Source organism: Amorphotheca resinae (genome assembly GCF_003019875.1).
Source record: "Amorphotheca resinae ATCC 22711 unplaced genomic scaffold M430scaffold_12, whole genome shotgun sequence".
NCBI classification, from domain to species: domain Eukaryota; kingdom Fungi; phylum Ascomycota; class Leotiomycetes; order Helotiales; family Amorphothecaceae; genus Amorphotheca; species Amorphotheca resinae.
In genome coordinates, this window is record NW_020194482.1 from 206,331 (window position 1) to 268,755 (window position 62,425).

General features: G+C 45.3%; 17 protein-coding genes across 17 annotated transcripts; 13 read left to right on the forward strand and 4 right to left on the reverse strand.

Moving 5' to 3' along the window:
- Positions 1–948: 948 nt before the first annotated feature.
- Positions 949–2,362, forward strand: M430DRAFT_53563 (hypothetical protein; the record flags this gene model as incomplete). Its single annotated transcript, XM_024868395.1, has 5 exons — positions 949–970; positions 1,037–1,186; positions 1,242–1,392; positions 1,480–2,092; positions 2,147–2,362. The coding sequence occupies 5 exons, from the start codon at positions 949–951 to the stop codon at positions 2,360–2,362; spliced, it is 1,152 nt and encodes a 383-aa protein (XP_024717290.1).
- Positions 2,363–2,411: 49 nt separating this feature from the next.
- On the reverse strand, positions 2,412–3,941 carry M430DRAFT_181765 (hypothetical protein). Its single transcript, XM_024863807.1, has 2 exons — positions 3,465–3,941; positions 2,412–3,361 (listed from the first exon to the last, which is right to left on the reverse strand). The coding sequence occupies exons 1-2, from the start codon at positions 3,888–3,890 to the stop codon at positions 2,795–2,797; spliced, it is 993 nt and encodes a 330-aa protein (XP_024717291.1). The 5' UTR covers positions 3,891–3,941; the 3' UTR covers positions 2,412–2,794.
- On the forward strand, positions 3,874–5,631 carry M430DRAFT_53565 (hypothetical protein; the record flags this gene model as incomplete). The annotated part of the gene is made up of 3 exons (XM_024868396.1): positions 3,874–3,876; positions 4,199–5,422; positions 5,470–5,631. 3 exons carry the CDS (start codon positions 3,874–3,876, stop codon positions 5,629–5,631), a joined length of 1,389 nt encoding a protein of 462 aa, XP_024717292.1.
- Positions 5,632–6,591: 960 nt separating this feature from the next.
- Positions 6,592–8,844, forward strand: M430DRAFT_45128 (hypothetical protein). Its single transcript, XM_024867741.1, has 3 exons — positions 6,592–6,694; positions 6,766–6,878; positions 6,943–8,844. Exons 1-3 carry the CDS (start codon positions 6,669–6,671, stop codon positions 8,625–8,627), a joined length of 1,824 nt encoding a protein of 607 aa, XP_024717293.1. The 5' UTR covers positions 6,592–6,668; the 3' UTR covers positions 8,628–8,844.
- Positions 8,845–8,973: 129 nt separating this feature from the next.
- M430DRAFT_181773 (hypothetical protein) lies at positions 8,974–10,852 on the forward strand. Its single transcript, XM_024863808.1, has one exon. It carries the CDS (start codon positions 9,189–9,191, stop codon positions 10,821–10,823), a length of 1,635 nt encoding a protein of 544 aa, XP_024717294.1. The 5' UTR covers positions 8,974–9,188; the 3' UTR covers positions 10,824–10,852.
- Positions 10,853–11,558: 706 nt separating this feature from the next.
- Positions 11,559–11,941, forward strand: M430DRAFT_181779 (hypothetical protein). Its single transcript, XM_024863809.1, has one exon. The coding sequence runs from the start codon at positions 11,662–11,664 to the stop codon at positions 11,851–11,853; it is 192 nt and encodes a 63-aa protein (XP_024717295.1). The 5' UTR covers positions 11,559–11,661; the 3' UTR covers positions 11,854–11,941.
- Positions 11,942–14,529: 2,588 nt separating this feature from the next.
- On the forward strand, positions 14,530–16,333 carry M430DRAFT_109494 (hypothetical protein; the record flags this gene model as incomplete). The annotated part of the gene is made up of 3 exons (XM_024861281.1): positions 14,530–14,884; positions 14,943–15,029; positions 15,087–16,333. 3 exons carry the CDS (start codon positions 14,530–14,532, stop codon positions 16,331–16,333), a joined length of 1,689 nt encoding a protein of 562 aa, XP_024717296.1.
- A 3,257-nt stretch (positions 16,334–19,590) lies between these two features.
- On the forward strand, positions 19,591–24,063 carry M430DRAFT_69459 (hypothetical protein). Its single transcript, XM_024869430.1, has 3 exons — positions 19,591–23,008; positions 23,069–23,428; positions 23,482–24,063. Exons 1-3 carry the CDS (start codon positions 19,832–19,834, stop codon positions 23,920–23,922), a joined length of 3,978 nt encoding a protein of 1,325 aa, XP_024717297.1. The 5' UTR covers positions 19,591–19,831; the 3' UTR covers positions 23,923–24,063.
- Positions 24,064–25,078: 1,015 nt separating this feature from the next.
- Positions 25,079–26,744, forward strand: M430DRAFT_146494 (hypothetical protein; the record flags this gene model as incomplete). The annotated part of the gene is made up of 3 exons (XM_024863012.1): positions 25,079–25,368; positions 25,430–26,571; positions 26,622–26,744. Exons 1-3 carry the CDS (start codon positions 25,116–25,118, stop codon positions 26,742–26,744), a joined length of 1,518 nt encoding a protein of 505 aa, XP_024717298.1. The 5' UTR covers positions 25,079–25,115.
- Positions 26,745–27,999: 1,255 nt separating this feature from the next.
- M430DRAFT_37131 (hypothetical protein) lies at positions 28,000–28,705 on the forward strand. The gene has a single exon (XM_024867063.1). The coding sequence runs from the start codon at positions 28,064–28,066 to the stop codon at positions 28,496–28,498; it is 435 nt and encodes a 144-aa protein (XP_024717299.1). The 5' UTR covers positions 28,000–28,063; the 3' UTR covers positions 28,499–28,705.
- A 638-nt stretch (positions 28,706–29,343) lies between these two features.
- M430DRAFT_45134 (hypothetical protein) lies at positions 29,344–33,320 on the forward strand (the record flags this gene model as incomplete). Its single annotated transcript, XM_024867742.1, has 6 exons — positions 29,344–29,497; positions 30,844–31,642; positions 31,691–31,848; positions 31,901–32,124; positions 32,189–32,591; positions 32,664–33,320. 6 exons carry the CDS (start codon positions 29,344–29,346, stop codon positions 33,086–33,088), a joined length of 2,163 nt encoding a protein of 720 aa, XP_024717300.1. The 3' UTR covers positions 33,089–33,320.
- Positions 33,321–35,124: 1,804 nt separating this feature from the next.
- M430DRAFT_146501 (hypothetical protein) lies at positions 35,125–37,011 on the reverse strand. The gene is made up of 2 exons (XM_024863014.1): positions 36,713–37,011; positions 35,125–36,663 (listed from the first exon to the last, which is right to left on the reverse strand). Exons 1-2 carry the CDS (start codon positions 36,897–36,899, stop codon positions 35,192–35,194), a joined length of 1,659 nt encoding a protein of 552 aa, XP_024717301.1. The 5' UTR covers positions 36,900–37,011; the 3' UTR covers positions 35,125–35,191.
- A 1,057-nt stretch (positions 37,012–38,068) lies between these two features.
- On the forward strand, positions 38,069–39,136 carry M430DRAFT_30912 (hypothetical protein; the record flags this gene model as incomplete). Its single annotated transcript, XM_024865989.1, has 1 exon — positions 38,069–39,136. The coding sequence occupies one exon, from the start codon at positions 38,069–38,071 to the stop codon at positions 39,134–39,136; it is 1,068 nt and encodes a 355-aa protein (XP_024717302.1).
- Positions 39,137–39,872: 736 nt separating this feature from the next.
- Positions 39,873–40,574, reverse strand: M430DRAFT_22377 (hypothetical protein; the record flags this gene model as incomplete). The annotated part of the gene is made up of 1 exon (XM_024864683.1): positions 39,873–40,574. One exon carries the CDS (start codon positions 40,572–40,574, stop codon positions 39,873–39,875), a length of 702 nt encoding a protein of 233 aa, XP_024717303.1.
- Positions 40,575–41,151: 577 nt separating this feature from the next.
- Positions 41,152–42,402, forward strand: M430DRAFT_37134 (hypothetical protein). Its single transcript, XM_024867064.1, has 3 exons — positions 41,152–41,339; positions 41,405–41,549; positions 41,599–42,402. The coding sequence occupies exons 1-3, from the start codon at positions 41,193–41,195 to the stop codon at positions 42,225–42,227; spliced, it is 921 nt and encodes a 306-aa protein (XP_024717304.1). The 5' UTR covers positions 41,152–41,192; the 3' UTR covers positions 42,228–42,402.
- Positions 42,403–42,533: 131 nt separating this feature from the next.
- Positions 42,534–45,440, forward strand: M430DRAFT_181893 (hypothetical protein). Its single transcript, XM_024863810.1, has 6 exons — positions 42,534–42,791; positions 42,876–42,989; positions 43,045–43,364; positions 43,414–43,851; positions 43,914–44,182; positions 44,258–45,440. Exons 1-6 carry the CDS (start codon positions 42,648–42,650, stop codon positions 45,142–45,144), a joined length of 2,172 nt encoding a protein of 723 aa, XP_024717305.1. The 5' UTR covers positions 42,534–42,647; the 3' UTR covers positions 45,145–45,440.
- Positions 45,341–48,371, reverse strand: M430DRAFT_53576 (glycosyltransferase family 20 protein; the record flags this gene model as incomplete). Its single annotated transcript, XM_024868397.1, has 4 exons — positions 45,341–45,366; positions 45,629–46,123; positions 46,177–48,115; positions 48,171–48,371. The coding sequence occupies 4 exons, from the start codon at positions 48,369–48,371 to the stop codon at positions 45,341–45,343; spliced, it is 2,661 nt and encodes an 886-aa protein (XP_024717306.1).
- Between the last annotated feature and the right edge of the window lie 14,054 nt (positions 48,372–62,425).

Consider the following 62,425-nt stretch of genomic DNA (forward strand, 5'->3'; position numbering starts at 1 on the left):
TAGAGAGAAACAACCATGCTTGTTTCAAGGCGTAAGATAGATCTATGACATGATCCCAGTGTCTTGAATTGGATCAGTTCATGTGCAAATAATCCCAAACTTAACACGGTCACCTTCCCACTATGGGCTGCTTGCCGCGGCTGGCTCTAGTAATACTTTATGCCCACACCTTCAAAGGACTGGGTTTGGTCCAAGAGCCACTAGTTCATCTGGCAGACATCAGGGACCAGGATAGGGAAAAAGGTACATTCAAAAGCGGAATATCGAGCACATACGACATTTCACTTGAAAGGCCAAGAGAGGTAGTTTGAGCCCTTAAAAGGTAGAAGTCTCTCCCGAGTGTGGCACATGGCGACTTCCGCGGTCAAAACTTCCCTGGAGCATAGTAGCAAGAGTTAACGTATTAAACTGGGGTCGAGATGACAAAAGCTTTGTGGAGATAAGGAGACATCAATATTAGGGTTTAGGGAAAAGACAGGAGTCAAAATCAAACAAAACCCCACGTAGTGGCGAAATCGCAACCACACCGGTCCCTTCGGAGTTTCATGTATGAGAATGAACTGACAGCCGAAATCTCAGATATACACAGATCCTATCTGGGAGTAAGTTTATCGACACATGATGAGGCCACCTCCACGTCAGACTCGATTGGTTTAGATAATTCATATCCATGGTAGATGGGCATCACGTGATACATATGTTCACTTCTCCACCTGATAGGCCTGACGGGTACCTAGTCCCGGAAGCTAACCCCACATTATTGGGGTGATTCTGTGCTTGCCCACGCCGCTGAGCTCATGTAGAATGTGTGAAGCAGATGGTATTTTAAAATGTCATTGAAAGCAGGAAACGAGATTTCTTGTTCCCAAACCCAACTTCAATTACAAATCAACAAGGGAAAAAAAGAAAAATCCACAAAAGTTATCCAAGATGTCTGGAACTCAGACAATGACGGCAACCGTCTATGAAGGTATCGGGTGTCTCTCAATATGATAAGATATATCCGAGCGAGTTGGTGCTAACAGTGCTTCGATAGAGCCTTTCAAGGTCGCAATTGAGGAGAGGCCGATGCCCAAAATTCAGCATCCTAATGACTGCATCGTAAAGATTACCACGGCAGCCATCTGCGGGTCTGACCTTCATATGTATGAAGGCCGCACCGCTGCTGAGAAGGGCACGGCATTTGGTACGCGAATCCATTCCATCAAATGCATGGAACCATGCTGATGGTTGAAATGGAGGCCATGAGAATATGGGAATCATAGTCGAAACCGGTCCCGGTGTCTCCAGAGTGAGGAAAGGGGATCGGGTAGTCCTGCCATTCAATGTATGTGACGGCCACTGCAAGAATTGCGAAGAGGGTAAAACTGCCTTCTGCACGGGCGTGAATGGGTAAGTCTCTCTTCATTCCCTATTACTCTCCAGAAAAGTTCCATCGACGGAAACAACTGTGAGAACCGACTGACATCTCCTGCCTAGTGACTTCGCAGGAGGCGCTTACGGATTCGTTGGACTGGGTCCATACGCAGGAGGCCAAGCCCAGTACCTCCGCGTCCCCTGGGCAGACTCCAACTGCCTCTTACTCCCTGCTGGGACCGCCCACGAGGCCGACTTCGTCCTCTTAGCAGACGTCTTCCCAACAGGATGGCATGGTCTTGAACTCTCCGGTTTCAAGCCTGGAGAGTCGGTTGCTGTGTTTGGAAGCGGGCCTGTCGGCCTCATGGCTGCATATTCAGCCGTTTTGCGTGGCGCATCTCGAGTCTTTGTTGTTGATCGGGTACCGGAACGCCTTGCGGCCGCCAAAAAGATTGGTTGCACTGCGGTGGACTTCAGCAAGGGGGACCCGGTCCAGGCGATCATTAAGGAGAATGGAGGGATGGTGGATAGAAGCGTTGATGCGGTTGGCTATCAAGCCAAGGGTCTGGATGGAAAGGAAGCCCCGAACATGATGCTGGAGCATTGCATTAGAGTCACGAGACCGACGGGTGGTATCGGTCTTCCTGGTCTGTACGTACCTAGTGATCCTGGAGCGCCGGATGCAAATGCGGCTCAGGGCAAGCTATTGATCAGCTTTGGAAAGTTATGGGAGAAGGTTGGTGTTTCCCAGACGGACTGAGGAGAAAGAGATGCTAATTGAATGAAATAGGGGCTCCACGTCGGAACTGGCCAAGCCAACATAAAAGCATACAACCGCTACCTTCGCGACATGATCATGAACGGACGCGCCAAACCCTCCTTCATCGTCTCGCACGAGATTGGACTCAATGACGTTCCTACAGCTTATTCGAAATTCGATCAGAGAGCAGATGGATATACTAAAGTTTTGATCCATCCCAATGGCCCAGTGGCAGCCGCAGCATAACATAGTGACGGAGATGCGATGAATGGCGAGAAACTATTAAAAAGAAAAAAAAAAAATAGTCTGAAATTTGGAAAATAATTTGCCAATCTTTGGACCAGTCCTAACTTTCAATGCCCCATTGTCCAATGTTCCCTTTCCATACGCCTAGGGTTATCTAAAACAACCAGTGAAGGACCACTCCAAGATTCTAGATTTCAATTCGCAGGCTGTAGGGATCCTGTAACGTTCTATAGACCCACCTTTCTCTTCCCTTTTCTTTCCCCACAGAAGACGCCGGGTTTCAGAAATAGCCCCCAAGCTGATAGAAATAAAAGAAAAGACGAAGAGAATATGATGCAAACTCTTTGGAAAGAGAATTCGAAGCAAGAGCGGAAAAGCTAGCAGACACACTGATGTCTAGTGGATCAGAAAAATATAGAAGTAAAGTGTTCATTAGGCGTCTGATTTGACGTCTTTCTTCCGTCTTCGTGCCTTGACGTTGTCCGGATCCTCCTTTTCAATGAGTACAGACTCCTCGCCACCCTTTATGTGACCTCCCTCCCCTTCCGCACCAACAACCCAAGTCCTTACTACCTCCTTAACCTCTTTGAGCGCCCTTTCTTTCCCCCTGGCCTCGCTCAGCCGTCGAATATATCCGCCATAGACCACGACCTCCGCGACGCCCACCAGTAAGCTGCCCGCAAAACTAACTGCTAATCTCGCCGGTGTGCTCCACCATCTGGCTGCCACCCATATCGCCGCTGCACAAGCCACTATACTTAACAAGACGTTGAAGATGAGGGCCAGTTGCCGATCTACGTCGGCATACGTGATATCGCCATCGTCAGCATCTGAGTCATTGATTGGTTGCTTGGTAGAGGCGAATGCGCGTGCGGAGGAGGACAAGGGGAAGCGTTCCGCAAAGGTCTCCATTGGGGGAGCAGGTTCGGTCATTCGCTTGTAGGAGCGGGCTTCTTCTTCGCGGCGAAGGCGAGCCATTAAGGCTTTGTATTCCGGCGTCTTATGACGATGTTAGCTGGATATCCAAACCCATTCTCCATGTTCGTTGCACGGTCCTTGGATGCTCCTCAACGCAGAGATGCTGACATAGACGAGAACTTACTGGTTCTGGCTTTGGTTTTGGAGGAGGAATATAGACTCTGGCTCCTCGAAGCAATATATCCAAGGTCATTGGGGAAGAACTGCGAGTTTTCAACTCCTTCCATAAGTCAATGATTTGCCCGTGGGATATTGGGTTCCCCAGCTTCGGATTCAGGAGTGACGGTTCCTTAGAGTTCACCATAGATTCCCCTTCTTTGTGAGAAGCTAGGGAATTTCCCATTCCATTTTCTGCATCATTTCTCTGACCACTTTTCACCTCCTCTTTACCCCGGATCTGCGATTCATTCTCGTCTCCCCGGTTCTCTGAGCTTTGTCTCTCGCCAACCTCCTCGTTTCGAAGGGACGGCTTCTCATCTACCGCTCGATCAAGGCTCTGGAGCTCCTGCAAAGCCTCCAATATCATCGGCGTCATGGTAAGGAGCACCATCTTGAGTATATTTATCTCATTGTCGTAAGTCGTTCAGTGATCTCAGGTACGCCGCACGCATGCGAGAGCTTGCCGCGTGGAGTTGCACTTCGGAGATATAGATGTTCCGACAACGGTCTAGAGTAGCCGAAAAATTTATTTCGGAAATCTACGGCGTGCTTCTTGTTGACTTCGCTGCTGACGTGTGAGACCGGATACTTTTTTCCTTATAAATCAAAACAGACGGCGTTTCTTCCTTGTCGCAGGAGTTTTCTGGAGACTTAGATGTCGAGAAGTACATATCGCGGGAAGGGATTTTCATTATAAAGAGGAGGAGCACAGAGGCTATGAGAGTCCGATCGTCGAGAGCTTCATTGCTCTTGAACAGCTCCTGGACCTCAACAACAAAGCGCCAATTGACGTGTCCTAATTGCCAATTGGCTTCGCGATCATTATTACAACGTTCACCAACTCATATAAATCGTTATTTGGCGAGGGGGCAGTCAACATGGGCACAGGCAGTCTCCGTTGCTTCCAATGTTTTTTCCAATGCGACGGCTCGAGTCTCAGGCGGTGACAACGTCAGCGTGGATCCGTTGCGGATGGTAGCTAAGGAGATGAAGTTCTTGACCGGCAACATACGGCAGCTTCTAGGATCGGGCCATCCTTCCCTCGACACCGTTGCAAAATACTACACGCAGGCGGAGGGGAAACACGTTCGGCCTCTCATTGTGCTTTTGATGTCTCGAGCCACGGCCCTGGCACCCAAATCTCCGAGATACAATGGCCAAAAAGTCGCAGCCGATATCGACAGTCCTATCTCACCAACGTCAATACTCTCAGATTCCAATCCTTCCTCCCCAAGCTCGAACCCTCTTTCTCCCACCGAATCCACCTACTCTCCCACAGACAGTGATATACTCCCATCCCAGCGCCGACTTGCCGAGATCACCGAGCTAATTCATACTGCCTCACTCCTGCACGACGATGTGATCGACCACTCCGTGTCCCGGCGCGGCTCACCCAGCGCGAACCTCGAATTTGGGAACAAGATGGCTGTCTTGGCAGGAGACTTCCTCCTTTCCCGCGCCTCTGTAGCTCTCGCCCGTCTCCGCGATGCAGAGGTGACCGAGCTGCTCGCGACCGTGATTGCCAACTTGGTGGAGGGTGAGTTTATGCAATTGAAGAACACTGCAAAGGATGAAAAGAACCCTGTTTGGACGGAGGATACACTTTCGTATTACTTGCAAAAGACGTATCTGAAGTCTGCAAGTCTGATCTCCAAATCTTGCCGTGCTGCAGCGTTGCTTGGGGGTGCGGAAACAGGGACCGTGGAGGCGGCCTACGTATATGGCAAGAACCTGGGATTGGCGTTTCAGTTGGTGGATGATATGTTGGACTATACGATCAGTGAGGCGGAGCTAGGAAAGCCGGCTGGTGCGGATCTGGAGTTGGGCCTTGCCACTGCGCCTCTGCTATTCGCATGGAAGAATAATCAGGAGCTGGGAGCTTTGGTAGGGAGGAAGTTTGCCGGAGATGGTGATGTTGCCCGGGTATGTATTCTTTCCCACGCTAAGACGATTAAACTAACAATGAACAGGCTCGAGAATTAGTGCTTCAGAGCGATGGTTTAGAGCAAACCCGTGCTCTGGCGGAAGAATATATCAATAGAGCGATTACGGCTATTGAACCCTTCCCAGAAAGTGAGGCGAAAGATGGTCTGGTAGAGATGGCCATCAAGACTTTGAAGCGGAGGAAGTAGGTCTGAGACTACCTCCGCCTGTACCATCTTCTCTTATGTGGTCTGTATAAACGATGGGATTCAATATGGATTGGACTGTACTGTATAACGAGCACTCAGCTTTGTATTGTTCTCAGGAGCCCGGAAATGAGTAATAGAAGTGAGATATGCAATCTATCAATAAACACAAAAAAGACTCCTCTATATTTCGTATATTTCTTGCATCGTTTCCGGGGTCAATGTCTTGAGTGTTAGGTGGTCCACAGCTACTGAGTTTACTGATTGTCATTCCACGAACCCATTCTCACCTGTTTTCTGCCCCGCTAATTCACTGCAACAAAGTTAGAATCCTTACTTTCAAACCTCTTTCTCCGAGTTCTCTCAATCAGGACTCCCAATGGCAGACTATTGCTACCATATAAGCTTGCGCCATTTTCACTTTTTACTTCCAATCCCTTGATTGTGACCTCGAGCCGATATTATTACTGTTAGGCATGCTATCTTGCTGTCCTTACATGCACTCTGCGTACATCTAGACCTGAATCCATGATCCTTCTAAGTTCCTCCTGAAATGCACCTAGAAGGTTCAATATCAGCATGTGGTTTGGACATCACTGTTAATAACGGAGCCCCTTTGTCCACCATGAGTACACAAATATGGAAGGATTTCGTGATTTCTGCAAGACCATCAAAGACATTAATAGCAATGCCATTTTTAGAAGATAGTTTGTCCATGTCTAAGTCTATGGCAACCTATGGTGTCAGCGATAAATACCTCCCAACCGCCCCCCCCCCCCCCCCCCCCGGCGGGAGGTCACATGGCTCCTTGCCAAATCGGAATTGATGATGTCAGATGTCGTTGGGACCTGAAAATCACGTGTATGCGCGACTAAAGCATTAGCGTCGTCGCGTCGCGTAAACCCCCTCGCGCTCATTCTAGGCAAACCACCTCAGATTTCCCAGTATATACTTTTTCGCGGACACGAAAAGCATCAACAGTGGGTTTACGACGAACAGGTCCGGAACCTTCTGCAGGGCCGTTAGTGCCGACTGCCAAGATGGCCGTCCTTTCGGAGAAGCGTCAGTAAGTACTCCTCTTCAGCGTCTTGTTCATTCACAGTCTGTCATCTCACGCGAATCTAACCACAACTATAGTGCTTCTCTCAAGACTTATTCTAAACGTGCCAATAACCCTAAGATTACATCTCATGGGATAGATAAGTCAGTGAAGAAGACACATGACAAAGCGGAATTACTTCGGACTGCAGGTGAGCATGTTGGGACATCAGACGACAGAATCAACGACATCACTGACATCACTGACAATACCAGATCTACAAAAGCCTTCCCCTCATCACAAGCAAATTGACTCGGAGACAACAGAGGAAAGACAACAGACATCACAATCTGCATATTCTTCGCCCTCTCCCAAGAGATCATCTGAACTACAGAGCCCAGGAGATTTGGCATCCCCCTCCGAGGGACGACAAGAATCAAAATACTCAGGGGCTCATTCACCACCTTGCTGGAAAACCAGAGACGATTCAGCACGTCTAGAGGAGGCTTCGGACTTACCGCCTTCCGGGATAGGGCGAGATAAATCACAAACACTTGTGTTTGTTTTATCACCTTCTAAGAAAAGACAATACGATTCCCAAACTCTCCCACGAGATGAATTGCTGCCCACGAAGAAGTTAAAGGGATCTATCACGAGCTATTTCAAGCCATTGCCTCGATCTTCGAGTCCGACAACTCGATCTAGCCACACGTCCTCCGACCCCCTCGAACCTAATTCCACACCTCCCTCGTCACCACCCTCAAGGGTTGAGAGCCCCATAACATACCCACGAAAGTCACAAAAAAGACGACTTACTACGAAAGCATCTCTCCCAACAATCACCATGTCTTCCAATAACCAACCTGGTACAGATGAGGGTGAGAATAGGACAAGATTGACGGATCTGGCTACAGGTGCCTCCGATTCAAATGGAATCGAGCTTGCTGAACTGGCATTGGACTCGTCCTTCATTGATGCTCGCCCAGCAGACCTGAAGGATGTCACCAGCCAGGCTGGAGCCAGTCTCAATGCTCGAAGCCGAACGACCTCGGATTGTTCGATTGCCCCCAATATCGAGAATAACATGTCTCGCGATACGTCTGTCGCTGTTTCAATTGCTGTCCCGAGCCTCCCAAGCCAGCCAGTCCCAATCCCCCCTCGCAAGAAACACGCGTTTAGACAGCTGCATTTCGACACCCATGAACGTGATGAGTGGATCCAATGCAAGGAATGCGACAAATATTACGATCCGACCAGCAAAAAAAGCAAGGAATGGCATGAGATTCAGCATAAGAAGCGTCTCCATGCAAAAGTTACGAAGAAAGAGATCTCGACGGATATTCTAGCGGAGTGGACCATTGATGATAAGAAGCACCGTATCGTTGTTGTTGACCGCAAGCAATTTATTGCAGTTCGTAGTCATGCTCAGGCGGCTCTGGGTGCCACTACTCAGAATCTTGGTCCAATCCTCGTTGATAAGATGGAGCTTTGGAGCGAGATCCCCGATCCTCACTCTGTTCATTCAACCACTGCACGAGTCCCCCGATTTCGAGTCTTCATTCACTATATCGATGACGAGGTTGTGTCGGTTGTCCTCGCTGAACGCATTCGAGAGGGTCGCGCTTATTACGCCAGCAAATCAACTCATAATGGTGTAGGCCAGGTCTACGGAGAGGGTGGCTATGTGAAGTCTCTGGTTGGTATGAGCTTTGATACCAAGTATCAAGTCTGGGTCTCCATCGAGCGCATCTGGGTCCGTGAAGGCCATCGACGGATGGGTTACGCCACGAAGATGGTCGATCTTGTTCGCGAGAACTTCATCCGCGGCATGCCGCTGGCTAAGAACCAGATTGCCTTCTCCTGGCCCTTTGAGAATGGAGTGGCATTTGCAACCGAATACTGTCGTGGTGCCTTCGGCGATGCTCCTTTTCTTGTTAACTCGGACGAAATTAGGCGTTGAGCGGGACTGTGTATATGGAATGGTCTACGATCTGAGGTAGTTTGCCCATGGGGGTGGATTTCACATGCATACAAGGCGCGGGCAATGGTTTGAACTTTCAACAGAAGTCTGGGAAATGGAAATTGAAATGGCGCTTCTGGATGACTTTATGATACCCATATCGGAAGCGATGATCAGAATAGCGAATAGAATAAGAAGTTATAACCAAAGTCGATGGGGTTCATCTGAAGGAAATTGAAAGCAAGCTGTTCTATGCTAGCACTGATTTTGTGCATCGGTATAACAGAGGTTGTTGTCCAATGACTTAATAAATCCAAACGAAAGATCTCCTCCCCGCCTCTTCCCCCACCTCACAAGTAAGCCGATGCACGGACCAACCAACGATAAGAGAGAAGCAACCACCGAGGATCCCGATCGACAGTTCTGACCTCAGTACTGACCTCAGTACGGACCTCTTGTACCAGGGCAACTCCCAGCAAACGTGGGAAGATATGTCTTTCAATGGCTCTTCTATGACCGTATGATTACCATTGGGACACTGGCTGTCTGTAGTCCGGCAACATGTCTCACGAATACTCCTCATCAAACCCTTTCCGCAGAAAGGCAACAGCGCCTACATCAACAGCCTCTGCCGTTCCACCAGAAATACCCTCTACCATTACTCACTTCACGTACTCGCAGGCTGATCCAACAACAAGCTTCCAAAGCAATCCACAATCAAAGAAGACGCAAAAGAAAGTACGAGTACAGTCCCCTCCTCCGCCATCTCCTTCCCTACCTGTTTCCTCGACGATACTTGACGATGTTCCGGCATACAGCGAACCTTCGAAACTCATTCCACGAGATGACAATCCTTTTAGCAGGGCTCCTTCGGACACATCTGAAGGAGACCGACTTGGAAAACCGTCTCAGGCCCCGCCGAACCCATTTCAGAAGACATTGGAGACGATGGAGCAGTCGGTACGGGAGGGAACCGGGCCCCCCAAACATATAAACCAGGGGAGGGCATCCTTAGACGTGGAGGCTTTCAAGAGGCTGCTCTTGACGGGGAATGCAGGGCTGGGAGTATCTACACTAGGTACACCACCAGCGCATCTACATAACAGACTAGGGGACGGAGGTAGCAGCACAGACGCATCATCCATATCACGGCACTCAATGTTTGAGCCAATACAAGGAGCGCTCCCCGAGTCACCTCGCACATCACACGAGATATCAGACCTGGAAGACAACTTACGAGGGATAAACACCACATCCTCGACAACGGGTAGAATGAAACCGCCCCCTCCAAGTTCCCGGCATGGAAAGCTCATCAAAGTTGAGCTACGAGATGATTCTCATATAAATACAAACGCACTAGCGACACAACAACCATCAACGCTGGGATCGGCTAATTACCAGGATTACTTTGGCTCCTCGCAACCATCCATGAAGAGATCACCGACAGATCTTAACAAACCTCTCCCTCCGGCGCCAGACCGCGCCTTCCATGAGTTTGACATAGAATCTGTATACGATCGCGAGGCCGCGGGCAAAGCCCCTGAGCCCCCTTCCCCTGGCGGTTCTATGCGGCGGAAAACCCCGCCTACCCCACCGCTCACCCGGCGGCATTCCCAGCGTGTATCCGATTCAAAGATCACGAGAGGAGATGTGGGAAGGTTATCGCCGAAAGTTGAAGAAGAGCCCCCGAAGCAGAGGCCTGCAAGTATAACAAGCATTGAACCTATCAGCAACGGAGGGAGACCACGCTCCGACAGCGGGCGTGTGCCTCCTCCGCCGCCTTCCCGCCGTCCTGGCTCACTTCGCAACTCATCACGTCAAAGCTCCCTGCCGAGTTCTCCGGTGGCATCACAGCCGCCTACACTACCAGCGGCAAGAGGACCCACGAGAAGCGTTTCAGCCCGAGAGAGACCTCCAAGTGTGGTTATGGATATTGACTTGAATAAACGAGCTTCCACGATCCCACCACCCCCTCCTCCACATAGACATGGGAGGAGTAGTATGGAGGGTGGGGCTTCCCAGAGGACAAGCGGGGACTACAGTAGGAGCGGAGATGGTTTGAGGAGGGGGAGTGAGGCGAGTTCTATCCAGCAGGAGGGATTGGGTGATAGGCCAGATATTCTAGCGGACTTGAGCAAGCTGCAGAAAGAGATTGATGCGTTGAGGGCCAGGGGTGTGAGGGAGAGTGTCACCTGATGAAGAAATCTCGACACTCATGGAACCACTATCTGAGGAATGGAACTAGCTCACCTGCTAACCACCCGACGATTGGATCGAGAGAAAGATATGGAACAAATAGGGGATGAGAGAACAGATTTCGTGTTCTTCTCCCCGGCCTCGAGACACGAGTCCGCGGCTACTAAAAAAGAAAGTCTTCCACTGAAGCCAAGGATGAGAGGCCAATGGATACAAGGTGACAGATATCATTTTGGGGCGGAATAGGGATCTTACCTCGGAAAAGTAGAGTTGGTCAGGTAGTCCCCGGGACGGCTGGTGCATAGATGGGGGCATCGACATCCTCTTGTCTCCGCGCAAGGGGATCTCAGATTCGTACACTCGTACAATAGTTCACGACCAAAGATACTTTGCAAACTTATTCTCTGTCTCGAGCATTCTGTGTAGTTGTGAACGCGGCGCTACTACTTTCACTCAAACATGGGCTTACTCAAACGGCATGTTTTGTTTTCTTGGAACTTCAGCGCTTTCAGGTTCAAGAATCTAGTTTTGCTGTGTACTGTTATCTCGAAAGAGTTTAAAGTTAAAAGATGGATTTGTGAAAAGATGGATTTGTGATAAGGTAAGGTAAAGTAGGTAGGTTAAGGCGACCCCGAAAACCTAAATTCTACCGCCCTATGTGAGGGACTTCTGTTTTGTTCTTTCTGCACCCGACAATGCGGCCACTGTATATCCATCCAATCCGCCCATCATACCACGGCCTGAGCGAATCTAGACTGCGTAACTAGCTACCTACATATGCAATGTCTAACAGACTAATACCGCGTCCGCAGCAGTGGGAGCATCGCCGATTCGAAGAATGCGCTCCTCCCGCCGCCACATCGTGATCCCCTATGCACGGGGGGCGCTTGAAAGGCAGATTGCTCGTATACTACTAACTCAGAGCCACTCGATGTCCTCGGACGCGTCAAGAATGACGAAGGTGTGCTGTTATAACTCCAGCTTCTTGGGCTTTGCTTTGCTATTTTATACTACGGTACCAAACGGCTGATCGTTGCATGTAGGATACGATACATATATTGGGTCTGTTGACTAGAAGATACCCAGCGAGAGGGGTTTGACTCGTGAAACGAGGCTCGTGGGGGATAAGACCTGGACTCGGATGGATTCACCCTCGGCGGGGATTATCCCCGTGTGGCTCTGGATTCTGATATGTAAACAGGTACAATGGGGTGTAGAGGTTGGGATTCGACAACCTCGAGTCTCACCGGAATACAAGTGAGGATGGACTCCGAGATGTCGATCGATGATGTTGTTCTACCTGTAGCAGCCTCGCGATCTCAGCCTGACCTCAACCCATTCGAGAGGAACTTCACGAGCTCCGCACAGAATCATTGCACTCGGGGATACCGGTCCATCCGGTACCTTTCTGTGGATAACGGCCCCCGAAGGGATGCATCATCTCGGATCTCCATGAACTGGACGGGACCGGGCCCCTAGAACCCCGACTCCGTGTACATGTCCCTGCCATGGAGATAGGAAAAGGGCTGAAGCCTGAACCGTGAACGTGCCTGGGACGGTGTGACAGACTTGACAAACTTGACAGGCACTTCTCAACTACTGCGATAATCGTACCATCACCGTACGGAGGATACTGTTTCTAGACCAGCCGGGCTGAACGGCGTTATCTTGTGGACGTATTGCGTGAAGCACGGAGTATCTCGAGGAAGGATCTCTATATCCGACGATCGGTAGTACCGTATCATACCGTATCACCAGCCCTCCCTCTGTGCTTCAGCCTTCAGGATGGGGATTGGAAATCGAAGGGCCCCTTGGAATCTCGACCCTGAACCCTGAGCCAACTTCCAACTGAGCCGAACCCCAGCTTCAGATGATCGGCGCTGGCCGCGTCGTCTTGCGCGCCATCAAGCCATTCTTCGACCCATCTGCCGTGCGGACCCAGACTGGGTGCTCATGACAGTCCAGAGGAGGCACGCCCCATGAGACGGCAGGCTATCCGAGGCCATATACCCCTTGGGCGCGGGGTGCTTTCTGCAGCGTTCCTACCATGCCACGATGTACAAGCACCGAGCTTGATATCCTCTCGGTACGAACGGGGAGGGGACCATTATGATTTTACCCCAGACTCAGAGCCAGAACAATGTTACTTAGGCTACCCGCTACTTACGGAGTAGGTGCAGGCAATTTGACATATGACTACTGTGCGTAGTAGATAACGCGATGGATGGCATCCATGCTCTGGCGGGCCCCTCTATCCATCCACAATCCAGCCTGCATCTGCCACCAGACTTCAGCTCCTTCTTGGACTAGGTCTGCCCTTGGAGGTCCCTTCGAGGCTTCGCACCTCTGGGAATCTGGGAATCTTTAGCGGACGCACGGTCTTTACAGCGGGTCTGGGCTTGATGTACCCAGGGCCCACGGACGGTGTAGTGCGCTCTTGTTCCGCAGTGCTAGTGTCTACTCCGTACTTTTGGGGGGAAGAGGGGGGTTTATCGCCAACACGGATTACTGATGTTGAAGGCCTTCAACTTTCAAGTATACTTACAGAGTTACAATGGAGGATCATCGTGTAACCCGGGGTTGATACGAAGCTGTTAATAGCTATGGCCCCTCGGTTTACGAGCCTCTCCGCTGCAGATACTTGCCGTCGCCGGCACTTCCGTCGTATTGATACGGTCTATCAAAATTAACTGAGAGAGAGGAACAGTTGTGGCTGGCCCGGGGAGGAGTCGGAGAGTGCCTCCAGTCTCTCCAGACTCCAGACTTTCCTTTCCAGACGTTCCAGCATATCTTTTGGTCAAGAAATTGCCCTATAGGTCCACCGTCGATGGCACAGTACGTACCAAGGACTGTAGTTCGAACGTACGGAATACACCGTACATATCCTGTGTCGAGCACTAACCCTGGCTCTTCTAGCACCCCAAGCTTGGCTGAAGATCCCTTGATCCCATACATGTATTACAGAGGTACTGTACATGTGCGAAGGAGGTGAAGTCACTCTCCGTAACCCGCCCATCGCTGCAGTCTGGGACACGGTACCGAGACTCGAGTCCTTACAGAGTACCGCCTCACGTAAGAGTGGATAGGTTTCCAATATCGTCAAGGGTATATCTGGAGCTACCCCGTAAAAGGAGGTATTCCCGCGGGTACATTGGCGACCCTGTCCCTAGGAAAAGTAACACCGCAATCCATGCAAGGGTTCATTCTACCCTGGGGCGAACAAAACGTCCCGGCGAAGAGGTCACCACTGGCCAGACAACGTTGCTGGAAGTATCTTGATATAACATTGTACTATTCTCGAGGTTCTTGAACCTTTTTTTACGGCTCCTTTGCTCACCCCCCTTGTTTCTTCTCCATCTTGCCCCAGTTGCTGGTCAGTTGATTGCGGGCTGTGGATCTGTGGTGGATCAGACCCTCGTCTGCCATGGACAAGAAAAACGTGCAGGGCGATCCGGAATCGCCTGAGATCACAACTCCTTCTGAAGAAGACGTTGAAGAGATTGTTCGACAACTGCCACCAGTGCGACGGAGCGGGATTGAGCGATTCGGCGATCTGCCGCGACTAATACGACCGCCTCGAATCCGGCTGCGCAAAGGACCAGGAGATTATCGAATGACGGATTCACAAGGTCAGGAGGCAATGGCCTTCTCCATGCTGGATATAAGGCGCAGTGTGGAGGGCTCGGACGCATCGATATCCTCTGCAATGACGACCATCACCTCGGCGGCGTCCTCATGCACAGATCCATGGAGTTCGTCGGGCTTTGTAGAGGACCAGGAGCTCGATAGCGGGGATCTCGATGGACATATGCCCACGATGAAGCTGGAGCCCGATGACGATGTGAAGATGCCAGATATACGGATAAGAGAGGGGCCAGTAAGGGAAGCACCATCTACTATCAATCAAACACCACTCGTCGCAAAGCGCCCACGAGGCCGGCCACGGAAGTATCCCAAACTCTCCCCAGAGTCAATGGCGAAAGTTGGGAAGGGACGATCAAAAACTGGATGCATTACCTGCAGGAAACGAAAAAAGAAATGTGATGAGAGGAAACCTGGCTGTGAGTTAAGACTTATGCGTTCTTTTGATCCCAATGAATTCGAACTGATGCGTCGCAGGTATGAACTGTGAGAAGAACGCCATTGATTGCGAAGGCTACCGTGAAAAGACGATCTGGAAGAGTGGGAAGGAGAGGGCTGAAGAAGGTAAGACAGTGATATGGAAATGCGAGCAGAATTCGGATGAGCTGATGGCTTCTGCAGCCCGTCTACGCAGCGTGAGCCTGCCTAACATCAAATTACCGGCCATGATCAATGGTGTCGAGACAGCCGGCGACATGATGTTCTTCGAGCATTATATCTTCAGACTGAGTTCCATCTTCACGGTCGAAGGCGAACAGAACAATGCCTTCAAGTGTATGCTGCTGCCAATGGCGGTCCAGCATCCAGGCCTGATGCATTCGATCCTCGCGCTCTCGAGCAAACACATCGATTACCGCTCTTCATACGGTATAAAGTTTCTAAAGGACCATCCCGAAGTGGACATTGAGACCCTCGAGAGGCGTTCTCTATTCCACCAGCATGAGGCGCTGAATGAATTGAACGCAGATATCGAACGCCAGAAGAAAGGAGACAAGCCCAACGTGACGCTCCCCGCTACATTTGGCCAGATGCTCTGCCTCGTCCTAGAAACGCTCTCTGATCCAAATCCCAAAGGTCTTCACCGAGTTCATCTGGAGGCATACCAGAGTCTAGTCAAGGAGTGTCCGCCAGAGGACGGCGAGTTCCAGAAATTTATCCATGAGTTCTTCCAATACCACATCTGCGCCGACGAGCTCATTGCTCTACCCGCAGACCGCGTACGCCTGAGTGCCACGTGCGATGACTGGAACCTGCCTACGACCATTGTTCAGCCTGATGCGGTCCGCCTCCTCGGCGTTTCGGACGGCCTCTTTCTCTACATGTCCAAGATAACCAACATCCGCAATGAGGTGCGGGAGAACCTCCAGAACGGTATCGATCCGCCTGTAGGCTACAACGCCCTCTACGCCGCCGCCCTGATTGATGCTGGAATCCGGGAATGGAAACCCGTTTGGCCAGCTGGCGACTCGCGCGACCGTGCCGGCCTCCTCTACAAGCAGATGATGTGGGTGTATCTCTGGCGCACCATCCACCCGCCCCGCTGCTCGTCCTGGGAGCCAAACGCCAAGATCACCGAGGCGGTCAATGACGGCATCAAGATCCTCTCTTCCTTTGACCCGCGTGATCCCAGCCAGACGCTGATCTTGGCACCGGCGTTCGTGCTAGGCTGCGCGGCCTTCGAGCCCGCACAGCGCGAGCCCATCCGCAAGGCCATCGGCGTCGTCAAGGCGTACATGGAATACCGCAATTCCGACACAGCCCTCGAGGTCCTCGAGGAGGTATGGCGGCTCATGGATGCCAAGGATGAGCGGAGCTGGGACTGGCAGACCATTGCGCATGGGATGGGGATGGATTTCCTGGCTACATGAGCGTCCCTCCCGGCCTCCCTCTTTCTCCTCTTTTCTCGCCCGTTGTCGTCGTCGTCGTTGTTCTTTTCTGTTTGATACCCGACATCTCACCGATTTTGCTACGGTTGGGATGGCTCCTTCTTCTTCTTTTGGCATGTATATGACGACCTCGCGAGAGAAACTACTGCTACTACTTATACCCTACTTCGTGGACCTTCCTGACGCCCTTCGCTACGAAGCCTCTATCTCAGTTACCGATTGCCGTTGTCAAAACGCATAGGATTGATTGATTGGATGGCTACCTATCTGTGTTAAATTACATTGTGATGCCAGCGTGCTCTACGCCGCATTAGCGGTCTTCTCTCCTCTTCTCTCTTGGAAATCACTGATCGCATTCTCCCATCTCTGTTTCGCAGCATATACATTTTTATTTTATATCAAGGGATGGATATCCTCTATCCCTACTCTTACTTATCTATTTTCTAAAGAGCGGGAGGGCAAAAGAAGGGGTGTACGGAGTACGGAGGGAGCGACTGGCCCTGGATGGATGGATGAAGGCGTCCGCGAACGGACAATAACTTGTACTTATGGGTTTGTTTTTGGACGGGAATATCTGTTTATAGTGTAGGGAGGGGGGGTTTGTAAAGATGTGGGAGAGGTGAGGATTAGGACGGGGCTTTAATGAAAGTCTGTCTGAACAGCAGCATACTTCATATGCTATAGATAGACTTTTGTTGCGATGGAAATAAATGATCGCATTGTGGGATTGGAATTGTCTTGTGGATCCCTCGGTCTGTCCGCTATATTGATGCGAAGGATTCTGAGTCGCGAGGCTATCTATCTACCTAAGGTACCTAGGTACCTTACCTATCTATGTAGAGTATCCCCTTCTACAAATCCGCGCTCTCTTCTTCAGGACAGAACCAAAGGTCTCTAGAGGATCGATCGCTATACAACTCCACCCCCGAAATACATATCATACAACTCTTCCCCTCCATCTCTTGAAGAAAAAAAAATAAAAGAACATCTTCTCCCCCACTTCAATAACTCCTCCCCCATTATTATTCTCAACTTTCGGCATCCATCCCAGATTCCCCACCTCTAGTACAACCGCCAAGCGGGAAAAAAGAAAAAGTAAGTAAAACAAACAAAAAAAAGCCGGCCAAGAGAAAAACGGCCCCCCCGCCTGTCGGGCCCTCCCGCCGGGGAAAAAGCTCCTTCGCTCCCGAGTGGGGTGGCGTTTCAGTAGAACATGTGGGTAGTCCCGAGACGGTGGGTGGCCGTTTTTTTTGCTAAGGGACCAGGGTTCTATCTAGGGGGGTTTGCTGCATTTGGTTTGATTTGGTGCAGGGGGATTATTTGTTGAAAAGGGGAAGATAGGCAGCGAGGAGGAGGGAGGGGTGAGTGGAGGTTGCCGTTGTGCCCACATTTTTGATGGGGAAAAGAAAAATAAAAAGAAAGTTGTTGTGGGAATCTAAGAATAATCACTTATCTATGTATTATTACTACCCTTGATATATATATCTGGATTTCTCGTTCTGGGAGAAGCTATTCTTTCCGTTCGGTAATATAGAGTGCCTTGCGATTAACTGGGCTCGTGGTATCGCAGGCGGCAGGCATGATGATGGGATCATACGCGTGCTTCTGGCTCCGGAATACAACTTCGTCGAGCCGTTCTTGGGACCCCTGGGAAAATGGTCATCGACGCATCGGGGTTAGTGCCCGTTAGTAACGATGTAGTCATGTACCCCGTATGCAGGTATAACGGCTCTATTGATGCTTGTTTGATTGCGATTCCGTATATCATCATCATGTGGCTGGGATCCATCCTGCTCGGCTGCTCCTCCTGGCAACCCCATCCGTTTCCCAGGGAAGAGGAGCGGCGCAGCTTTTAGGCCATTCCCGACCCGGACCCGTCAATGCTGGGGCTTCTCTGGCGTGGGGTGCCATGGAAAATATAACTGGAACTGTGGTGTTGTCCGAGGGGCTGTTAGCAACTGCCGACCTGTCCATGACTTGCGGGTACCTACGTGTACTTTGCTCGTCACAGACTCACTCACCCTGATAGAAAATCAGAGACTCTTCTGGGCTTGAAGACTGGTGATCGGATCTTCGATGAGGAGGTGGCGTCCGGACCTCGCCGGCATTTTTGATCTTGTGGCACTGAAGATTGGAGTGCTTGTTAGGACGGGAAAATGCATCCGTGGTTTCTGGGCTAATCACGCGCGGCGGAGGAGCTGGGAGGGTGATCCAAGCTATTGGAGATGAATTGATAAACGCATTTTCCTTCCTTCTTTTCTTCTCTCTTCTTTTCGCCTTTCTCTCGAGTTTCTTCTTTGTCCCCCTTTGTAATTAATACCTTTGTAAAGCGCTGTATGAAGAGATAGGTGAGAGGAAGATGAAGGGTGGGCTGGAGCGGAGCGAGACTCCGATGTTCAATGATAGGGGGGTTAATCAGGTGATCTGGACGACCTGCGCTTTCCCCTAATCCCCGTTATGCTGTGTAAGAGATCAGCTTGCTTTACTTAGGTTTTTCAAACACAAAAGCTCTTGTAAGGTTATGGGGTATGCAATAGGATGGGTTTCACCGCGAAACAGTCGCCTACCCATGCGATGGGACGACAACTCCTTTGGGATCGCAGTCTTGAAGGAGCATTCGATGTTGGGATAGCCCTGCTGACATCGAAATTACCAACGTCATTCCAGTTTTACTTCAAGGGTCGCACTGAGAAAACCGTGACCGTTGAAGAGCTAAAAGCCATGCTCTGTGCGTTATTATTGTCAGATATCACTTCTTTGTCGTAGCGGAAAAATGACTTGCATTACAGGCACTTGACACTGCCAGATATGCGCCTTGAACATGTACATCACGATGATGGAAGCAGAAACATCATCTTGTGACGCGTACTGTGGTATAGAAGCTGATCAGAGTCTTCTATTCGCTGTTGGATGATGAGATAACACCCCCCATGTCCAGGCCTCTCTCGGGTTCTCGCTGGCCCGCCAACCGCTCTTTTCTGCGGACAAGGTGAAGCTGGTGAGCTCAATTCGCCCTTTTGCTACCGTGTGTGAATACGATTCAGCAGTCGATGATAGACAACACTGGACTGTCAGACTCCGGAGAATTCAGTTAGGTATGGTGTTCGTCCCCTCCAACGTCCTACCCTCGGAACGAATACGAGCGCGGGGTCGTTTAATCAGAGCCCTCGTCGTCGCTTGAGAAACTCGGCGGAATGATGACACGGCTGAGTAGCGTTGTGATTACAGGGAGACCCAGCTTTGCTTTGCGCTTTCCAATGCCATGGTTTGTATCTTCTTTATGCTTCTCTCGAGTTGTCGCTTTTCTTCGTTGTGCCTTTTCCTGTCGTTGAAACCCCCTCTCCCCTCTTTTCTGGCGCAGGAAGGGATTCATGATTTTACCTAGACAACATCTCCAGCTGCGCCGCGAAACATTCGCAGATACCTGAACGCCTGGCACGTTAGACATGGATATGCGAGCTCCTTGAAATATAGCATCTAATGGAGAAGGATATAGAGGCTGGTCTTCAGGAGAAGGAAAAAGTCAATGGCGGAGTGTGGATATCTCAGAGCGCAGAAACGACGACTCCGAAGGAAATCGGACATCACAACAACCCGGACCCTCTTTCACCTTCGCAAAGCAACCGCATCTCTCTATCAGAAGTTGACCCGGTAGATGTGCAGGTCCGAAATCTTTCGGTCAGCGTCGACGTCTCCCCTCCTGTTCTTTCGTTCGACAGTCTCCTTCAGCGGAAACGAAATCGAAATGGCGACCTCAAATCTGAACCAAAACAGATCCTCCACTCGGTTTCAGCATCGATGCCGGCTGGCACCCTCACGGCGATTATTGGTGGCAGTGGGTCTGGCAAAACAACCATGTTGAATACAATGGCGGAACGTGTGACGAGTGGGCGGATGTCTTTTGGAGGGCACACGATGTTCAATGGCATGGAAGGCGTGAATAACATACGAAGCACGTATGTGATGCAACAAGATATTTTATTGCCAACACTCACTGTGCGGGAGACATTACGGTACTCTGCGGATCTACGACTCCCACCGCCTACCACGAAAGAGGAGAGGTGGAGAGTTGTGGAGGAAGTCATACTGGAACTAGGGTTGAAAGAATGTGCGGACACAAGAATTGGAAATCATCAGCATAGGGGTTGCTCTGGTGGCGAAAAGAGAAGGACGAGTATCGGTGTCCAACTCTTGAGCAACCCAAGCGTCTTGTTCCTGGACGAGCCAACTACTGGATTGGATGCTACCAGCGCGTTCCAGCTGATCCGGACATTGAAAGGCCTGGCACGGCAGGGGAGGACTATCGTCACAACCATTCATCAACCTAGATCAGAAATTTGGGGCATGTTTGATAGGCTCGTGATCCTCACCCGAGGAAGTCCTGTTTACTCGGGCAAGGCAAGTGATTGTATCCCGTGGTTCAGCAGAATTGGGATGGAATTACCGCCATTCGTAAATCCAGCCGAATTCTTGATTGATATTGCAGCGATTGATAATCGGTCACCTGAACTTGAAATGGCCTCCTCAGAAAGGGTTGAGCGTCTGAAGTCTGCTTGGATGGAGGAGAGCTACAAGTTATATAATGAAAAGGATCTACCAGCCCACCAGCAGACCACAATAGTGCAACGAGTCTCTGCATCTCATCTCCACTCACCGTTTATCCGCCAGACGATGGTTCTGACCTCTCGCACATTTGTAACGACTTATCGGGATCCTCTGGGCATGGCCGGCTCCCTTGTCGAGGCGATAGGAATGGGGGTAATGTCTGGGTGGGTTTTCTTTAACCTAGGCATGGACCAGTCTGGCATTCGCAGTCGTGAAGGTGCCCTGTACAATGCAGCCGCGTTGCAGGGCTACCTTATACTCATGTTCGAAACCTATCGTCTCTCGACTGACATTGAACTTTTTGATCGCGAACACAATGAAAACGTTGTGGATGTTCTTCCATTCCTGCTAAGTAGGAGAATTGCCAGGTTATTCACGGAAGATTTGCCAGTTCCTCTTATCTTCTCGTTGATCTTTTACTGGATGGCAGGCTTTAGAGCCGACGCTTCAACTTTCTTCACTTTCTTTTCCGTTGTGCTATTATGTCAGTATATCGCAGTTACGTATGCAACGACATGCATAGCTGCTGCCAGAAGCTTTGCTTCTGCATCCCTCATTGCTAACCTGGGTTATACGGTTCAGTCCATGGCATGCGGATTTTTTATTCAAACAAGCACAATTCCTGTGTATATGAGGTGGTTGAAGTGGACAGCATATGTTTATTATGCATTTGGAGCTCTGTGTGCTAATGAGTTCGTGGGGCAATTCTACGATTGTCCACTGGAAGGTGGGGAGTCAAATCCTGCATGTGCGCAATACACGGGCTCTTATATCATGGCATCATTGGGATTCCCTCATGACTGGGTAGTTAGACCGATCATAATTCTGGTCTCGTTCGTCGTCATGTTCTACAGTCTGGCTGGTATTGGCTTGAAGTACAAGAAAGTTGAGATGGATATAGCCCGAGCTAGGGCCCAAGATACTGATTTATCTGCGGGCAAGGAAAAGATGGCAGCCGGACCTGCTGGAGAGGTTAGAACTGTCGATATTGGACTGAACAAATTCGCACTTGATTTGGACAAGAGAACGTTCTATGGACAAAAGCTACCTACGAAGACGATCTTGCACCCCGTTACGGCGACATTCCAGGCCGGGGTGTTGAATGTTATCATGGGACCATCCGGCAGTGGGAAGACTTCTCTTCTCAACGCAATGGCTCTCCGTCTTCGTAATAGCCCAGGGACTCGTTACAAATCATTTGGCGACATGACTTTCAATGGTTCGGTGCCCTCCAATTCGGTTATACGGTCGGTATGCTCATATGTCTGCCAAGACGACGATGCATTGTTGCCATCTCTCACCGTCCGTGAAACGCTACAGTTTGCAGCCAAACTTCGCCTTCCACCATTCATGACAAGCGCACAAAAGAAACAACGAGCAGAAGAAGTCCTTCTGAAGCTCGGCCTCAAGGATTGCGCTGACAATCTGATCGGGTCTGACCTAATAAAGGGCATTTCAGGGGGAGAGAAGAGGCGGGTTTCGATTGCGGTACAAATCCTGACGGATCCACGTGTTCTCCTCCTTGATGAGCCCACGTCTGGTCTCGATGCTTTCACAGCATCGTCTATTATGGAAGTTCTCCAAGGTCTCGCTCATGAAGGCCGCACCCTCATTCTCACTATCCACCAATCACGTTCCGACCTCTTCCAACAATTCGGAACCGTACTTCTTCTTGCCCGAGGAGGCTCACCTGTGTACTCTGGCAAGGCTGCGGGCATGCTGCCCCATTTCCATACCCTTGGTTTTCCCTGCCCAACCACCACGAATCCGGCAGACTTTGCATTGGATCTGATAACCGTGGATCTACAGCAGTCCTCCCGTGAAGAGGAAACCCGATCAAAGGTCAAGAAGCTCATCACCTCCTGGTCTGATGGTGATTTTATTGCTGCCATCCATCCAACCACAATCTCCACACCTGCAGAACTCGGAGCCCTGGTCCGCAAGTCATCGTCATTCTTCTCCGCATATCCCATCTTGGTCCACCGCGCTTCTATTAATTTTCGGAGACAGCCCCCGCTTCTAATGGCTCGGATTATGCAGGTTATTGGACTTGTACGTTATTCAAACTCTCTCCTAACCTAAGCAAAAACGTACTGACTTCACCATCACTAGTCTATCATCTTGACACTCTTCTTTGCCCCACTAAAGAACAATTATTATTCCGTCCAAACTCGCATGGGTTATATACAGGAATTCTGTGCCTTTTACTTCGTAGGCATGTTGCAGAACGTGGCTGTCTACCCGAATGAGAAGGATGTCTTCTATCGAGAGAATGATGACGGGACCTATGGCGTGGAGGCTTTCTTCGCACAGTATCTAACCCTCGAAGTTCCCTTCGAGATCCTAACTTCATTGATATTTGCCGTGCTTAACGATATCGGTGTTGGACTACCGCGAACGGCACAAATGTTTTTTGTATGCTTCTTCAACTGTTTCTGTATAGTCTCCTGTGGTGAGAGTCTTGGCATCATGGTACGCTCCCTTCCCTCCTTTGTAAGGATGCCCAATCCCTAACTTGTGAATAGTTTAATACCCTGTTCGCACACACCGGTTTCGCCGTAAACCTCACCTCCGTCTTCCTCTCCGTCGCCCAATTCATGTCCGGCATCCTCTCCATCGACATGCCCGGCTTCCTCCAAGGCGTCAACTACCTCTCCCCTATCCGCTATGCCGTCCGCAACCTCGTACCCTACTCCCTGCGCGGCATCACCTTCACCTGCAACTCCAGCCAGCGGCTCCCGAACGGCGAATGCCCCATCACGACCGGACAACAGGTCCTGGAACTCTACGACCTGGATACGAACCCGGGCATCAACATCATGGCGTTGGGTATCTGCACACTTGTTTATCGCTTGCTGGCCTATCTCTTGCTGAAGGCTATGAGGACACATTGGCCGGATTTGCCGTGGAAGGGGAGGAATAGGAGGGCTCCTGCGCTTGAGAATGATGAGATCAGGGATTCATGAATTCATAATCGTCTAGGGATGATGGAATATCGGCATTGTTATCTGTATACCTCATGACTGCTTTGGTTATGATTTAGCGACGCGTTTGAGGCGAAATTTGAGTATTCCAACATAGGCATTTATCAATAAACATTTCGAAAGCTCTTGCCTTAGCGTTAGAGCGTAATAATATCTCATGAGTGAGTAGCTAAACAAGATAAAACTAAAACTAAATGAATAAACAATAGAAAGAAGCTCAACAATGAAGTAAAAGAAAGCTACAAATTCAGTGTTGTCCTTTCCCTGTCTGATAGGTACTTAAAGAATCCTGAGGTGATTTGGATATCCAATCATCCGGTATAGTGTAGGGGTTAACATACTCCGCTTTCAAGACCTACGAGTCTGAGGAACCGGAGAGCCCCGGGTTCGATTCCCGGTACCGGAATTCATTTCTTTTGTCCTTTCGATGTTGTCTTTTTTGATTTTTGAATTTTTTGAATTTTTTTTTTCCTTGGGTATTGTGCAGGTATATATTGAGGGATCCTGAGGAGATCTAAATATCTAGACATCCGGTATAGTGTAGGGGTTAACATACTCCGCTTTCATGACCTACGAGTCTGAGGAACCGGAGAGCCCCGGGTTCGATTCCCGGTACCGGAAATCAAAATTACATCTTTTCTTTTTGGTTCCCTTGATAGGAGGTTGCCTGCTGTGTATAGAGTGTATTTCTTTTTGGATTATTTTGTCCCTTTGTGTATTTTTGGAAATTTCTTTTAATTTTTTTGAAATTTGAGTTTGGTGATAGGGTCAAGACATCAGACCAATCAGAAATGGCCAATGCAATGTCAATAGCATACGTCTTCTAGCGGCACAATCATGTCATATTGTTTTGCAAGAGACTTCATTCTGATCTTGGACAGCATGTCCTAGACATAGAGAAGGGAAAAGGCAGGTATCTGATTGAGAGCCTTTCAACTTGGAAAACTCTGAGTTATACGTCTGATGCAGAAGAAGAAGAGACATTTCCGGGTATAATATGTGTGACTTCATTGTAAAGTCCGTATGCTGCAAGGCTGACTTATCGCCTTGCCGCCTTGTCGCCTTGCCAACCCCTGCCCCCAGCTTTCGCCCCGTCGTTATCTTCGACTCACAGGCTTCTCTCCTCTTCAACAGACAACAAGAACTGTTGAGCTGCTCTGAGACTCGTCAACACCATGTATCGCCTTCTCCCCCTCGTAGCCCTGTCTTCGCTGGCAGGCGCCTCTATTATCCCGCAGCAGCCTCTGGCAGGAAGCTCCAATCCCGAAGCTCCTCTTATCAGTGACTCCAAGGAGCTCGTCAGCTCCAGTGCGCTCGAGGCGCACATCACCAAGGAGAATCTCTTGAAACGTGCCAAGCAGCTATACAAAATCGCAGAAGAGGGGGCCCCAGAATACAACCACCCAACTCGAGTTATTGGCAGTCAAGGTAGGCTTCGATTCTATGTCTTAACCTATCCGGCTCCTCTGCTAACCCTTATCTTGCACAGGTCACATCTCGACAATCGATTACATATACTCGACAATCGCAGATCTTGGAGACTACTACGAGATCAGCAACCAGACGTTTGATGCCGTAGTCGGGAATGTCTTTGAATGGCGCCTTGTGTTGGGAGACACCGAGCCCGAGTCGGTTTTGCCATTCTCCCTTACTCCTCCAACGAAGAACAAAGATGCAGTTTTTGGGCCTTTAGTATTAGTTGCAAACGATGGCTGTGATGAATCCGACTTCCCTTCCGAGGTCAACGGCGCAATTGCTTTCATCAAACGTGGGGTATGCCCCTTCGGACAAAAGTCGGCATTAGCTGGGAAGGCTGGAGCCATCGCTGCGGTCATTTATAACAATGAGAGGGGAAGTGTGTCGGGAACTCTGGGCGAACCGTCAAAGTATCATGTTGCCACGTTTGGAATCTCAAACGAGGATGCGGAGCCTTATATCGAGAAGTTGGAGAAGGGAAAGATTATTCCATCTTCGGCGTATATGGATGCGATCGTTTCGAAGGCACCCACTACAAACATCATCGCGCAAACCAAGGGCGGAGATCCGGAGAACTGTGTTATGCTAGGAGGCCACAGTGACAGTGTTGCCGAGGGGCCTGGCATCAACGATGATGGATCTGGATCGTTGTCTCTGCTCGAGATCGCGACGCACTTGGTCAACTACAAGGTCAACAACTGTGTCCGCTTTGCGTGGTGGGCAGGAGAGGAGGAAGGGCTCCTCGGATCCGACTACTATGTCTCCCAGCTCTCCGAAGACGAGAATCTAAAAATTCGTCTCTTTATGGACTATGACATGCTTGCCTCTCCCAATTACGCATACCAGATCTACAACGCGACCAATGCCGTCAACCCGACTGGGTCTGAGGAGCTTCGCAATCTGTATATCGACTATTACGAATCCCACGGGGTAAACTACACCTTCATCCCCTTCGACGGACGCAGTGACTATGATGCCTTCATCAAGCATGGAATTCCTGGAGGTGGAATTGCAACCGGCGCAGAAGGAATCAAGACGAAGGAGGAGGCTGAGATGTTTGGTGGCAAAGCTGGGGATTGGTACGATCCTTGCTATCACCAGCTGTGTGACACGGTCGACAATCTCGCCCTCGACGCATGGGTGTTGAACACAAAGGTAGGACCCCAGTCCCTTCACCACTTAACTATGTAACTAATCAAATCTAGCTTGTCTCTCACTCGGTAGCCACCTACGCTGCGTCTTTCGAGGGTTTCCCTAAGAGAACTGGCATCACAGCCCGCGCGAGCTCGGAGCTTTCCCTTTACCACGGGCCCAAGCTTGTCATGTAACTGTATTCCAAGCTTTATTATCATCTAGATTAGAAGTATCCGGAGAAGACGAGTAATGGAGTGGTTCTACAAGTATCGAATGCTGTTCTTCCTCTTCCTACGTTAAGTATTGCATATATTGTTTTGTTTTGTTTTGTTTGAATAGCTACAAACCTTGGCATGTCCGGAACTTGCTAGGAGTCTAGCTGATGGCCATATGCGTTATTGGTTACAAGCCCTAGTAGTGCTTATCTATTTCCCGACTGTTCCCCTACTCGTTTACTTCACGGTCACAACGCAGTACAATTCCAACGATCTGGAACATTAGATTTTGGGTTCAGAATCCCTGGGTATGCCATACGTGCCACAAGTGTCACGATGGACGCTGATATTGGAAGGTTGCATCGAGGGAGGCCCAGAGAGTACTCAATATATTAGACAGGCGGGAATTTGGGAGTTAACTGTGATAGAATGGGATGGCTGGGATTTCTGAAGTAGATGATACAGCTTTGAGAGGCACTGTAAGTCACGTCCTCAGATCTGTAGGCAAATCATACCCCTGATACATTCTCTGCTCGCTTGCAGGGGCTGGCAGGATAAGAACGAAAACTCAAGTTGCGAATCGTGTTAAGGATGCTTCCGTGACTCATAACGAGTGTTATCAATTGGCTATACATTTTATATAAATACCTTGATTTCTTCATGTCTATGCTACTTTCTTCACTTCTCATGGAATCATTCTGAGCGGTATCGTGAGATTCCTATACTTCCTCTTTTTCTCTTGAAAAGCATTGGATGTAAGTCAGGTTTGGAGCCAGCCTTCGAGCCCTCATCTCAGCCCACAGATTCCCAACATAGCTCTCCAAGTTTCTTTAGTCAAGATGAAGCTCTCATTCACCACTATTGATGCCTTCACCCGCACTCCCTACACTGGGAATCCCGTAGCTGTAATCCGCGTCCCCGCCAGCGATAAGCCAAACCTCACGCAAAAGCAAAAGCAATCCATAGCCTCCGAGTTCAACCTCTCCGAAATTGTCTTCCTGCACCTACCCGGGCCCGGTGACGAGTCCACCGCAATCGCCATCGACATTTTCACCGCGCACGCCGAGGTGCCATTCGCCGGCCACCCGACAATCGGCAGCGCCTCCTATATCCTGAACCACCTCGGACAACAGAACACAACCGCGCTCCTCACCAAGGCCGGGCGCATCCCCATCGAGAAAGACGTGCGCACCGGCGAAGTCAAGGCCGTGATCCCGCACGCCTTCCACCTCCACGCCGTGACGTTCCAGTGTCCGCTCGTGCAGGAACCAGCCGAAACAGCATCCATCGTCAACGGGATGTCCTTCATCCTCGTCCCGCTCCCGGACCTTCCCACGCTCGCCCAAGCCCGGGCCAATCTCCAGGACAACACCTATGACCCATCACCGCTGGACGAAGGATGGCGCAATGGTATTCTGGCGACTATGTATTTCGTCCCGCAGGGTGAGGATGCCTTCGGGAGGAAGAAATACAGAACCCGGATGTTTGGCAGCCGCGAGGATCCGGGGACGGGCAGCGCGAGTTGTGCGTTGGGATGCTATCTCGCGGGCAAGGAACCGGCGGAGAAGAATCAAGGCCCGTTTCGGTTTGTGTTCGAGCAGGGTGTGGAGATGGGGAGGAGGAATGAGATCGCGGTCGAGGTGGTCAGGGGTGAGGGGGGCGTGGGGATTGAAAAGGTGGTTTTGAGTGGTGCGGCGGTGGAGGTTATGGAGGGTACGTTGTTGACTGTTTGAGAAGGATGGGAAGAGACTGGGGCCTGGTGTTCAACTCATTGGGTTCTTGAGCTTTTGCTTGAAGGATGGATGGTGATGTTGCGTGTCTGATAATAGTTCTGCTGTTGGTGTTGTTGCGTGAATGGATCTGCTCTACTTGTTCAGGGCTTAATCAATACTATAATAATGCAGGCTCGAGGTATTGTGCCTATTTCCTCAAAGAAGGTTCATGAAATTCACAGTTCCAAGTTCTTACAAAATATTTTGAAAATAAACGGTTGATAGGTAGAAGAGAGAAATGGGAGACATGCGCATAACCAAGCTGCTGACGTAGGGAAACACCATTGTGGATAGCTGGTTCATCGAAGAGGGAAGTATTTATAAGATGTTATCAAGTTGAAAATGGCAACTTCAGAGTCGTGGGAAATGTATATTCTTCCATGGTTGTGCTGATAGAAAGAGAATGCTCTTCGTATCCGATGCCCCTCCTTTCTTGCCCCTCACTATTCTGTAGTACCTTAGTACAGGAAACTATGGATTCCATCGGGTCTCTAGGTCCAACTCACTACTGCATTCAGGGTACAGGTAGATAGATATTGGGCCGAACTATACTATACTATAGTATACGTGCGTAACTCCTTTTCTCCTATCAAGAATATCAATAATAAGAAAGCTCCAGTAGTAAGTACAGTAGAGAGAGCCGAAGCCCTCGGAGATACTCTCACCGAACCAATCGTGCAGCAGGGAACAAACCCCACATGGAAAAACAAGGCTGCTGGGATGACCCCTCCCCAGGAAATAAATCACTACTGTAGAAAGTTCGTTCGGCAGCCAACGACGGGGCGGCACTCGTTCGCTCAGGAACCATGCTGACTGCTCCGTCGGTATTCCTCGGTGGGTTACCGAGTGGTGCTACTCGCGAAGGCCGTCCATCTCAAAGATCGTTCATGCAACTGGCAGGCCAAAACCAGCATCGTGCATCTACGATCATGAGCACGAGAATGATGCATATGCACAAGGGTCAGTCTGGTAACAGACTAGTATCGAAAAAGAATGTTGTTCGCCGTGATAGACCGAGATGGGCTAAAGAATGCCCGAAATGATTAGATAAGATCATGGAGGTGAGAGCGGAGGACGGAGGAACGGGGTAATTTATACTCAATCAACTCAGTTTTTAAGATTCTTTCGAAGAGCTGACCGCTTGAGAATCGACGTGGACTTATATTCGAAATCATCGTGGACGTAAGTTCGACCACTAGATTTCAGAGTCCGCGCTCACTTCGTTGAATAAATTATAAATCATGGGCAATCGTCGTGAAAACCAGAATAGCTGACTCCTATTATACCTACCTACCTTTCTCTTACCTCTTCTTATTTTTCTTTCCCCATAATGTCGGTTCTGTGGCGAGTACTTACCCCATGAACAATTACCTATCTGTACTCGATATAATGATTAGCTCAAGTTGATTTGTAGAACCCGAGAACCAAGGCCAGGATTCGACTTTTTGACTATATTGAATTTTGTAAAATCTCTCAAGGTGCTTTGAATCACCTGCTCAATAGTTCACAATGAACAGAAAGTAATAACTTGTGACGTGAAGGGCGCAACGATCGCAGGCCTTTGTCTTTGTAATATGCAAAGCGGGAAAGGACCGGAAGGACAAAAGAAAGGGAAAGTCAATCGAGATTAGCGTAGGAAAGTGCATTATCGGATTTTGTATAACCCTATGTTCAAGCGGTGAGTTGAAGACAGAGCCTCTGAGTTGTACCTGTCTTAGAAGCTCGGGTCAGAATAGCGTTGATAACGGGGCGTGGGGAGCTCTCATGCAGTTACCAACTGTAACCAACAATAAGTTTGGTATCTCCTAGACCATGAACAACTTAGCTTCTATGTATCCAACACAATGCAACTTACCTTACCTTGCCTTGCCTTAGATAACGTCGTATAATAGCCCCAAATTCAAGCGTAGAGTAGATCACGTGGGCGGTAGCTATCCCTCGGTCAGGTCGGCAGGAAGCCGCTTCTCAGCTTCATTGATCAAGATACGCAGCTGCTGAAAAGTTTTTTGTGCATATCTTTTGACATTCTGGTGGCAAGACCTGCCACTGTGGTTTTTTTGTGCTTCTAAGAGGTCGCCCCCTGACAATAACAATTCTCCACAGACATGGGTCTTTTAAGGTCTTTCGCTGGAGTAGCCGAGATTCTTCGGCGGTGCAGACGGCGAGCATCGCGCTGATTGGTGATTTTACGACGTCTCCCCAACTTCCCGCCGTGAACTCTCCTGTGGATTCCTGTGGGTAAGCAGCGCCCCCCCAATATCAATCCTACAAACAAGTGGGTGGGATTGAATAGCTGACACAAACAGCCCGCTCTCGAGATAATAACCAACCATCATGCCATCAGCTTTGGGAGGCGTTAGTCGTATTATGGCGGCATTATATGCGTCTCCCGAGTGCCGGCCGAGTCCAACTTCTGAAGCATTCGCCGCATTGGGATTCGGGAGCTTGGACCGGCCACAGTGAATCTCTATATAAGACCCGTCTTGAGCTCCAACCCAGGACTTTGCAAGACTTTTGCCACAAGATCATCTATACCACGGGTCTGCTATCCTCTCCAGACTCCATCGGCCCAACTATCAACTCCTTGTTACGGCAAATGATGGGATCCCTAAATGAAAATGAGGGCAGCGGTGCAGAGGGCCCATATGTGGTGAGGGATGAGCCTCTTGGGACATTGCGTCCAGTCCGGATAGTGACCATAGGAGCGGGAGTGAGCGGCATCAACATGATCCGGACACTGAAGCTGAACACGAGCAATTTCGAGCACGTGGTCTACGAGAAGAACCCTGGCATCGGGGGCACTTGGTTTGAGAACCGGTATCCAGGGTGCGCCTGTGATGTCCCATCGCATAACTATCAGTTCTCACATACGCCAAATCCAGGCTGGAGTGCCTTGTTCTCCGAGGCTGCTGAAATCCAGAGGTACCTGCAGCATGTATGCGATAAGCATGGGTTGAATGGATATATCAAGCTGTCCCATAGCGTCATTCATGCCCAATGGGATGAGGGCTCTGGGAAGTGGATTTTGAAAGTCAGAGATGAAGTTACGGGCACGGTTTTTGAGGATAGATGTGACTTCTTGCTTGATGCCTCCGGAATTCTTAAGTTGGTCTATCTCTCTGAACTTTACATGACTGGCTGACATTCCATCAGCAACTGGAAGTGGCCTGCAATAAAGGGTCTAGATACATTCAAGGGCGACCTGATCCATTCAGCGAATTGGCCCAAGGACTTTGATTATAAAGATAAGACAGTGGCCGTGATAGGGAATGGATCTTCTGGCGTTCAAATTGTTCCGGCTCTTCAACCTGGTAACCATGTCCATTTCTAATCGACCCAAAATATTGCTGACCAAAACTTCAGACGTCAAGAAACTGGTTCACTTTTTTCGGACACCAACATGGATTGCTCCTCCACACACCCAGGTTATGGCAGCAAGCCCAGCTGCACCTTTACTAGCCTCGATCAAGATGGATTCCCAAGGCAAATTCACGGAGAGTCAGATCGAGGAATTTAAAACCGATCCAGTGAAGTACGCGACATTTGTCAAAACCGTCGAGGCTATAGTGAACTCGAGGTTCAAATCGGTACGTAGTAATCGTGCCTATTAGTCTCATAGAAACGTGTTACTAACTGTAGTCCGTTTTGCAGCTTATCAAGGGGACAATTGAAGCAGATATGGCACGAAAGATAACAGCTCAATATATGGCCCATGCCCTAAATCAGGATCCAGCCCTAGTTAAGTCATTGATTCCTGACTTCCCAGTGGGATGTCGACGTCTTACGCCTGGTGTTGGTTACCTCGCGGCATTGGGCCAAGAAAATGTCCGGGTAGTCAACGATGAGATTCAGGAAGTCTGCCCCGAAGGTATCAAGCTGGCAAGTGGAGAAATAATAGCTTTAGATGCTATCGTTTGTGCGACTGGATTCAATGTCTCCTTCGTCCCCCGATTCCCTATGATTGGAGAATTCGGAAACTTGCAGGATATCTGGAAGAAATCCTTGCCAGCCTCATATATGTCATGCATGGTACCTGGCATGCCAAATTATTTCAGTAAGCCTTTCCTAATTTGCTAACCTTGGAAATCCCAAGTTTCTTCTGAAAAAGATGCTTACTTTTTCCTAGCCTTCCTTGGTCCGAATGCACCAATTGGCCACGGAAGTGTCCTCACCATCACCGAACATCTCGCAAAATACATCACGAAAGTGATTATGAAATGCCAAGTCGAGGGAATCATCTCCGTCCGTCCATCAGCTGCAGCAGTTGAGGATTTCTCTGCCCATATTGCAACCTTCATGCCCCGAACTGCCTGGGCTGCTCCCTGCAGCTCGTGGTTCAAGGGTGGGACGACAGACGGCCCAGTTACTGCATTACACCCAGGAAGTCGAATCCATTGGTTCCACATGCTGGAGAACCCGAGATGGGAAGATTTCGATTGGAAGTCTGCCAGCCGGAACAGATTTGCATATCTGGGGAACGGCTTCTCTACGAAAGAAGCTCCGGGCCAGAATTCTACTTGGTATCTGGATGACCCCGATGCTTTGTGGTAGACCATTTTCCTTTTAGGCATGGGCGTTGGGTTGGGTAGTGGTTACGATTCTTACGAAGTATCCGATGATTTTATAATGCCAGAGACTCGGGGTGGCATTGCTTTTTTTTCATGAACCATTCGGGCATTGCAAAATCTCTCGTACTGATACCTTTTCATGCACAAACATGCAAGTTCTCCGGGTTTTAGACGATGATACGAATTGAACGACGAATTGAATGAACATCGAAGTCTCCATAAATGAAACGATAAGTCTTGAAATTTGAGTTCCAACTGTCCTAATTCGTATGCTTTGTTAAAACCATAAAGATCTTGGAACCATGAAACAAAATGGTTCAATTGCCTTGTTCAACAAATCACGAGTTCTTTATCCCCTTTGTTGAACTTTTCTCTATAGAGAACAAAGCTTTAGGACTTTAAGAGACTGCCACAACCCCCTTTGTGTTTTTGTTGAACAATAGTACAATGCGGTTTGTTTCGCATCCAAGACATCCAGCGAACAGCTCTATTCAAGGTCTATATATTATCATGCAAGTTGCCGTGAGTTTTGATGATATCAATTTCGATATACACATTCAAAATACACACCTGAAACGCAATTTCCAAAACCCTCACATTCAACGCATATCAGTATCGTCAACGTACCAAAACAAGAAAAACCAAGCATCGAAACCACTTACTTAACCAATTCAAACACTTACACTCAACCAGCCAACAAACAAACAAACAAGCACCACCTATTATAATCCAAAATGTCAGCCCAGAACCACCCCCAAACCGCCTTCCATCCACCGCCCTACATCTACCAGCTCGCATGCACCAACCTCTCTCTCTACGGGACACCCCTCAGCGAATCCCCAAAACTGACATGGCAACGAGAGCAGATGTGGAAATTCGAGGGTAAGGAACTCGGCGGGGCACGGGATATTGGGATGATGAAGAAGAAGGGATTATCAGCGGAACAGGTGACTGCGATGAGAAAACGGGGTAGAGGAGAGAGGATTGATGGCTGGGGGGCGGGGGGAGGGAAGAAAGGGGGTGAGGAGATTGATGTTCTATTTTTTGGGCGCGGTGATCGATGATGAATGGTGCGGAGTGTTTGGTTTTTCTTCCTCTCGCTTTTATTTATCATTTTCTGCTTGTGCTTCATTTTATTTATTTTATTTTACTTATTTTGAGGTCTTGATTCTGGATTTCTGGATTCCGGATTTCCTTTTTTTCCTCTCTTCTATTATCTACCTACCTACCCAGTTAATGAAAAGCAAGCTCTTTTCTAACTAGCAAATATCTTTCAACAACCTTCTTTCTCCCTTATTCTTCCAATTCTCCTCAACAAGTGACCATTGAACGACTTCCTTTCAATATTCCAACAAATAATGAACAGTGAGAAAAATAGAAAAGAAAAAACAGGCCATACATACATGTCTTTTGAGGCAAGTAGAAGTCATCAAAGATAAAGGTTTTTTTTTCTTGGATGGTTAGGAAATTGAATGATTGATTGATTGATTTCGTAGGTGAGTGATTTTATGTTTGAGATGGCTTACTAGGAAGGCATAGTTGTTTATTTTTATGTGCCTGGCGTATATCTATCTACATACTTCAAGACAGTTCACACGACGAAAAAAGACTCTCCAGCATATCCTGCATAGGTGGCAGGTGTCTGGGCAGGACCGCAGTGGTAAATCATCATCAAATGGTTGAGGAGGTAATACGGAGTGAGTGGTTATATAAAAAAACCAGAACTGATCAAGAGAGAGGTTCGTGAATCCAGCAAGATAGTTTAGCTCGACTCCAGAGAGCATTTTCCACGCGAGTTGGTGGGGAGCAACGTGCTATAACGATGTAGAGAAGATAATGAGAGGATACATACTCTAGGTAGGTAATCTTGCGGTTTAGAAGAGGACCTGGGAAATGATCAGGTGACTTCCCCCTTTTCTCTGAGCCAGGAGTAAAAAGACTTGACAGTTGTAAAACACCGGCCGGTTCGGTCCAATAGAAGTTCTAGTATAATACAAGTTTCAATTAATATATTCATTACCCATTAACCTAGCGGATATGGAGATTTTCCCAAATGACCAACCAACCAAAACCCCACGATTCATTCTCAAGCAAACCAATCCCAGAATTTCCCCCAAGCCGTGGTAGGGACTGTGATATCCCAAGCCATCTCATCATACTCCGCGCGCCCGGAATCAAGATCCGCCTCATGGGCCCTGACGAACGGGGACCTGGTGACGATCTTGTGCCCCAGATACAGCACGACGAACAGAATCACACTTATATACCCGATGAAGAAATTCTCGGTATCCCAGGGGATAAACGCCGTGAACCCTTGGGTGATGATGATGAGGATATTGAAGAAGAGACCGTACCACGCAAGGAACGGCTGCCACATCGCTTTATACGGCAAGGTATCGCGCGAGATGTTCCGCGCCGCGAGCGCGCGCATGAATCGGATATGGCAGCCGTTCAGACAGGCCCACGTAATGAACCCCGCAACGGCGGAGATGTTCAACAGCCAGTTGAAGACGGTGCCGCCACTCTGCGAGAGATTCAGGAAGGCGAGGAGCCCGAAGGCGGCGGTGAATGCTACGGCGCAGTAAGGCACGCCGCCCTTGGTGGTGAGTTTCAGGAAGGGCGGGGCGGAGCCGTCGTTCGCGAGCCCGACGAGGATGCGCGAGCCGGAGTAGACGTTGGAGTTTGCAGCGGAGAGGACGACGAAGAGGAGGATGGCGTTGATGAGGCCCGGGAGTACCTTGACTCCGGCAAGGTTGGCGGCGATGACGAAGGGGGAGGCGGTCGCGTCGGAGGCTGAGGACAGCAGGCTGGGGTTCGTGTATGGCACGAGCAGGCCGATGAAGAACACGGTGAAGACGAAGAAGAAGATGATCCGGTAGAAAGTCTTGCGGATCGCGGCGGGAACGTTCTTGCGTGGGTTCTCCGTCTCCCCTGCGGCGATGCCCACGAGTTCCGTGCCTTGGTAGGAGAAGCCAGCTTGGATTAGCACGGCCCAGAACCCGACGAACTTGGCGAGGGGCCCGTCGTGTTCTATGAGGTAGGGAGCGAAGGCTCCTGGGTTACCCCAGGTATGGAATCCCAGGTAACCGTGTTGTCCTGCACCGGCATCGATGCAGATAGCAAAGATGAGGAAGCCAGTGACGGTGAGGACCTTGATACTCGAGAACCAGAATTCAAACTCCCCGTAAAAGCTGACGGGTAAGAAATTGACCGCAGTGATAACAACCCAGAACACCGCGATGAAGATCCCGATTGAAAGAGATTTATCCCAATATTGAATGATTAGCCCAGAAGCCGTCAGTTCCAAGGCATAAGTCATGGCCCAGGAAAACCAGTAAATCCACCCCATTGAGAAACCCAGACTAGAATCCACGAAGCGGGTAGCATATGCAGTAAACGCCCCTGAAATGGGAATATATGTTGCCATTTCGCCCAAGGAGATCATGACTGAGAACACAATTGTCCCCACGAAGGCATATGCAATGAGTGCACCAGCCGGTCCTGACTTGGCAATTGCTCCACCACTACCAATAAAGAGACCTGTTCCGATGGTGCCACCTGCCACTGATAAGCTCGAGATACGGGATGCAGAGATGCGCGAGCATACCTATAGCAATCATCTGCAAGTGTCTCGACTTCAACCTCCTCTTCAACTCCGGTGCTGGCTGCACAACGTGCTTCTCCATGTCACAGCCCGAGCCATCGTCGCCCTCAGCCAATTGCGCCCCTGGATACGCCGCAATTTTCTCCTCCGCTACCTTTGGAGCGGTTTCAATGACATCGTCTTGGCCCATGATGGCGGATAGATCGTCATTGACATGGAAAAAAAGAAATTAAATTCAAACTGAAATTTTGAGCACGACAGCCAGATATAAAGCTCCAACTTGGCAGCTCATTCAGCACATCCTGATCATAATTATGAATTTATAAAAATATAAAAAACATATTGATGCAGAAGAATTTTCCCAAATCTGCCCTTTTGTGGGGCAGGGGCTCACGTGGTGACGTACTAGGGAGGGAAAAGGAGAAAAAATTTGTCGCGAAAAGCCTTGACAAGCCGCGGGCGAAAGACAAAAGGACTTCCTTATCGCGGCTATTCAAGGGAACCAAAAAGGAGGCATCTTGGGGAACGCTTAAGCCAGTGGCTTACTTGGCCAAAGGCGAATCCCGAAGTGCATTTTTGAGAAAAACCTTAGTGACTTGTCGTGGTGGTTGGTTGATGTTTGGCGGAATGTTTTTCAGTGGTGTTTCGGGGGGACCGTGGCTTTAAGTACTCTCTCGCCACAACTAATCGTGGGGCACGACAGGAAGTACCTTCGTAAGCCAATTGCGGTTTATTTTCGAGGTGAATGTCTTAGGTGTTGATACCTTTGCAAGCGGGATTCACCATGGAATATTTCACAAGCATTCAGTATCACATGAGCTCATACAGGAACAACTGAGAGTTCTCGTATCATAAGCCGTCATATCTAACGCATATAGTTGATACCTATGAAGACAAGAGAATCAGATATGGAGGCAAGATAACAGATTCATACTTCCAAGACAGCTTACTGGCCACAAGTGGTGGAGTAGATTCGGCTCGGTCTGGAGAGTCCGGAGATTCAAGATACGCTGAGACGAGAAAGAATATCAAGTTCTCCTCTTCTGCGCCAGTGAAGTGTGATAGCGAAAGGGAGCTCTGATATGAGTATTTTGAAAGACAGTATGCAGATATTCAATCATCTCGATGCCAAAATGAGGCTCCAGTACTGTCACATGGAAAGTGGGTGGAAATCAGGTCACATGACACTCTCGGTTAAGCCCCCCCCTCTATATGTCGTCTCTCTAGACCCTTACTTCACTCTTCAATCGAGTCCTTTTTATGAGACTTCTGAAATTATCAAGTTGTAAGTGCATGGCTGATTGTTATTACAGAAGTCGGTTGCCGCAATAATCATAACATCCCACGATTTCTGGCACAATGCCGTCACCACCCGTCGAGTGGCTACTATCCGACTTTTACAAGGAGCGGGATGACTCTATGCTCCCTATCTTCAAGAAGTCGATAAGAGTTTTCTTCTTCGAAGACAACCTCACCCCCGAGGAGATTTCGCGGATTACAGAATGGAACTGCTTGAACAAGCAGCTACTAGCAACTACTAAGAACATCCGGGATGTTGAGCAGACCATACAATTCTTGGAGAAGTGGTGTCTGCGGATTGGGCCCTTAACAAGTCAAATTTTGGATGTAGCTGTGGGCGTATGCGCTGTTCTAGGCAACGATGTTCGTATACAGGATGTACAACGTGTATTGCATGAAAGAGAGGTATATGTACGCAAGACGTTCTTCGAACTCGCGCGCGCCATGGATGTACTCTTACGACATGAGCTGAAGGGAATAGAAAGTCCCATTCGAGACACAACGCAGCCTAATCCCTTTGATGCCCCGTTGACCTTGATACGAATCTGGAATGACGATTCGCATACCCTATACACAGAGTCAGTCGGGTTTCGTTGTGGGAATTGGAAGCAGTGTCAGCCAGTGAATGACTTTATCGAACTAGGGAATAGCGAGAAGCTCTTAAACTTGAAAAGAATTTCAGATCACTGTGAAGGCGAAAGAAGCCCCTCGGACTGGATATCCTTTTCTGACAATGCTTCATGGATACTATCGAAGTTTTCAGATAGTTTCCGATCGAGACAGGGAAACTGTCGTGTCGCAGTCATCAATGTGGCCAGCCTGGACAGGTTGAGGATTCCCTGGCAGCGGTCAGATTCTTTGGTCAAACAATTTGGAGGAACTCCTCGTTCTTCTGAAGAAGGTGGTGTTCAATACGCCTGGCCTGGGCACTATCTCGTATATGGATGGGTGCCTTCACAATGCATCATCAAGTCCTTCACATTAGAGGAGTTCGAGACCCTTTGTAAGCACCGAAACATCCCTAAAGGTAACTCTTTGATCCAATACTCTCTATTAGATGGCAAGTTGACAAATACTCGGAAAGATAGCACGATCTGGCAATTCTACCCTCCTCATAAACTCCTCTAGTGTGTCAGTGGCCGTATGATCTCAGCAAAGCACGTAGGTAATGGCTAAGAAGAGTGATAGCATAGAAATGGATACATACCAGATCTGGTTCATGGATGTCTTTTACTAAAGAGGATTAGGATCAAACATGGTCTTTTTCAAGCCATATAATAAATGATCTTATGAATTCAGAATAGCGATAACAAATAGCAGTGTCTGATCTTCTTAGCCACTCTATATTAATGACAAAGCGACTATGTATACAGTACTGTATTAGTGCAGTAGTTGTAGACACGACTGGCTTTGAGCTTTGGGTTGTATTTGTTTTGTATCAGAGAGGCGGATTGGCAGACTTACAGAAACCTTGAGAATTTCATAACTTACTCTTGATGCTCCTACCTCCAGGGGATATAGTTCCGCCGTTATGCTCGAGTAGCATAGACCAGAGACAACGTATACGAGTTAACTAGGTAAGTCGCTGACCCTAATGTTCAGGCGCAGATCCTTACACTGCCAACTCCTGCGGTCATAATCAGTTCGAGACTTGAAAGCAAAAGTCTGCGGAGAGATTTCCGATTCAATGAGTAGGTATCAAACTCGTGCGCGCAGGCATATGCATTGACCTGATTGCTCAACTACAAGTCCAGGATGTGCGATTACATATTAAGAAAAGAACACGAGATTCCCTGCATGAATGAAACCCCAAGGCTATCCTGTAAGTGCACTCAGCCTCTCTATAGCGTTTCTGTTCTCGCCACTAACTGCCTTGTGTTCTAGCCATTGCCAGATCTGTGAGGATAGTCCTCAGACACTCAACCATGCCACAGAAGCCCATGTAATTGCCAGGGTAAAAGAGAATATCCCACCAAAACAGCCCCCATTGTGGCGACTTTCGTGTATGCGTTGCATTTGCCTGTTCCACATATTCACAGCACCAAGTACCCATCGCTGGCCTTGAGTTTGGGAGAGATCCGTACAACTGTTCATGCGATTGCGCAGGAGGTGTGGGCAATTGAGACACCCCGAGAGGTGATCTGACACCATATGCCTGACCGCTTTCCGACGAGATAAGCAACGTTCTTGTGTCGATGTTTCCGCGACTGACAGCTGGCTGAAGGTAAGTAGCTCTCGGAGAGGGCTTCGGAATCAGAGTCTTGCGTGAAACGTGAGGAAGTGTTCCGATGCATTCCTCTGCTCTTCTCATTGCACCAGACGATTTGTGCTCGGTCGACATGATAACTGAAGCAGGATCATTGTCACGAATCCATATATGTCGAGGATTTCTCCCCATCTGATATGGATTTAGTCGGAGGTGAATTCTGACGTGGCTTGGAGTTGCTGAGGACATCCTCCAGCTTTTGACTCTGATTCTTGCACTGGTCGTGGTTGGCTCATCTCCAAGCTGTATCAGTGATAAAGGGATGAACAAGATGCAAGGCGAGACGCAACTCTGCGACATCGAGCCTTATACTCTAACCCCAAAAGATCCCGGGGTACAGGCCATTTACTCCTTTCTTTTTCCTTCCAAGGTCATCCCTCTCATGTTCTGAGAAGGAACCCAAATCATATCCATCTACCAAGTCCTAGGATCTCTAGGCACAATACCACAGCTTGAACCTCGACCGACCCGAATTGAATTTGACGCGACAGAAGTCAAAACAAAACAGAACTTCGATCTTATAAGTCGACAACTACACTGTCACGACCGATACAATGGTTAAGGATAACTTCCGACGTAAGTCCCATCTAGTTGATTCGAAGCATCACTTCTGCTCAGAGACGACATGATTTTATTCAACTGGGCGAGTGATCTTTCTGCAGAATGAGATAAGTATCAGATGACTTCATCCCGATTGAAACCCCTCCAGTGCCCCTCTATTAGTAACCTCGGCGCCGTAGCGGCTTTCGTTGTGATTGGCTAGTATTGGTTTCCGATCCTCGGCAGCCCTCCAACCGGCTTAATAAGTCTCGAAAAAGTAATATATATACCAGACCGAGTCACGATCCCTCTGGAAAGTGTATATCGAATAAAATCTGGCTTAAAATTCATCAGAATCTAAGTTTTTCCAGTCACAAAATGTCAAAACCTACGGTCCCAATTCCCGCGGCCACGAAGCTGCGGGCCATGCTCGCCGAGAAGGACAAGGTCGTCGTGGCTCCAGGTGTATATGATGGACTCACAACCCGGATTGCCTTAGAAACTGGCTTTGATTGTCTCTACATGGTAGACAAACCATCTCTAAAACCAGTGATGGTAGACTGAGCGACCGGCTGACACTGTAAAACCAGACCGGAGCAGGGACCACGATGTCAAGACTTGGAATGGCAGACCTGGGAATAGCCACTCTCAACGACATGGTTCAAAACGCTGGCATGATTGCAAGCATTGACCGAAGCGTTCCCGTCATCGCGGATGCTGATACTGGCTATGGCGGTTTGTTCCCCCTATTCTTCTCCATGTCACATGGCTAAAGTCCGCTCAGGACCTTTAATGGTGGGCCGCACAACTGCTCAATATATGCAGGCCGGTGTTGCCGCTCTTCATATCGAAGATCAGGTGCAGACCAAGCGATGCGGGCACTTGAAAAACAAAGAGCTCGTGGATGAAGATGTATATGTGGCACGTATCAGAGCCGCCGCCAACATGCGCGCGGCATCCGCTGGTGACATTGTGATTATCGCAAGAACGGATGCATTGGCATCACTTGGATATGACGCTGCGGTATCCAGACTCAAGAAGGCCATCGCTGCCGGCGCCGACGTGGCATTTTTGGAAGCCATCACGAGTGAAGAGCAGGCAAGACGCGTATGCCAGGAATTGAGCCCTACTCCTGTACTCTTGAACATGGTAGCTGGAGGTATGACGGCCAACATCAGCGTACAGAAGGCGAAGGAGATTGGGTTCAAGATTATCATCTACCCCATTCTGTCCATGGGACCCATGTACAAGGCAGTTAAGGACGCGGCGAAGGAGCTGAAGGAGACCGGCATTGTCGAACGTTCAGCAGGGGCGGATGTTAGTGCGAAGCAGCTCTTTGAGCTCTGTGGGTTGAACGAGGCTGTTGAATTTGATATTGCTGCTGGAGGAAGTTTGTATGCGAAGGGTGTCTGAGCGTATCGCAAGGCAATCAAAATGAAAAAGCTGCATTGTGACTGGCCGTGGAGTTCTGGGAGAAAGGAATGAGAGCGTTTGCGTATATCATATATATACTTATATATATGACATATACACAGATAGACACGAGAATGCGATGAGCATATCTGTTCTGATTCATGTTCAGATCCCTGAGCAGAACAATCATCTGTCGTTCCGATTTCGCGATGTAAAATCGTAGAAATATAAATCCAGGGGTGTAAATATAGCAACAATTTCATCCTTGGTCACGCATGGTTCAACCCAAGTTGAATCCATTCAACACCTTCCAGTCGGGCTCTTTCAATGTAAATCAGCATCAAACGGAGTAAGCAGCCCGTGATTGTCCCATGTTGTCGCCGCGGTTGAACGACAGCTGCATTCGGACTGGGCAGGGGGATGAATTCTCAACCTCCCGGCGAACGGCTATTGGCGCCTCGTCAGTCTGAGGTATCAGACCCATCTAGGCCCAGTGCCTTGCAAGCCAATGTCTCCCATCAGAGGAAGAAGAGGGTAGCTTGTAGTAACTGTCGACAAGCCAAGGTTGGTGATCAACTTAAGACTATGATCGAGTTTCTCCCGTGAGCGAGAAACAAGAGCTGACTCGGAGTCTTGCCCGCGATGTAGTTGCGATGCGATGGCCTATCCAAGACGGTGGGAACCCCCTGTGTCAGATGCCGCCGGTTATCATTGGATTGTCAGATAGACTCAAGTTATAAGAGGGTCAATAAAAGACCGCAAGTCCCCCATCATTATCCCTCTGGGAAGTTATTCATCTGACCATGCGTCTAGGAAGATCAACGAATTGGCAGAGGAAGTGGAGAGACTTCGCTCATCAGTTGATCGGCTTGGGACTCCCAGAGTTTCCTCATCAGGAGCAGCTGATGATGGATCACCAAGCTCCTCATCGGCCCCTGCCCAGCTCGGCTCAGGAGAAGAGGGGAGTTTGATGGCAGAGCAGTCTCCAATGTCGTTGCAGACTACATCTCCCCAAGCACATCACTCTCCAGCTGGGCCTTTTCCAACTGCGCAGCCGAACCTCCCTTCCACCACCTGCTCGAGGACCCTGGAGCATATACACCTGGACAAACTCGAAATTAACGAATTGTTTCAAATGTCAGTAATAGTCTCCGCTTATACGATGAACGATGCTGAATTGTTCTAGCTACTTCAAGCATTACCATCCTTTCTTCGATATCCTTGATCCGGACATCTGTCCAGATGATTATTACGCCCAGTCAGCTCTCCTGTTCTGGGCCATCATCAGTATCGCTGCACGACGGTACGAACATGATGCCGCACTGTTCTCCTCCTTGAGCCCATGCGTCACCAAACTGATGTGGAGCGCCATCCCCATGCTCCCGCACAATCGTTTTACCGTCCAGGCAATCCTGTTGATATCCATGTGGCCCTATCCAACCAATTCGATGTCTACTAATCCGTCCTTCCTGCTGGTGTCAATTGCAAAGACGGCATGCCTACAGCTAGGAATCCATCGACCCGAGGTGATCCAGGACTTCCTGAGAGTGAAGACTCGACTTAGCCCGCAGGAATTCGGCGACGCTGTCAAGACCTGGGCTGGATGCTACATTGCGGCACAAAGGCAAGACCCCTCCCTATTCTCCCCTCCCCAAACCCTCCCTCTAAGGCTCTAACAACGTCCAGCGTTACTGCCGGAATCGGACAGCAATCCATACTCCAGTCCGACTGGGTTATAGACGTCGCATGTGAGAACGATCCCCGATACGCGATCCCCGAGAATCTGCGCACCCATCTCCTGATTTCCCGATTCATCGCGCGCGTTAATCGCATTCTGTCTGAGAACGATCGGTCGCCGACGGGACAGCCCTTCGATTCAGATATCTGTATCATCCTAGCTATGCTAGAGCAGGACCTTGGCAGCTTAGAAAGACAGCTCGGCCACGATCTTTCAGGTGAGTAGCATAAAGCTACAAACATCCATCCCCCCTTTCCCAAAATTCCTCTCCACTAACTCAACACCTACCTAGACATGCATCAAATCGAGCTCCTAATGGCTTCCTTACAACTACGAACCTATTACTTCTTCGTAACCTCCAACCCGTCCACCCGGCGTCACGGCCTGCTAAAAGCGTACACCACCGCCCTGAGCCTCATCACGCACTGCACCACGCCCTCCCCACCACCCGACACCTCCTCCACCGAATTCACCAATTACGCGCCCAACGGACACTCCCAATTCCTAGTCATGGCCGCCATGCTCCTCCTAAAAATCCTCTTCTCGTCCTACTCTCACTTCATCCACTTCCCCACAGGCCGTGCCGCCTTCGACGCCGTCGTCCTGCTGCTCCGTCGCTCTTCCATCAGCGCTCAGGATATCCGGGGACGCATGAGTCGGATCCTCGCGCAGCTGTGGAGTTTTCATCAGTCCCTGCCCAAGGCTAGGATGGACGACGAGCCGAAATTGAATTTGAGGACGAGGCTGGGTGCTAGTCTGTTGCATGATCTGTTGTGGACGTGGCGAGAGGAGTTTGGCGGTCAGCGCGCTGCTGCTGTTGCCCCGCCTTCTTCTTCTTCTGCTCCTACTGCTCCTCCTGCTCCTCCTGCCATCATCTCGAATCCTAATTCTAACAATAACACCAACACCACCACTCACAACACTATCATTACTCCTCACCCCCCAGCGGCGCCAAACCCCACCAACCCCACCAACCCCACCAATCCCGCCCCCCCATCCTCCTCCTCCTCCTCCTACGAACCCGCGCCGCCCCCATCCCCAACCAATTTCAACCTTGACACTCTGGATCTAGAAATGCAAGATGCGAATTGGTTGTGGGATGTCGGGTTCCCGTCTGTGTTCTCGGTGGATATAAATTCGAGTCTTTGGGAGAGGGAGGGGGAGGGGGAGGGGGGATGATTGGAATTTTGTAAGGTGGGAGTGTTGGGGAAAGGAAGGGGGGGAGGGAAGGGAAGGAGGGAGGAGGGGTTGTATATATATATGTGGTTATGATGATGGGAGCTGATGGGTGGGATGTAGGTTGTTTTGAAAAAAGGAGGTGGGAAGAAGGGGGGGGGAGATGCTATATTTGGGTCTCCCTCCCTCCCTTTTATATCTATCCGTACGAAGATAAGGTACTTACTGGATTATTATCATACGAATCCAACGTACATATATATATGCACACACCATTACACTGCAGAATACTCATAAATTCATTAATTTACTCATTCATTCATTCATTCATCCGTACATACGTATATACACTCTACCATAACCCACGCTCTCTTATCTATCCTATCGGCTGAAGAAGGAAGTCTAGTTTTTATGCGCTGCCCATCCAGAAAAAAGGGGAACAAAACCAATCAGAGCTTCTCACCGGGCATCTCGTCCGGGATTACACCTCCGGTCATCTGCTCGGGGATCTTGCCTTCCAGGATCGCCAAGGGGCCGAGATCCGCCGTGCTCGTGTCGCCGCCGTTTAGTAAGGCGATGCTGTTGATGACGTCCACGGGCTCGAGGAGGTGGTAGTGTGCTAGCGTCATCTTGCTTGAGGCGCCTACCGTGACCGTAAAGACGTGATCCTGGGGCAACCCGCTGGCGTTCAAGGCGCGGAACATATCCTCATCAGTAAAGTCATCCCCAAGACAGAGCGTGAATTCCGGGGCTTGACCGGGTGGATACGAAGCAACGAGACGTTTGGCGATCTCGCCCTTGTTGATAAAGGTTGGACGGACTTCGAGATTCGCCTTTCCTTGCATGACCTCCACGTCCCAACTCTTGCCGATAGTCTGCTCGATTTCCTTCTGGCATTCGCGGGCCATGTGGGCGCCGAGTGCGGGGTCAGATGGTCGGTAGTGCCAAGTTAGTGCGCAGCGTTTGCGTTCGATGAATGAACCTAGATCTGTGTTAGGAGGCGCGAATCGGGAATTGTGTGGGAAAGGGACGTACCAGGAGTCTTCTCAGTGTACTTCTGAAAGCAGGCCATGACGTCCTTCTGCCAACCCATATCCAATTTCTCGGCTAGGTTCTGCCATTCGCTGCTCCCGGGATAACGCACGAAGCTTCCGTGTTCGGCGCTGAAGCCTAGCTCGGGGATGTGCCCTAGATACTGCTGCAAAAAATCTTGATCTCGTCCACTGATGATCCATACTGCATTTCGATGATCAGATGCTAAAGCTTTAAGAGTTCGGATAACTTGGTTAGAAGGTATGGCGGCTGCAGGATCCTTGACGATGGGTGTGAGGGTTCCATCGTAATCGAACATGAACAATCGCCTCTGTGCTGATCTGTACTGTCGGAGGAGAGCAGTCTTGTCGAGAGGAGGGGTTGAGATGGTTGGGTTGTGTTGATTTAGGACTAATAGAAGCCTCTTTATCAAGCTATTTGACCACGTTTGAACGTTCTTGGTTGTAACGTGATTGTAAAGGCTTTCATGCATCGCCTTCTTCTTCTCCGGGTTCATTGTCAGGGCGTAATTGATCTGCTTAGCAACGTCTGACAGGTCCCATGGGTTGATGTGAATTGCATCTCTCAAGCTTCCAGCCGTTCCTGAGAACTCAGAGAGGATGAGGGGTCCACGACCATCCCGTTGACAAACCACATATTCCAGACTGGTCGTATTCATGCCGTCACGAACACTGGTAATAAGCCCGATGTCCGCAGTCCGCAGTAGGGCAAAATACTCTTCCTGCGAAAGATACTGAGGGTAATGCTGAACAGGAGAGAAGCCAAGAGAGCCGTAGAGGCCGTTGATCTTGGCCACCAGTTCAGAGACCTTATTAGCGACCTTCCCTGAATCCTCCTTCCCCTCTTCACGGCTTGTTGGACTGGTCACCTGGATTAGCACCACCTTCCCCCGCCATTCGGGGTACATCTCAAGGAATCTTTCGAAAGCCAAGAGTTTCTGTGCCACGCCTCGCACACTATCCAGACGATCTCGTCCAACGATGATCTTCTTGCCTCTGTACATCTGTCTCAAGGCCACCACCTGCTGGTCGATGACGCCTCCGTCGAAGGCCAGCCTTTCCGTTGCTGCAGCATCGATGCCGATAGGAAAGACCCCCACCGTAACCTTCGATCCATATGCATCAACCCCAACACTGTCAGAAGGAAATCCCAGAATCCGACTGCAGCAGGAGCTAAAATGGCGCGAGTAGCTGTACGACTGAAAACCTATCAAGTTGGCACCCAAAACGCCCTGTAGAATGTCCTTTCTCCTCGGTAAGCATCGAAGGAACTCGCTACTGGGAAATGGAATGTGTAGGAAGAAAACAATGTACATATGCGGTATCCGTTGTCGAAGCATACTGGGGAGGAGCAGGAGGTGATAGTCGTGAACCATAACAATATCGCCCGGCTTATAAATCTCAAGGATCCGGTTCGCAAATTTCTGGTTCATCCGATAGTAGTCTGCCCATGATTGGCGCTCTGCTCGGCCATCGGTGGGTTCGTGCTGCTTGTAATGGAACAGCGTATCGAGTTCAAGCTCCGCGAATCTTCTCCACCGCGCCTGGTCCTTCAAGCATATCTCACCATCCTTGCCAGTTTCAATTTCATCGCTGAGCCAGACAGGAATGGTCCGTACGTTCTTGTCGTGTGATAATTGCCACTCTAATCGACTCTGATCCTCCTTGGTAATCCATAACGCCTCAGATTGTGGTGTCGCGGGCGGCTTGGTAAACTCGTCGATCGGGATCGGGGCAGAATTCTTGTTGAGAGCAGGTATCCCCGTCGTGGTTGCTGGAGGTGTAGCAGGAGGGGTGAGTGGTTCGGCGTGTTCGATTTCCCCGGTCCAGCCCACCAGCGTATGGTTCCAGGGCGTCTTATCGGAGGAGAGGTAGGCAAAGGAGTCAAAGAGGGCCGAGGTACCACGGCGTGGGCTTAATCCCTAGGAGATGGTTAGCGCCTGAAGATGAAAACGCGGAGACTGGGCTGCTGCTGACCCAATCTGAGCCCTTTCTGTAGTGCAACGAGTGTGGGATGCAGAAGGTGGCTGAGATAATCCCCCCGCTCAGACCCAAGGAGGGGTTTGCTGCGCGCGGATCAGCCTCGATCATGGGGTCTTGTCCAGTCAAGCTCATGCGGCGCAAGATTTCTCGGTTTGATGTTGCTCCCGACGCGGCTTCGCTGGGAGATTGGGCCATTACTCCTCGTCGCCTGGCTGGTGAGAAATAGGACGTGGGGGATTGATTGCTGCCGTTGTTCTCAGGAGACTCGTACTCGTACTCGCCCGGGTGAATTCCTGGAGTGACGGGCACGTTCACAACCGAGGGCTGAAGACACGGATGCCCCGACTCGTGTCTCGCAGGTGCTGATGGACGAAAGGGCTGGGGGAGCTGTAGTGTAGCCTCTGCCTCTCCGGGGATTCTGCGTGCCATTGTGAGTGGGGGGAGCTATGGATCAGGCACAGAGGAGAAGCAGGATAGAGGCGGGCGGGCTTGATTCGAGGAGGGGGGAAGAGGAGGAAGAGGAGGAGGATGGAGAAAGATGAGGATGCGGAGGAGAAAGAGAGCAGGAAAGTCAAGGGAGAGGAGGAGGAGGAGAGCAGGAGAAGGGCGGAGAAGAGAGAGCGCAAGATAGAGAAGAGGGAAGAGGATAAGGAGATGCCGTGATGAATGAATGATGAATGATGAGGCACTGAGGTATCCAGGTGTCGAGCAAGTGGGGAGAGCGGTGGGCAAGGGGGGGCGTTGTGAGGGGAGATCATGGAAACGTGGGGCCCAAAAAGGAGCAGCATGGAAGGGGATGGATGGGATTCCATACCTGACGTAACCGGCCAAGCAAGCAGGGCAAGCTCTCCTTCGCACGCGTCTTTCTTTTTCTCACCGCATGCTCAGCGCCCGGCGAACAATCAATTGCCTCCTCCCACGCGATGCGCGGATGCCAAGAACGAAGCTTCCGCTGCCAGCGAGGGTTGAGGGTTTGGAGTGGAGAGTTGGAGAGGGAGAAGAGGAAGAAAGAGAGGAGAGAGGAGAGGAGAGGAGGTCGCGATAAAAACAGAAAGATATTTATATCATCAGGGTTGTCGTCACGATAGGCTCCATGGCTGCCAGGCCTCGGCGCGGGGGGACGGTATCGGGCAAAATGGGCGGACGGGGGAAACGGTGTGAGGATCAGCGTTGCTCTGTTCGCAGCAGACGCGGTCTAGACCCTGGGGGCGAGGGGACGAGGGGGCCTCAGAATCTTCCGTGCGTCTTTTGAGTCTTTTTCATGCGAACTTGGGGAGAGAGAGGAGTTAGTTCTCTTGGTCTTCACGAATCTCTTCTGCATCTTCATCGGTCGGGCGTGAGTTGAGATGCGGAGGAAGCAGAGGGATCAATCATTTCAGTGATATATTGTCGGGAGTGTTTTACAGCATATTACCTTATTACCCAATCATTACCGTATTATTACCGTAATTCTGATTATTTCTTGTTATCATCCCCAGCTCTGCCCGCGCGGCTCTTGGCGGCCACCGTAATTTCTCGTTTGTTCGTCATGCCTCTAGAAGGGAACCATCAACCACGGGACTTGCTTACCTTAGCATCCGGTCTGGCCTTCGCTGGAGAGACAGAGCTTGGGCCTAGGAGCGTCGCTGGAAATTCGCGATGTGCAACAAAAACTGCCCTCCATCTGGGAATCATCCATCACGTGCCTCATCGAGGACTCAAGTCATCAGAGAGAGAACTCATCAGGAGAGAGACTGACCTGATCATTCGGTCATTCGGGTTAGGGTTAGGCGATGTGAAAACAGAAATCTAACTTCCCCTTCTTTTCCCTTTCCCCTTTTAGACGTCCCCTCTGCTGATCTTCGATGATCTTGCGGTCCCTTTGAACATTAGGGTTAGCGAAGTGCGGCAAAAGCACATTTCTCCTTCGAGCCATCCATCACGTGCAGTCCTCATTAGTCATCTGAGTCTTGAAAACGCAAAGGTACCTTCTAGGCGAAACGAGGTTTAGGTCTACCGTTAGACGACGATTAGTAGACTATTATATTACATATTACTATCGACACATATAAATGTATAGTAAACGATTAAAATTTTATACTATTAAATAATATTAACTATTAACATAAGTTATATTATTTGAACTTTTATACTATTAAAGAAATAAAATAGTCGATATCTAAGTCGACTATTTAATTTCTATAATTGTCTAAAGCATATAAATTATAGAAAATATATAATAGTTAAAAAAAAAGTGTAACTATTAATATTTTTTTTTAACTATTATAAAAAAAGTATAATAGTTACAAATTTTTTTAGACTATTATATAAAAAGTACGACTATTATGTTTTTTTCTTAACTATTAAAAAAAAATAGTAATAGTTAACTAATAGACAAGTAAACGTTAACTGTCTACATATTTTAACTGTCTATATTTTCTTAAGCGTCTAGTTACTGTCTACACTACTTTTAACTATCTACTAACTATCTAGATCTCTTTACTAGTTAAGATATAATTAAGTATCTAATTAAATTTTAATTATATAATTATATTTTACCTATCTACTACTAATAAGTCGTATTAAGTATTATACTACTAGTCTACCTACCTAGTATTTATCCTACCGCTTATCTGACTACTTATCTAACTACTTATCTAACTACTTATCTAACTACTTATCTAACTACTTATCTAACTACTTATTATTTATCTGACTGTCTATACGACTATCTATATAGTGATCTAATACATATTATATTATATATCTATTAAGCCATACCTCTAATTATAATATTATTAGACACAAGAAGAGAAGAGGTCGAGTAGAGGTAAGAAGGATATTAATGTAAGTACATAATCTAGGTAGAATAGTCTGTTAGCTAGGTACCTTGTAGTAAAATACTAAAAAACATCATTTTTTATAGAACGAAAATTTTTAGAAAGAGGCCTTAAAACTACTACTAGAGTAAAGAAGGAGTAATACAAGAGCCCTTCTTACGATCTAAATGTTAATATCTTAAGTAGCTATAGAGTTATCGCTATTAATGTCGTAAGGAGGGGCTAAAGGCCTAACAAAACAGAGTTTTTATGTAAAAACTTAAGGATTACAATAACATTATTACAAACAACAAGAACACTTATTATTCTAATAGTCGCTTTACGACATCCTTCTTTCTTTTTTTAGGTTACGAATATACTAAATTATATTACTATACGTAGAGCCTGCCTAGTAGCTATACAAGTCGACGGATTACGCCTAAAGACGATTTCTTAATACACTACATATTAACACTAATAGACTCTATAATAACCTCTTTTAAATTTAATACACTCTCTCTCTCCCTCTCTTAACTTACGACTGTCTTAATAACTACGATCCGGCAAATATATATTAAGTGTGCCTAACAGGCCGGCCTAACTATACCTTAGGTACGGCCCTGTCTAAGTATAGGTATAGAGGACAGCTGTTTAGGTCTTAGTATACCTTAGTAGAGGGCCGGACAAGAGGAGGACAGATAGGGCGTAAGAAGTAAGAGAAGGGGGTAAGGCTAGATAAAGGGGCATTATTTAAGCTACTAAGGGGCTCTAGTTTATACATTATATAGGCTTATATAAAAGAGAGGTAGATAAAACAGAATTGTATTACGATATAGTACAAGACTACCTCTAGGTAAGTGTTACTATACGGCATGTACCTATACTATTACGCGATATAAGACCGGCGATATTACGGCGCCTTAGTAAGAGGGTTTTTTCTTTTCTTTTTCTTCTTATAAAACTAATAGAAATTGTATATAGATAACTCTTATAGTACCTAGTTAGGTATTTAATAAAGTAAGAACTTACTACTACTATAGTAAAATACTAGTCCTTACCTACTTTATATATAGGCGAATTAATATTAAGATACTTATACATTTTGTACTAAACTTAGCTATAATTATAGTTAAATCTTACGTAGATTACTTACATTTAGTATAGTAGATTATAGTAAACAAATGTAGGCAGATTAATCTTAAAAGATTAAGCTAGTCCTTTAATACTAGAGATTACTTGCCTTAGATAAGCGTAAACTAGTATAGTGTAATTAGTATAACTAGTACTATAGTCTACCTAGTTAACCTATTAGCTATATTCCTGTACATTAGAGGTTACTTACTTAATATACGCGAACTAGTATAGTCTAATTAGTATAACTAGTACTATAGTCTAGTTAACCTGTTAGCTATATTCCTGTGTATTAGAGGTTACTTACTTAATATATACAAACTAATGTAGTCTAATAATTAACATAGTCTAATTAAGCTATTAGTTATATGTTTTATGTACCTAAGTCTACTTACCTTTTTCTTGTATTAACTAGTCTATATAGTTAATGTAAGTAGGTAGAGTAAGTAGGGTTAGTATATAAGTACAACCTACTGTCTTATAATTTTGTTATATATTATAGTTTGTACTAAGTAATAAGTCGTAGAATGTTAGTACTATATAGATTAAAAATTAGGATAAGAGAAATACGATTCTTAACGTTACTACTATTTACTACTAAAAATACTAGTAATCCTATAGTAATAGTAAGTTTCTAATTAAAAGTTAAGGGTACCCTCTTAAGATCGTGATTTTACTAACAAACTTAACATTAGTATTTTAAAAGAAAAGTAGTAACATTAGGAATTACCTTATATTAGATTATATAGAAAAATATAAAGTAATTTTAGATTAGTTTAAGATTTTAAAAGAGGTAGTAAACCTTAAGGTAGTAATACTATATAGTAAATATAAAATCTAATATATTACCTATACTCTAGCTATACTTATATCTTTTAGATAAGTTTAACGGTTTTCTTAAGTACTATAAATTAGCGTTCTTAAGTATACTACTAAAAAACCGTAAATCACTAGTAAAATATGTTATTTAAGTAGTACTATTAAGAATTAAGGGATTTCCCTATACCTACTCCTTAAGATTAGAGATCCTTATACAAAATCTACTAGTTCCTAATAACCTAAATACCTTAATAACAAATTCTATACTTATAATAAGACTAGGCTTTAGATAGTATTATATGTTAAATAAAGAAGGACTTTCGTAATTTAAGAAGGGACTTTTATAATTTTATATATATAGAAATTCTTTACGATTAACTATATAGTAGTTAACAAGTGTTATAGTTTAAGGACATATACCTACCTAAGTATATAGAGTAGCCTTATAATATTATTCTAGATTAATAGCGTGATCTAATTATAAGGTATTAGAATAACGCGTACTTATATAGTAAATTCGCGACTATACGCGTCGTATAGTATATTATAAACAAGATAGTAAGACAAATCTAGAATTAAGATTCTAGCTTTTATAGCTTAAGTAGTACGATGTTTTATAATACTATACTAATAAGAGTCTTAATAGATTAATAAGAATAATAATAGTATAAGTAAAAGAGATAGTTATTAGATAGAAAGAAGAAAGAAAATTTAAGGGTTCCTAAGGTAAGTAAATTTGTAACATAGTATATAAAAGGTAAGTATAATAATTATTAGTTATCTCTATCTATATATCGTAAAAACACTACTTAGGTATAGTATTCTACTAATTCTTACTTATATAAAACTAATCCTTTATATATAGTAGAGTATCTTGTTTATATCTCTAGGATCTAGATTTACTAAAGTATTAGAGCTACTATTATCTAGATCTGCCTTATATAAAGTATCTTTTAAATTAAACTACTACTTGCCCTTAAGCTTTAAGACTATGTATATTCTTTTACTCTTAATAGCTAGTAGTCTTATAACTCTCTAGTTATAAGATAACTATAAACATAAGATGTCTAATACTTTATTATAGCCCTTTATAAGGTACATATCTATAGTTAGAAAAAACATTCTCTTTTCCCTAGCCTCTAGCTTATAAAGAAATACTAGATCTAAACAGACTATATTAATATTATAGCTTATAATCTTAATAAAATCTTTACTCTTTAGTAATACTTAATACTTAGAAACACTACTCTTATAGTTAGTAAAAGGAATAAGGTATAAACTTAAGGACCTATAATATATACAGATCTATATATAATATCTACTTATACTACTAAATAGTACAGCCTCTAAGTTTAATAATATTCTCTTTCTTAAATTCTTAAGAATATACTTTCCTTACTACTCTACTTAAGGCACTACTAGTAGCTTATAACATAGTTTCTAAGACTAGAAAGTATAAGGTAGTCTATATAAAAGATTTAGAAACATATTTTGTAATAAAGGGCTATATATAGTTACTATTAGACAAGATACTTATAGAATACCCTTTATCTAATAACTCTTAATTAGAAAACAGTAAAAACGTATTAAGTAATGTTAGGTAACTATAATATAGTTGTACTAGTCTTATAGTAATATCTTAGTCCTCTTATAGACTATATACTCTTACGATAGCTAATCTAATCGTTTAATAAATGTTTTTATAGTAAAGAAGTAAGCGCTTAATAGCTTGTCTATTACTATATTATACTAGTCTCTTATATAGGCTATAGTCTGTTAGTAGCTATAAAAGTAGATAGTAATATAAAGTCCTTACTAATATTTGTCTTCTCCTTATAAAACATTATAGTTGTTTAGAGTAGTATATTCTTAGGCTAATTTAGTAAGATGTATTCCTTAGTAAACGTTAGGTTAATTCTTAAATACTCTATACTCTTTACCTTTTCTAGATCCTAATATTATAATATTATTACTAGTATTAAATTTATATATTAATAACGCGTTGTCTAAGGGTTAGAGGTCTAATCTAGTATTAGAGATTATTAGTAAAGGGCTTCTTGTTATAAAGGCTATACGATTTAATCTTTAGGATAAAGCTATAATAGTAACCTTATATATATTCTAATATATCTACTATACCTTAATAATCTTATTATATAGGTATAGTACATCTTTTAGAGCGACTAATAGAGAGAGGACTAGTAACGTTAATCTAGCTATCTTTATAAACTATTATATAATTATATCTATAGCTTCTTTCTTTAAGCAAACCTAGAATATACTCTAGACTACTTAAGAAAATGTATTGTTTATATAGGCTAGATTTAACTAGTATCTTAGTAGTATTAGCGTAATAATAGCTAACCTTTTAGCCTCTTATATCTACTAACTTTTTAAATAATAGATAAAGGACTAGAGTCTTTTCTAACTAGGTAAGAATAGAAACCTCTAGAGCTCTATAGTATAACTCTTTTATACTTATAGTATAAGGATTACCTTTATTAGAAGAAGCTATACTTGTTTAGCTATTCTAGTATACTCTAAATGTACAGGATCTACAGGCCTAGTCTTAATAATATCTAGAGCTAGCGTTATCTTTACTAAAGGTATAAGTGTTTTTACTAATCCTTAAGTAAAGTAAAACTTTTTATAACGTGTTACTAATAGAGTCTAGCTATACTTTTAAAGCTATATAGTATAATAATAATACCGGCCTTTTTGTATAGTATTAAATTAAAGGTCTTCTTTATACTCTTTATTAATTAGACAGTTATAGTAGCCTAGATTTGTAGACTAACGTTTAAAACCGCTATTATCTTACTACTAGAGTATATTTCTAGTAAATATAAGGATATATAGGCTGCGCAATAGGTCCCTATAAGTTAGGTTTCTATAGGTAGGACCTAACCTATAAGGATCTAACCTATAGGGTAGGTTTAGACTAGTAGGTAGGCCCTAACCTATAACCTAACCTATAGGTTGCCAAGACCTTAACACGTGATTTAAGCCTTAATAATATCACGTAGTAGTATAATGATTATAGTTTATACTAATCTTTATACTAATCACTTTGTAGGGCGTTATTTAATAGATTATATTTAGGAATTTACGGAAAATATACGATAGAATCGTGCCTTGTAATTTATGATCTTATTACTGTTCTATTTTAAATTTAGCCTTATAGCCTTTTACCTCTTAGTATAGCATACCTAAGAATTCTATTACGTATAGACTATACGAGCTTTATATCCTTTTACTAAATTGTAACTTGTTTAGTATAGATAGCGGCGAGATTTGTTACTATATGTTGTTTAATTAGTATAAAGATTAGTATAATAGATCAAATACTTATAGGAAAACTTAGTAGTTAATATAGCCTCTATAGATTCTTGTAAGGCTTTTATTACGCTTCTCTAGACTTAGAATTCAGGGCGTAGCTAAAGTATAATCTCCTTTACTAGCCTTGTAAAGGGTGCCTATAGTATTAATAGTTCGGTAGTCTTTTAGTACTTTCTTATTTCTCTTAGCGCTATAGCTATTAAATTTGTTAGTAGAGTTTTTATACTAATCTTTATACTAATTAACTTACTGCCTAGTTTAAATCTTTGTCTTCTAGCCTAAGGGTTTAGACCGTTTAGCTAGTTAGGCTAGTTAGGCTAGTTAGGTTAGTTAGGCTGTCTAGAGAGCCTTTTACTAGATTAAGGGCGGCGTACTATAGCTCTTTTTAGTAGTATAGTTAGACAACTTAGTTGTGTAGGTAGTAGCTTTTAGCTTTAGGCTTTACGCTGTTTTATAATCGTAATTAACAAATAGTAGATAAGAAGACTAACAAAGTTAGTATAGTAAGAGGTATAAAGGGTAAGAGGGTAAGAGAAGGCCTGTATACTAAATTAAGGTTAGCTTAATAAAAGAAAGGTAGGTAAGTAGTAGAGAGTTGTCTATTTATATATTATAAAAATAAAGGCTTAGTAAATTTTCGGCAAAATTAATTTACTTTATAACTAACTGCTCTACTTATAGCGCTACAATAATAGCACTATATAATATAATAAGAATAAGGACAGTAAGACGCGTTAAACGCGTCTATCTATTGTTTATTTTAATTATTATACTAATATTTCTACTAATCGTATAAAAGAGTATTATAAAACATTATATAGAAAATTTTAAAGTATTATTTAAACTTATTACTAATTTACTTTTAAACCCCTCTCCCTCCCTTTCTTTTTTTATCTTTATTTTATACCTATACTATTTAATAGTCTAAATATAGAACAAAGAGTCTAAAGAACTAAGAGTCTATTAAATTAGCCTAAATATTAAACAAAGAGTCTAAAAGTAAAGTTATAGCCTAAATATTAAATAAAGAGTTTAAAAGTAAATTGATTTTACTAAACATTTTTTACTTTTACTACCCTACCTCTTCTACTACTACTCTACCTTTATAACAATAACAACAACAACAACAAGTATAGTTTATATGTCGATCTATACTAATCATTATACTAATTATTAACATAGTTAATTAATAATAACAACAACCTAATCCGCGGCTTACCTTTTAAAGAATTCTTTTAATTAATCCGTAGCTCCTTCCTTTTAAAGAATTCTTCTAATTAATCTATAGCTCCTCCTTTTAAAGAATTCTTTTAATTAATCTGTAGCTTACCTTTTAAAGAATTCTTTTAATTAATCTGTAGCTCTCTTTCTTTTTAAGAATTCCTTTAATTAATCTATAGCTTTCCTCCTTTTAAAGATTTCCTTTAATACAGATATAAGAAGGCATATAGTAGGTATAAGTTTACGTATCGATCTATACTAATCATTATACTAATTAATAACACAGTTAAATTTTAATAACTACAATAGTAACAATAGATAATAGTAACAGTAGAAACTTAAAGCGTAAGGCTATAGAAGAGCTCTTAACAAACCTAAACACAATTAAGGCATAAAAGCGCTAGGACATAGACAACAAAGTCGTTAAAAAGATTAATAAAGTAAAAGCTACTAACTAAGAGGCTATAATATACGCTAGAAAGAAAGTAAAAGAGACATCTAAATTTATTAGTATATCTAATGTATAGAAACAATAGATACTTAATAATGTAAGAGACCGAGTTCTACTATAAAGGTATGTTTAACTTTTATATACTAAGGTATTTTATACTAATCTTTATACTAATCGATATTAGATCGTAAACAAGAAAGGACTAGAAGACCTTAGCTTAAGAGCTAGGCTATAGTAAGATTAGTAAACAATTTACTATTAAAGATAATAGAAATCTTACCTAAGAAGATATCGACTTTAAAGAAGAAAATACTACGTAATATAAAGAGATATAGTAAGAGGATAAAAAATTAAATAATAAAAGCGTTAACAAAATTAGTAACAATATTAATAAAAGGGGAGTTAAAGTATAGTAGAGCTACGTCTAGGTATACTAGTTCTATATTAGATTAGTATAAAGATTAGTATAACGCTAACTACGCCTAGGGTAATATAGCCTAAGAGTTCTGCCTCTAGTAGCGGAAATAGCGCTAGAGTAAGAGAAGCTTTTATCGTAAGGTAATAAAGCTTAAGAGAGGAGGAATAGAATAGCTAAAGAAGGATAGGTTATATTATCTAATAGTAGACAGGTACGTGTCCTAGTAATTGTTATACTAATCTTTATACTAATCTACTATAAATAATAAGGACTTACAAGACTTTCTACTACCTAAGCGATTTTTTATATTAAGGGAGAAAGCTATGTAGAGGAATATAGCTACGTAGTACAAAGATAATAATAAATAAGTAGATTTACTAGGGCCTATAGATTAGTAGCCAGAAGATCTAGAGATTAACGATATAAGGTTTACGTTTTCTAACTAGTACTCTAGGTATTACTAAGCGTATAGACTAATCTACGCTAATAAAGAGCCCTTTAATAAGACGTATAATCGCGTCTTCTTGTCTAGTATAGACCTCTTTATAATAGAGGATTTAATTAAGACTAGAGAGATACTAAAGGCGTTTTTTTATGTTTAATTTTTTATAAAAAAGAAATACAGAATAATCGTTCTTTTCTTTACGTACGACTTGTATTTAGTTATAATACTCTTATCTATAATAGTATAGCCTATAATTTATATAGTAGAAATTAAGATGTCTAAAATCAAGGATTATTAGAGGCGTACTACATGTAGTAGAGATTACGATTCTTAAAATAAATAAATAGAAGGACAGCTAAGTTACTAATAGTATATAGTAGTAGAATCAAAGCCTTTAAAAGATCTTTAAGAATTTGTTGTTACTATAAGGACGTACTTAGTATAACTTAATATATTGTATTATATATTTATACTAATCTTTATACTAATCCCCTTAATTCCTTCTTTTTTAAACACAACTTACCTTCTTTTTTAAACACAACTTACTCTTCTAAACATTTGTATTATTAAAAACTACCCCTTACAATTATAATATTATATAATGTCTTTATTATCTACTACTATGTTTATTCTTAATTCCTTTCTAGCTACAAACCTATTTAGTAATAACACTATTACTAACAGACCTTTACTAAATACTATTAGCTAAAGAAATTAATGTTTCTAGTAGACTAAAGACTAACATTACTAATTCCTTACCTAGTAGCTACAGACAGATTAGGTAGCTATAACAGTAGGTTTAAATAATGCTAACGTAGTAAAACAGCTAAGTTAAGACATAACTAAAAGATTAGTATACTAGTAATAATTCTACTAGGCTATAAATTAGTATACTAGTAAACTAGTAGTTATATACTAGAAGTATTCTATAATACTTGCCTATCCTAATTTAAGAGTACTTGTAACTAGTACTACTACCCTTACAAAACACCTAACGTCTAAATAATGTATTAACGTATTTACAAGTTAAAGTCAAGGCTTATAAAGACAACTCTCTCTTTATAAAGCTGTTTTATTATCTATAACTATAAGTATAACCGGTTAGTATAAAGATTAGTATAAACTAACTAGTATATATAGTCTACTACCCTTATAACTAAGGCTTTTTAAGACTAGGTCCTTAAAACGATCGTTTCTTTATAACTCTCTTTCTAGGCTATAGAAAACACTAATCTCTAACAGCTATTAAAGCTGTTAAATCCTTGTTTTTAATTACTATCGGCAATAACTATACAGACCCGCTTAACATAGCGTGTTACCTAAGTTAAAGAGAACATACTTACAAACCTAGTGCTAGGCAGTAAGGTAGCCTTGTCTCTTAATTATTAGTTAAGTCCTACGCGCCTTTTGTTTATAAGCGTTATAGTATATTATATTAATAAAGACTAGGTACTTTAAGAGGAGTTGATTAGGTTTAAAAACCTACGTAATGTTTATTTAGGACAGGCCCTAGCGATAGTTATTAATGATTTACTAATAAATCTTAACCTAACTAGTCGAGTAATATTAATTATAACTAATAATACTAGTAATAACTATACGATAGTAGATAAAATTAATTCGTATCTTAAAGACGTACTAAAGAACAGTCGTTTTCTTAATAGGCAAATCTAACATATTCCTTATCTATTACATGTTCTTTAGCTTACTATAAAAGCGCTCTTAGGCATAATTCGACTACGACTAACGAATAAAACATTTATTTAGGATTAGAGGAATAAGTAAGAGATAGACAAGCTTAAAAGGATATAACAAGTAGGTAACCAGGGTATACTATATATACTAGTAAAGGTATAGATTAGTTATAATTTTTATACTAATCTTTATACTAATTAGATATAGATTTAGAAGCTTGTAGTACTAGTTAACTCGAGTAGGTAAAGACAGGAACATTTCGAATAGATTTAAAACGGGCTAGCTCGTAATAATCTAACACGTCCTCTTTAATTAATTATAGACGTAGCTACTTAATAGGACTCTACTGTTTTAATGTTAATTTAGGTAATAAGACTTTAGAATACTATTAACAAATTTTATAAAGATTATATAATAGTACACCTGTTTTAGATCTTAAGCGTTAAGTAGGATTAAATTAGATATTTAATTAATCTTCTTTACTTATTTAATTTTTTTATGACTACTATTAGTAAGACAAAGAGTATTACCTTACTGTATACTCTATAGATCTATAACGAGTTGTTTAAACGCCTAACTAAATCCTACTGTCGACTAAAGGCAAAAGTTAATTAAAAACTATAAGTTTGTATTCTTATCTAAGGTATTAACGCTACTAAGGCTAAACTCGACTAATACTACAACAAGATATATATAGATCTTAGTAGTATTTATACGATAAGTATAATCTTAAACCTAAGGTTAAAATTAGAGACTTTTAATCCTAACTATTATTAGCTTAATTTTAAAGTAAAGGATTAGCGATTAGAGTTTAAGGAGTAGTTTTATAAACTATACTAAAAGAACTATTATAATTACGTAAGAAATTCTAATCGTCTTTAAACACTCTAAGAGGTAAATATAGATACTATAGCATTAGTATTAGATTAAGATCGATCGTTAAGTATAGATATAGTAGATAACAAGGTAGATATATAGCTTAGGATAAGTAAGTTATTTTATACTAATCTTTATACTAATTACTAACTTAAAACTAGAACCTAATAACTGTATACCCCTCTTAGTTTAGTAGTAGCTCGAGACTTGTCTTTCCGGCCTTATAGTAATAGCTAGAGACTTACTCTATATTCCTCTTATAGGCGTTAGTGTTAAGCGCCTCTTTAATTTTTTACGTAATATGTATAGCTATTATCGTAGCTAACTTAAACCTTTAGCTATCTGTACCCTTATGTTAGTTTTTTTCTCTTAACTTTAAGAGAAGTAAGGTAACGAGCTTAGAAGGATACTTTCTAACACTATTAATGTTAATAGTATAACTAAAGAAGAGATAAAAGCTAAGCTAAAGGAGTAAGAAACATCTGTTAACTTACGTCTAAAGAAAGTCGACACATAAGTAGTAGATCACTATATTAGTAATAAGAAAGAAGAACTAAACCGGCCGGGCTATTAAGCGTAAATACTACAGACATAAAGACGCCTTAATACTATTATACATAAGAGGCTCTTATAGGCTTGTTCTATAGCTTAAGATAATACCTAGGTACTCTTTATGTCTATACGTAAAATACGTAGTATACAAATAGTAGAGCGTAAGAAGAGGAATGCTATATAAGATCTGTTAATCTACGATCTACTAGAAGACCTTAAGGATAAGGACATTCTTAAGCTAGTAGTTAATAGAGATCGTAATAGTATAGAGTCGGTTTTACTAACTCTACCTCTAGGATCTAAGCTAGAGACTCTTAGAGGTATTAATACGCTAAGAAAACAAGTACAGGAATTATAAGATAAAAGATCTATTTTAGATCGTGTAACAAAGCGGGCAAGGACTTAAGGATAGTAGAGCCTAAGTACTAAAATAAATATATATAAAACTATTTTAATTTATTTATTTTATAATCGTTTAAACTTAAGATAACTATACTAATCTTT

Excerpts from the sequence above, each read along its gene's own strand:
- M430DRAFT_181773 (XM_024863808.1), top strand. The coding sequence starts at position 9,189 with ATGTCTCACGAATACTCCTCATCAAACCCTTTCCGCAGAAAGGCAACA.
- M430DRAFT_146501 (XM_024863014.1), bottom strand. The coding sequence starts at position 36,899 with ATGGGCCAAGACGATGTCATTGAAACCGCTCCAAAGGTAGCGGAGGAG. Across the intron at positions 36,664-36,712 it reads CTTGCAGATGATTGCTATAG|GTGGCACCATCGGAACAGGT; the intron begins GTATGCTCGCGC and ends TATCAGTGGCAG.
- M430DRAFT_181765 (XM_024863807.1), bottom strand. The coding sequence starts at position 3,890 with ATGGTGCTCCTTACCATGACGCCGATGATATTGGAGGCTTTGCAGGAG. Across the intron at positions 3,362-3,464 it reads CAAAACCAAAGCCAGAACCA|ACGCCGGAATACAAAGCCTT; the intron begins GTAAGTTCTCGT and ends CATCGTCATAAG.
- M430DRAFT_45128 (XM_024867741.1), top strand. The coding sequence starts at position 6,669 with ATGGCCGTCCTTTCGGAGAAGCGTCA. Across the intron at positions 6,695-6,765 it reads GTCCTTTCGGAGAAGCGTCA|TGCTTCTCTCAAGACTTATT; the intron begins GTAAGTACTCCT and ends CCACAACTATAG. Across the intron at positions 6,879-6,942 it reads GGAATTACTTCGGACTGCAG|ATCTACAAAAGCCTTCCCCT; the intron begins GTGAGCATGTTG and ends TGACAATACCAG.
- M430DRAFT_69459 (XM_024869430.1), top strand. The coding sequence starts at position 19,832 with ATGGAGAAGGATATAGAGGCTGGTCTTCAGGAGAAGGAAAAAGTCAAT. Across the intron at positions 23,009-23,068 it reads TTATGCAGGTTATTGGACTT|TCTATCATCTTGACACTCTT; the intron begins GTACGTTATTCA and ends CACCATCACTAG. Across the intron at positions 23,429-23,481 it reads GTGAGAGTCTTGGCATCATG|TTTAATACCCTGTTCGCACA; the intron begins GTACGCTCCCTT and ends ACTTGTGAATAG.
- M430DRAFT_181893 (XM_024863810.1), top strand. The coding sequence starts at position 42,648 with ATGAATTCTCAACCTCCCGGCGAACGGCTATTGGCGCCTCGTCAGTCT. Across the intron at positions 42,792-42,875 it reads GTAACTGTCGACAAGCCAAG|TTGCGATGCGATGGCCTATC; the intron begins GTTGGTGATCAA and ends CCCGCGATGTAG. Across the intron at positions 43,852-43,913 it reads TGCTACATTGCGGCACAAAG|CGTTACTGCCGGAATCGGAC; the intron begins GCAAGACCCCTC and ends AACAACGTCCAG.
- M430DRAFT_181779 (XM_024863809.1), top strand. The coding sequence starts at position 11,662 with ATGCGCTCCTCCCGCCGCCACATCGTGATCCCCTATGCACGGGGGGCG.
- M430DRAFT_37131 (XM_024867063.1), top strand. The coding sequence starts at position 28,064 with ATGTCCTTCATCCTCGTCCCGCTCCCGGACCTTCCCACGCTCGCCCAA.
- M430DRAFT_37134 (XM_024867064.1), top strand. The coding sequence starts at position 41,193 with ATGTCAAAACCTACGGTCCCAATTCCCGCGGCCACGAAGCTGCGGGCC. Across the intron at positions 41,340-41,404 it reads GCTTTGATTGTCTCTACATG|ACCGGAGCAGGGACCACGAT; the intron begins GTAGACAAACCA and ends CTGTAAAACCAG. Across the intron at positions 41,550-41,598 it reads TGCTGATACTGGCTATGGCG|GACCTTTAATGGTGGGCCGC; the intron begins GTTTGTTCCCCC and ends AAGTCCGCTCAG.